This window comes from Rana temporaria, chromosome 4, assembly GCF_905171775.1.
Source record: "Rana temporaria chromosome 4, aRanTem1.1, whole genome shotgun sequence".
In the NCBI taxonomy this organism is placed as follows: domain Eukaryota; kingdom Metazoa; phylum Chordata; class Amphibia; order Anura; family Ranidae; genus Rana; species Rana temporaria.
Window position 1 is genome coordinate 1,451,041 of NC_053492.1, and position 72,089 is coordinate 1,523,129.

Sequence of the window (72,089 nt, forward strand, 5' to 3'; positions counted from 1 at the left end):
ATGGAGTGGGACAGTGGAGACGGTGTTTTTCAATCCATCATACGGCCTGATGCAAAACGGTGCCCACCGTCCTCCCCTGTTAGAGCTGACCCTATGCACAAATGTTTTAACCTGAATCCACATTGAATTGCACTCACTTCAACTGATGCTGACGTCAGACGCCACTCCGCTAGAGCTCTAGTCTTGCCGACTAGAGCAACAAACCCAAACGGAGTGGGACAGTGGAGACGGTGTTTTTCAATCCATCATACGGCCTGTTGCAAAACGGTGCCCACCGTCCTCCCCTGTTATAGATGACCCTATGCAGGACATAAACAACTCACCTAATTCTATCCAAACATTTGGAGACTTCTATTTTTTGTCTGTGAGTGAGAAGTTTAAAGGCCGATATCAACATACTTTCAACCTTAATAGAAATTATCATTGCAGTAATTTTTTTTTTTTATGAAATTCTAATCTTTATTAAGTTTCCTTATATTGTTATATCAATTAAATATATTATTACAATACCACAGTCATGCACCAGTATCACTGGTGATGTTTTTGACAGTATTTTTGTTTCATTAGGCATTCCCAATAACTGTTTTAATAAGCACTTTGCACTTTGATTTATTTACCTTTGAAACTCATAGTGGGCAGGTAGTGTTAAGGGCATAAATATTTCCATGCTGTGTCATTAAGCCACTATAAGGAGTCCTGATGCTGCTGCCACATTATTTTGAAAAGTAATTGCTCATCATGAATTTAAAAAGTCACGTATAGCATAGAAATAACGTTAATCAAACTTTTAAATTATGAGGCACTATGGTATAGTCAGGCTACAGCTACTTAAGGCCTGTGTCATTCTGCTTTTCAAATTTAATCACCATGCAACTTCAAGCTTTTGTAATTTTGCCACGATATGGGCTCCTACTGCTAATGCCAAAAGCCTGAGTGATTATGTACCGATATATTACTCATACTGCTGCTGTCACCTTTTGTCCGAGTGATTTGCCACTTTCTATTACTACTGCTGCTGCTGATGGCACCTCTTGCCTGAGTGATTTGCCATTTTTATTACTCTTACCGCTGCTGATGGCACCTCTTGCCCGAGTGATTTGCCATTTTTATTACTCTTACCGCTGCTGCTGATGGCACCTCTTGCCCGAGTGATTTGACACTATATTGTCTACTATTACTACTACTGCTGCTCACGACACCTATGTCACGAGTTATTTGCCACTATATACTACTATTACCACTACTGCTGCTGCTGTTCATGGCACCTCTTGCCCGAGTGATTTGACACTATATTGTCTACTATTACTACTACTGCTGCTGCTCAGACACCTATGTCACAAGTTATTTGCCACTATATACTATTACCACTACTGCTGCTGTCAAGTCTTGCCCAAGTGTTTAGATGCTGTCTAGTACTCTTACCACTACTGCTTGTAAATGTTGCCTGTGTGATAATTACATTATATTTTAATACTACTGCTGCTGCCTCCATGCTTCATGACCTCTCTGGCACAGCGGATCCACCAACAGCCTCCGCTACAAGCTACCAGACCGGATCGTAACAGCAAGTGTGACTAAAACACTGAACTTTATGTTAAAACCTGGTTTGCGGCCTTTATACTGCAACCATTAGCCTGTCTGCAAGAGCAAATCTGCACTCTCTTTCTCGCTCTCTCTCTCTATATCTATATATTGTAGCTTTTGTTATAGTAATTTTTCAACAGTTTAGAATGTGTTAGTAGTGTCTGTGTCCATGTATTTTAGTTTGTCTTAGGTTTGTGTTAAATAAAATAATAGTATAAAATGTTTTTGGTTATTATGAAGTTAGATGTGTTGATGTTGATGTGTTAGATGTGAAGTTAGATGTGTTGAAAAACCTAACAATCTCAATAAGAAAGGAAACATTTTAAAAGAATAACATTTTTTATAACAAGAAAAAAAAATTTACATATATTTTTGCATGAGCTTGTGAAGCTCAGCCATCGCGTCAAAATTCTTCCTCTGCTGTTGCTCCAGCTGTTGGTTTTGGAGGTCTAATATTCGAATTTTCCGGCGATTTGAGAGGATTTTCTCATTGGTCCTCTGGATGAGACTGAGGTTTTCTTCCATCTTTTTGAAAACTGTTAGGATATAAGAAAAAAAAAATTAGGATTAAATGCGGTCCATTTTTATATCTACATCTTATTGTTGAAATATTATTAATCTTTGTGCACATATTTACCCTCCTGCCTGGGGCTCACAGGAACCGTCTCATCCTCCTGCTCCTCTTCTCCATCACCCGATTCACCAGGAGTTTGGGGGGGGCCCGATTCACCAGGAGTTTGGGGGGGGGTTGCAGCTCCTCCTCTTGCTCCTCAACAAGAGCTGGGGGTGGTAAACACTGGGAGGGCCCTGGCTGCTCCTCATCCCTCTCCTCCTGTGCATCCTCCTCCTGCTCCTCCTCTTCCTCTGCGGCCTGTCGCCTTGTGCGCTTGGGGCGCACAGATGGTAGAGGAGCTCCTATAATAACACAATGTTCATATATGTAAAAATGATTTCTAATAACGTATGCAAATTCTGTGTACTCTGCTGTATTGTATATGAATACAAATTTATTTATATAGACAGTTAAGCAATATTAAAGGGTCTTGCTGGCACTACAGGGGACTGAGCGTGAGCTGGGCTGCCACCATGGTAAAATGAGCTGTTTGTGTTTCCTTTGCATTATTCTGATGATCTCATGTTAAAAAAAGGGCCTGATGGAGTACACAAGATTACTATGATAACCCCACGCCTAGCACAGGAATTTAGTGGTAATTGAGTTATAAAATACCACCCCTTCCCCTTTAACCCACCACACCACCACTTTAATTCCATGGTTTAACTTGATGGAATAATGTCTTTTTTCAACAATACTATGAATACCTTGGGTGGTGATATATGTTACCACAACATGGCGTCTGGGTTAACAACATCTGCCCTAAGGTTAATTACATATGACCTTACATAACTGTCACCAATAACTTACCTGGATGAAATTCATCTCGGATCTGTCTGACCCGGGCCATGTGGTGCCTCTTTAGGTCAGACCACTTTTTTAGGATGGCCATGTGGTCATGTGTGCGGCCATGAATGGTACGTAACTCCCGCACTAGGGAGCGGACTATTTTTTTTTGTCCTGCTGCCTCCGAATTTGATCATATCCCTGTTGCAGGAACCTCTGCAAGATGAAGAACAAAGTATATTATAATACTTTTGTTGACAGCCTTATGGATATATGACGTAAATGTATGGTATTCAACAATTGGAAGCATTCTCGCCTTATTAATCAATGACAGGGGTAACATGACAGATTTTATATCTTGCCATTTCGGTGGCCACCTTTTTTGCATAAATATAGCAGCCATTATCATTTGCATAATTATGTATATATGAGTAACATCACAGGATACACGTATAGGGGAGAAATGCGTTGCTATTCATCTGACCGCTATAATAATTTTTTTACACTTATACTGGGCCTGTACAATAGATTTTTTTTTTTCATCCCTATCTTTATATAGGAACAATAATATGTTTGTTTCTTTTGACTTTTTGATGAATTAATTTTGAATAAATAATGGAGTTGATGTTATTTAACAACTACAACTACCAGCATGCTCTGATACACCATGTAGCTCACCGTCACCAGCTGTACAACAATTATACTTTAACTCCCAGCATGCCTGGACAGTTAATGGCTGTCCGGTAATACTGGGGAGTTGTTTTGCAACAGCTGTAGGCTCCGTTTAGGAAACAGTGCCATACCAGACGTTTTTCTTTTTTATTGTGGAGGGGAGGGGGGCTATGTAGGGGTATGTGTATATGTTGTGTTTTTTAATTTTTATGTAGTGTGGTGTAGTGTTTTTATGGTACAGTCAGAGGGGCATGGGGTTCACAGTAGTTTCCCGCTGAGGGTTTGAGCTGCAGCGCCAAATTTGCTTCAGCTAGAAGCACACTGTAAGCCCCAGCCCATGTGAATGTACCCTGTACATTCACATTGGGGGAGGGGGGGGGGGTTATTGCAGCCAGTTGCATGCAGGGAGTTGTAGTTTTGCAACAGCTGGAGGCACAATGGTTGCAAAACACTGCGAGTTTGTTACCTAACTCAGGGTTTCAAGACCAGTGCGCCTCCAGGTGTTGCAAAACTACTACTCCCATCAGGCATGGTCTGTCAGTGCATGCTAAGAATTTTACTTTTGCTGCAACTAGAGTGCCACAGTTTAGAGACCCGTGTATAGTGGTCTGAAAAATGTGGGCCTGCAGAACTTGCAAAACTAGAAGTCCCAGCATGCTGGAAGTTGTAGTTCTGCAACATCTAGAGGGCAATATGTATTCGAACGTCCTTGGGCCTTAAGGACCCTGAAGTCAGGACGTTCGCATACGTCCTATGTCCACAATATGTTAATTATGCTAAATAGCAAGAAAAGTGCCTAAATACACATTTACCAACCAGGGTGTCTGCAGCTGTCCAGGCATGCTGGAAGTTGTAGTTCTGCAACATCTAGAGGGCAATATGTATTCGAACGTCCTTGGGCCTTAAGGACCCTGAAGTCAGGACGTTCGCATACGTCCTATGTCCACAACATGTTAATTATGCTAAATAGCAAGAAAAGTGCCTAAATACACATTTACCAACCAGGGTGTCTGCAGCTGTCCAGGCATGCTGGGAGTTGTAGTTTTGCAACAGCTGGAGACACACTGTTTGGGAAATACTAATATCTGATCTTATATCCTAACTTTTAAACTAGTCTAAAATGCAGTTAAAGATAATGAAAAAACAGTGGTGAAATTACTTACACTAATCAGCAGTTTTTCCTCACTGGATGAAAAGTTTCTCCCCACAGTCTTCGCTTCGCTGGGCAGCACAAAATAGCGATCCGAAAATCGACTGGCAAAGATCCAGGAAATGATCTCTGTCCTCGCGTGTTCTTAGCGCACATGCGCGGACGAGAATTTCGCATTAGCGAAATTTCTCAAAAAAATTTTTTTGGATAAAATATCACGAATATTCAATTTTAACGAATATTCGTCTATATATTAGTGATATATCGCAGAATCGAATATGGCGTATTCCGCTCAACACTAATGGTAAGGCTCATTTCTACACCAGCCCCAAGGAGGCCATGGCGTGGCTAAATGATCGTTTTGGAGCTGCTTATAGACGCAGATATGACTGACTGTGTCCATAGTCTCAGGACTGCACATACCACCTGCCTTACTACCAGACACTGTGCATCACTATGTGTATCCTGTGCCTTTATTGCAATCTACGCTGACTGCTGTTTAAGCTACCGTATCTCCTGTGCTGGGTGATACCCCTTCCCTGATGTGCCGGATGCTGTGATTTTTTTTACAGGCCTCCGTTTCTGGAATCTTTCCCTCATTTGCTATCCTGCCCTGTCTGGATTGGAGGACAACGAATCCTGCACTTTCCCACAGCCATCAGGACTTTGCACTCTACACTCGGACATGTTTATATATTTTTGTTCTGCCACCGGTGGAGAGCCACACCTGACTTGACACTACCCTCACACCAGCTTGTGGCGAGGCCACGAAACTAATTTTTCTTTTTGTGACCTTTGCTGACCCCATTTGTCAGGAAGGTCTTTTGGTTTGGGATCCAAGGCTCGCTATGTTTGGGATGGCCGAACGGGGTGGGTGGGGACTAGGGGTGCAACGGATCAAAAAACTCACGGTTCGGATCGTTCCTCGGATCAGGATTCACGGATCGGATCATTTTTCGGATCAGCAAAAAAAAAAAAAAAATTCCCCCCCACTGTAATATACACATCCCCCCCTCCACTGTAATATTCACATCTCCTCTCCCCCCACTGTAATATACACATCTCCCCCCCACTATAGTACCCCCTCGGTGCAGACACCCCCCTCCTCTCAGGGCAAGAGACTCCCCCCTCCTCTCAGGGCAAGAGACCCCCCCCTCCTCTCAGGGCAAGAGACCCCCCCCTCCTCTCAGGGCAAGAGACTCCCCCCTCCTCTCAGGGCAAGAGACCCCCCCTCCTCTCAGGGCAAGAGACCCCCCTCCTCTCAGGGCAAGAGACCCCCCCTCCTCTCAGGGCAAGAGACTCCCCCCTCCTCTCAGGGCAAGAGACCCCCCCTCCTCTCAGGGCAAGAGACCCCCCCTCCTCTCAGGGCAAGAGACCCCCCTCCTCTCAGGGCAAGAGACCCCCTCGGGCAGTACAGGCACTCCCAGCGTGTGTCCCACGAGTGCGGGCTCCTCCTCTGTGGGTGTAAACAGAGGAGGGCCGCGGCTCTGGAGCTAGGCCGAAGCCACGGCCTTTCCTAGCGTTATGGTCGTGGCTCCGGAGGTATGCCGAAGCCATAACGTTAGGAAAGGCCGCGGCTTCGGCCTAGCTCCGGAGCCACGGCAATCCGCGGATCACAGTGTGTTCCGATCCGAAGGGGGTGACCCATTCAGATCACGGATCAACTGTGATCCGTTGCACCCCTAGTGGGGACAAGGGGGTTCTTTCTTTTTAGGACTTTTTTTTTTTATTTCTCTTTTTGCAGATCAGTTTTGTATTTTCACTGTGAAATTGTCTTCTCAGGTTGCTGCTTCAGACAGATGGTTAATGTTTTTATTTCTTCCGAAGCGGGCTCCTACTCTCCTGCTGGCAGATCCACGCACTTCTTTCTTTATGTGCTTGTATGTGCTTCAGGAGGTGTGGCCTATCCGGTCATTTATGTATATGTTTCCATGTTATTCTATGCTTACCTATTACTGTATGTTTTGCAATGGCGACGCCCCCTAAGGATAGTCTCATGGAACACTAGAGGTCTGAATGCACCCCAGAAGAGATCCCTGGTCTTTTCCGTTTTACAAAAATGTCACCCTCATATTATCTGCCTCCAGGAGACTCCCCTTACAGGTTCTAAAACAAGGGCCTTAAAGCGCCCATGGTTGTCCAACTCCTACCAACTACTTCAGGGGGGTTTCTATTCTACTGGCCAAATCTCTCCCAACTGAGACGCTTCAGGTAAAAACTGACCCTAAGTGGGGGATCATTATTCTTACCTTACAGATTTCTAAGGTGACACTTACCCTGGTGAATGTTTATATCCCCCCCCCTCCCGTTTTTCGGTGGAGCTACTCTCTAAACTGTCACTTCAATTGCTGACTAGGCCTCCTGGCTCCCTACTTTACTTGGGGGACTTTAATGCTATTTTAGATCCAACACTGGACCAATTAGGGGGTGGGGGGGGGAAGACCCTTTCCCTCCTTCCTCGATTGGATCCAGGTTCATGGCCTTACAGAAGTATGGCGCTGGAAACATCCGGATGTGCGCCATTTCTCCAGCCATTCGGACTCTTTCCATACCATGTCCCGATTAGATATGACGTTTGTCCCAGCCGAGATCCTTCCTGTTGTCTCTGCTGCTTCATATCTGCCCAGGGGGGTTTCAGATCATGCCCCTCTCTCTGTGGCTCTCCTTCCAGGTTCGGGGCCTGCTATTTGGCACCTGAACTCCTACTGGTTGGAGGACGAGATCGTGCAGGGTGAATGTAACATGGGAATTGCAAACTACTGGAGAGACAGTTTGGGGAAGGTGGACCCCCCTACTGAATGGGATGTGTTTAAAACGACCCTGAGGGGCACCTTCATGTCCATCACAGGGGTCTTATGTAAAAATAACCAGATGCTTACTGAGGAACTTGAGACTGCTATGGTGAGTACTGAGTCTGAATACGCCTCTAACCCTGCCTCCGACATGAGACAGGCATGGTAACAGTGCCGTAGGGAGTATGAACTCCGCCTGCTGGACCTCATGCAAAAACGCATGTCACTCAGAAATCGTTGGAACATGGCAATAAAGCTGGACGTCTCTTGGCATGCTTGACCAGACCTGAATACTCCCCCATCTCTATCCCATACAGATACTACCCAAGGCCATATCAGTGACGATCCAGGGGAAATCTTGGATTCTTTTTTATGTTTCTATAATGACCTATATACCTCTAGGGTTGATTATGACGACACCCAACTGCATGATTACCTGGCTGACATATCTTTCCCCTCCTTATCTACTGAGGGGCGAGATATGTTGGAGGCACCTATCTCGGTGGAGGAGATTGCTGCAGCTATTTCACAAATGCCTGCTTCTAAGACCCCTGGGCTAGATGGTTTCCCGACCGAATGGTATAAACAGTTTAAAGACCTCTCGTGCTCCCTCCTTTTGCAGACATATAACCGAGCTCTAGAGGCTGGGGTCCTCCCCCCAACGATGCGGGAGGCTCTGATTGTGCTTCTTTTAAAACCCCGTAAGGACCCACTTAAATGCAAATCTTACCGTCCCATTTCTCTTATCAATGTGGACGTTAAGATTTTGGCTAGGGTTGTCCCGATACCACTTTTTTAGGACCGAGTACAAGTACCGATACTTTTTTTCAAGTAGTCGCCGATACCGATACTTTTTTTAAATGTGTCCCCAAATGCAGCCATGTCCCCCACATATGCAGCCATGTCCCCCACATATGCAGCCATGTCCCTCACATATGCAGCCATGTCCCTCTAGCCATGTCCCTCACATATGCAGCCATGTCCCTCTAGCCATGTCCCTCACATATGCAGCAATGTCCCTCTAGCCATGTCCCTCACATATGCAGCCATGTCCCTCTAGCCATGCCCCTCACATATGCAGCAATGTCCCTCTAGCCATGTCCCTCACATATGCAGCCATGTCCCTCTAGCCATGTCCCTCACATATGCAGCCTTGTCCCTCACATATGCAGCAATGTCCCTCTAGCCATGTCTCTCACATATGCAGCAATGTCCCTCTAGCCATGTCCCGCGATGCGGCGGCGCGATGCGGCGGCGCGATGCGGCGGCAGCGGCGGGGGGGGGGGGAAGGGGGGGAAAGTATTCTATTTAGGTATCGGGGGTATTTGCGCGAGTACGAGTACTCTTGCAAATACTCGGTATCGGTCTCGATACCGATACTGGTATCGGTATCTGGACAACCCTAATTTTGGCCAAGATTTTAGCTAACCGCCTAAATGATGTAGTAACGTCCCTAGTTAACAGTGATCAAGGGGGCTTTATTCCCGGCAGGTCCACCAGAATGAATATTCGCAGGCTGTTCCACAACCTACAGTATCCACATGACTGTCCTCGCTGTTCTCGTCCACGCATGCGCGCTAAGAACACGCGAGAACGGAGATCATTTCCTGGATCTTTGCCAGTCGATTTTCGGATCGCTATTTTGTGCTACCCAGCGAAGCGAAGACGGTGGGGAGAAACTTTTCATCCGGTGAGGAAAAACTGCTGATTAGTGTAAGTAATTTCACCACTGTTATTTCATTATCTTTAACTGCATTTTAGACTAGTTTAAAAGTTAGGATATAAGATCAGATATTAGTATTTCCCAAACAATGTGTCTCCTGCTGTTGCAAAACTACAACTCCCAGCATGCCTGGACAGCTGCAGACACCCTGGTTGGTAAATGTGTATTTAGGCACTTTCCTTGCTATTTAGCATAATGAATTTAACATAATGTGGACATAGGACGTATGCGAACGTCCTGACTTCAGGGTCCTTAAGGCCCAAGGACGTTCGAATACATATTGCCCTCTAGATGTTGCAGAACTACAACTTCCAGCATGCCTGGGAATGCTGCCACTTCTAGTTTTGTAAGTTCTGCAGGCCCACATTTTTCAGACCTTTATGCACGGGTCTCTAAACTGTGGCACTCTAGATGCAGCAAAAGTTAAATTCTTAGCATGCACCGACAGACCATGCCTGATGGGAGTAGTAGTTTTGCAACAGCTGGAGGCGCACTGGTCTTGAAACCCTGAGTTAGGTAACAAACTCGCAGTGTTTTGCAACCATTGTGCCTCCAGCTGTTGCAAAACTACAACTCCCTGCAATTACCCCCCCCCCCCCCCCTTCCCCAATGTGAATGTACAGGGTACATTCACATGGGCTGGGGCTTACAGTCTGCTTCTAGCTGAAGCAAATTTGGCGCTGCAGCTCAAACCCTCAGCGGGAAACTACTGTGAACCCCATGCCCCTCTGACTGTACCATAAAAACACTACACCACACTAAATAAAAATTAAAAAACACAACATATACACATACCCCTACATAGCCCCCCTCCCCTCCACAATAAAAAAGAAAAACATCTGGTACGGCACTGTTTCCTAAACGGAGCCTACAGCTGTTGCAAAACAACTCCCCGTTATTACCGGACAGTCATTGACTGTCCAGGCATGCTGGGAGTTAAAGTATAATTGTTGTACAGCTGGTGACGGATGAGCTACATGGTGTATCAGAGCATGCTGGTAGTTGTAGTTTTTAAATAACATCAACTCCATTATTTATTCAAAATTAATTCATCAAAAAGTCAAAAGAAACAAACATATTATTGTTCCTATATAACGATAGGGATGAAAAAAAAATAATCTATTGTACAGGCCCATTATAAGGGTCAAAAAATAATTATAGCGGTCAGATGAATAGCAACGCATATCTCCCCTATACGTGTATCCTGTGTTGTTAATCATATATACATAATTATGCAAATGATAATGGCTGCTATATTTATGCAAAAAAGGTGGCGACCGAAATGGCAAGATATAAAATCTGTCATGTTACCCCTGTCATTGATTAATAAGGCGAGAATGCTTCCAATTGTTGAATACCATACATTTACGTCATATATCCATAAGGCTGTCAACAAAAGTATTATAATATACTTTGTTCTTCATCTTGCAGAGTTTCCTGCAACAGGGATATGATCAGATCCGAAGGCAGCAGGACAAAAAAAAAATAGTCCGCTCCCTATTGCGGGAGTTACGGAAAGTTCATGGCCGCACACATGACCACATGGCCATCCTAAAAAAGTGGTCTGACCTAAAGAGGCGCCACATGGCCCAGGTCAGACAGAGCCGAGATGAATTTCATCCAGGTAAGTTATTGGTGACAGTTATGTAAGGTCATATGTAATTAACCTTAGGGCAGATGTTGTTAACCCAGACGCCATGTTGTGGTAACATATATCACCACCCAAGGTATTCATAGTATTGTTGAAAAAAGACATTATTCCATCAAGTTAAACCATGGAATTAAAGTGGTGGTGTGGTGGGTTAAAGGGGAAGGGGTGGTATTTTATAACTCAATTACCACTAAATTCCTGTGCTAGGCGTGGGGTAATCATAGTAATCCTGTGTACTCCATCAGGCCCTTTTTTTAACATGAGATCATCAGAATAATACAAAGGAAACACAAACAGCTCATTTTACCATGGTGGCAGCCCAGCTCACACTCAGTCCCCTGTAGTGCCAGCAAGACCCTTTAATATTGCTTAACTGTCTATATAAATAAATTTGTATTAATATAAAATACAGCAGAGTACACAGAATTTGCATACGTTATTAGAAATCATTTTTACATATATGAACATTGTGTTATTATAGGAGCTCCTCTACCATCTGTGCGCCCCAAGCGCACAAGGCGACAGGCCGCAGAGGAGGATGAAGAGGAGGAGCAGGAGGAGGATGCACAGGAGGAGAGGGATGAGGAGCAGCCAGGGCCCTCCCAGTGTTTACCACCCCCAGCTCTTGTTGAGGAGCAAGAGGATGAGCTGCAACCCCCCCCCCCCAAACTCCTGGTGAATCGGGTGATGGAGAAGAGGAGCAGGAGGATGAGACGGTTCCTGTGAGCCTCAGTCAGGAGGGTAAATATGTGCACAAAGATTAATAACATTTCAACAATAAGATGTAGATATAAAAATGGACAGCATTTAAAGCGCACCCGTCAGATTTCAGAACAATAATATGGTATTTATGATAGAAGTATATGTGCTAGACACTAGTGTTGAGCGGAATACGCCATATTCGATTTCGCGATATATCACGAATATATAGACGAATATTCGTGAAATATTAGCTAAAATCCAATATTAGTGATATTTTATCAAAAAACATTTTTGCGAAGTTTCGCTAATGCGAAATTGATTGCGAAATTTTGACAACTGTGGTAGGAGAACTCTGATTGGCTCTGATGCAAAAGAAGGGCGGAGAAAGTATTCGCGAATATTCGGAAATCATAAAAAGGATCGCCTCAGCTTAGCTACTCGGCCCAGGGTCTCTAATCATACCAGCAATGCTTTTAGACGTCGAAAGGATGAGATCTGTTTTAAAAATAAATTTGAAAAAATACGAATATTCGGAATAGCGAATTTTAGCCACGAAATTCGAGTTATTCGCGAATATTCGAATATGCCATATTCATAACGAATATTCGCAATGCAAATATTCGTGAGCAACGCTACTAGACACATAACAATTGTATAGACATGATAATGATTGTTTAATAAGCAACATAAATATTTTATTTATTTGGTAACGGTCTTTGAAATCCTAATTTGTTTTTCTTATATCCTAACAGTTTTCAAAAAGATGGAAGAAAACCACAGTCTCATCCAGAGGACTAATGACAAAATCCGCTCAAATCGCCGGAAAATGCGGATATTAGACCTCCAAAACCAACAGCTGGAGCAACAGCAGAGGAAGAATTTTGACGCGATGGCTGAGCTTCACAAGCTCATGCAAAAATATGTAAATTTTTTTTTCTTGTTATAAAAAATGTTATTCTTTTAAAAGGTTTCCTTTCTTATTGAGATTGTTAGGTTTTTCAACACATCTAACTTCACATCTAACACATCAACATCAACACATCTAACTTCATAATAAATAAAATAATAGTATAAAATGTTTTTGGTTAACACAAACCTAAGACAAACTAAAATACATGGACACAGACACTACTAACACAAACTAAACTGTTGAAAAATTACTATAACAAAAGCTACAATATATATATATATATATATATATATATATATATATATATATATATATATATATATATATATATAGATAGATAGATATAGAGAGAGCGAGCGAGAAAGAGAGAGAGAGAGAGTGCAGATTTGCTCTTGCAGACAGGCTAATGGTTGCAGTATAAAGGCCGCAAACCAGGGTTTAACATAAAGTTCAGTGTTTTAGTCACACTTGCTGTTACGATCCGGTCTGGTAGCTTGTAGCGGAGGCTGTTGGTGGATCCGCTGTGCCAGAGAGGTCATGAAGCATTACTCAGCATGAAGGCAGCAGCAGTAGTATTAAAATATAATGTAATTATCACACAGGCAACATTTACAAGCAGTAGTGGTAATAGTACTAGATAGCATCTAAACACTTGGGCAAGACTTTACAGCAGCAGTAGTGGTAATAGTAGTATATAGTGGCAAATAACTGGTGACATAGGTGTCGTGAGCAGCAGCAGTAGTAGTAATAGTAGACAATATAGTGTCAAATCACTCGGGCAAGAGGTGCCATGAACAGCAGCAGCGGTAAGAGTAATAAAAATGGCAAATCACTCGGGCAAGAGGTGCCATCAGCAGCAGCGGTAAGAGTAATAAAAATGACAAATCACTCGGGCAAGAGGTGCCATCAGCAGCAGCAGCGGTAAGAGTAATAAAAATGGCAAATCACTCGGGCAAGAGGTGCCATCAGCAGCAGCAGCAGCGGTAAGAGTAATAAAAATGGCAAATCACTCGGGCAAGAGGTGCCATCAGCAGCAGCGGTAAGAGTAATAAAAATGGCAAATCACTCGGGCAAGAGGTGCCATCAGCAGCAGCGGTAAGAGTAATAAAAATGGCAAATCACTCGGGCAAGAGGTGCCATCAGCAGCAGCGGTAAGAGTAATAAAAATGGCAAATAGCTCGGGCAAGAGGTGCCATCAGCAGCAGCAGTAGTAATAGAAAGTGGCAAATCACTCGGACAAAAGGTGACAGCAGCAGTATGAGTAATATATCGGTACATAATCACTCAGCCTTTTGGCATTAGCAGTAGGAGCCCATATGGTGGCAAAATTACAAAAGCTTGAAGTTGCAGTAGCATGGTGATTAAATTTGAAAAGCAGAATGACACAGGCCTTAAAGCGGGAGTTCACCCATTTATAAATTTTTTTTCTTTCTCCCCTTAGCTTCCTGCTCGTTCAGTCTAGGGGAATCGGCTATTTGTATTAAAATATGAGCAGTACTTACCCGTTTTCGAGCTGCATCTTCTTCCGTCGCTTCCGGGTATGGGTCTTCGGGAGCGGGCGTTCCTTCTTGATTGACAGCCTTCCGAGAGGCTTCCGACGGTCGCATCCATCGCGTCACTCGTAGCCGAAAGAAGCCGAACGTCGGTGCGGCTCTATACTGCGCCTGCGCACCGACGTTTGGCTTCTTTCGGAAAATCGTGACGCGATGGATGCGACCGTCGGAAGCCTCTCGGAAGACTGTCAATCAAGAAGGAACGCCCATTCCCGAAGCCCATACCCGGAAGCGACGGAGAGGATGCATCTCGTAAACGGGTAAGTACTGCACATATTTTAAAATAAATAGCCGATTCCCCTAGTAAAAACGAGCAGGAATCTAAGGGGGAAAAGTGCCCTCTAAGGGTGAACCACCGCTTTAAGTAGCTGTAGCCTGACTATACCATAGTGCCTCATAATTTAAAAGTTTGATTAACGTTATTTCTATGATATACGTGACTTTTTAAATTCATGATGAGCAATTACTTTTCAAAATAATGTGGCAGCAGCATCAGGACTCCTTATAGTGGCTTAATGACACAGCATGGAAATATTTATGCCCTTAACACTACCTGCCCACTATGATTTTCAAAGGTAAATAAATCAAAGTGCAAAGTGCTTATTAAAACAGTTATTGGGAATGCCTAATAAAACAAAATTACTGTCAAAAACATCACCAGTGATACTGGTGCATGACTGTGGTATTGTAATAATATATTTAATTGATATAACAATATAAGGAAACTTAATAAAGATTAGAATTTCATAAAAAAAAAAAATTACTGCAATGATAATTTCTATTAAGGTTGAAAGTATGTTGATATCGGCCTTTAAACTTCTCACTCACAGACACAAAATAGAAGTCTCCAAATGTTTGGATAGAATTAGGTGAGTTGTTTATGTCCTGCATAGGGTCAGCTCTAACAGGGGAGGACGGTGGGCACCGTTTTGCAACAGGCCGTATGATGGATTGAAAAACACCGTCTCCACTGTCCCACTCCGTTTGGGTTTGTTGCTCAAGTCGGCAAGACAAGAGCTCTAGCGGAGTGGCGTCTGACCCCATAAGGTAAAAAAACAGTGAGATGTTGGTAGCAAAGGCCGACAGTTTGAAAGTGCCATTAACGGATTTGTATGATTCAGTCCAGAGTAAAAAAAAATAGCTTTACTCATAATGGAAAAATCATTGCAGTATTAATGTGTAATAAAAAAAAAGACAATCTAATCACTTGTCAAAAAAAAATCCTCATAATATATATATATATATATATCTGTATATGTTATATATATTATTATAATACCTCAGTCATGCACCAGTATATATGGTGAGGTCCTGAAAGGTTCATGATTATAGTTTTATCTTTCTTACATAATGGTGTGGATTTCAGGGGAATTTATTAAACAGTGAAATAAATCGATAAATAATTATAATCAAATGTACTGATTTTTTCCCTTAATTTCATGATTAGATATAATATATAAATTAAACCATGATTATAAAATAAATCTATCATCAATTTACTATATCAAGCCATTAAACCATGATTATAAAATGAATAAATTCCTCATCAAATTACTATATCAGGCTATTAGAACATGATTATAAAATAAATAAATGTATCATCAAATTACTATATCAAGCTATTAGAACATGATTATGTAATAAATAAATTCATAAATAAATAAATACATAAATAATTAAAAAGTTAAAAAAACAACGGATTTGGTGGAGGGAGAGCCAAGGGTCCTCTTGTCCGTGACCACCCCACCTGCCGCGCTGAATGTCCGCTCAGATAGTACACTGAAGGGGGGGCAAGAGAATAACTCCAGCGCATACTGAGCGAGCTCGCAGCAGGTGTCCAATCTGGCAACCCAGTACTCCATGGGGTCGTCGGTGCTCATACTGTCAGAAGCACCGACGGACCCCATGTAGTCTGCCACCATGCGGGCCAGCCGCTGGTGGTGACTGCTGCTGCTGGTACTGGGTCGCTCAGATTGGAAGAACATCCTCATCTCACCAATTAGGTCCCCTGCTCGGCTGCTGCTGCTGGGTGCAGCCACCTGCTGGGTGAGATGAGGGGGGACAACTGGAGGCCGGGGAGTTGCCTGCTCCAACCGGCTGACTATGTGTGCCTGCAGTTCCTCCATCCGGTGCTGCCTCCGGCTGGCTGGGAGGAACTGCTCCAGTTTCCCCTTGCATCTTGGATCTAAAAGGGTGGCCATCCAAAATTCATCCCTCTCCTTGATAGTCTTAACCCGGGGGTCCCTCCTGAGGCATCTCAGCATGTGGGCAGCCATGGGGAAGAGCACAGCCCGCTGTGACTCCTCATGGCTGCCCGGGTCCATGACGTCTGACTCTTCATGCTGGAGGCGCTGCTGCTCGCGCTCAGAGATGCCCAACCCCCGGACTATCGGTGCCCCCAACACCGGCTCTCCCTCCTGACCAGGCCCTGACTCCAGGACGTCACCAGTAACCTCCTCATCATCATCCTCCTCCTCCTCCTCCTCGTCGTCCTGGGCCTGGTCTTGGTGGGGCAGTGTTGCCTCCTCCTGCTCCACCAAGGCACTCTCCCCAGCTTCGAGCAGGCGATCTAGTGCCCTGCCCAGCAGGAACACTATAGGGAGCACGTCATTGAGGCCGACATGCTCCCTGCTGACCATCTTGGTCGCCTGCTCGAAAGGGGCCAACACATGGCAGACCTGGTGTATCTGCCCCCACTCCGCACTGGTGATGTACGGGAGTGTTTGTGATGGCCCGGCAGTGCCTTGCTCCAGCAGGTATTCCTTCACCGCCCTTCGCTGCTCCCACAACCTCTCCAGCATGTGGAGGGTGGAGTTCCACCGCGTCACACTGTCCACAATCAGCCTGTGAAGGGGCAGGCTGTTGTCCCACTGCAACTTGGACAGGGACGCGGTAGCGGTTGGGGAGCGCCTGAAGTGGCTGGCAATCATACGTACCCTTAGCACAATGTCACTCAACCCGGGATAGGTGCGCAGGAACTTCTGCACCACAAGGTTGAGGACATGTGCCAGACAGGGCACGTGGGTCAGACTGCCAGCCTGGAGGGCGGAGAGTAGGTTGCTGCCGTTGTCACAGACAACCATAGTAGCTACGGGGGCGCCTCCCAGCAAGCTACGGGGGCGCTTGCTGGGAGGCTCAGCAGCTGCGGAGACAGTGGCTTGAGGGAGACCAGCAGTTCTCCCCTGGACACCCCGGGGCGGCACCACAAAATCTGATGCCGCCGATCCCTCCCCGGCTTCTCGGAGGGAAACCCAATGGGCCGTCAAGCTGATGTACCGGCCCTGCCCATGCTTGCTGGTCCAGCCATCCATTGTGAGATGCACCCTGTCGCTGACAGCGTGATCCAGCGACAGGGTTACATTCTGCACAATGTGCTGGTGTAGGGCAGGGACACCAGTCCTGGCAAAGAAATGGCGGCTGGGGACACGCCATTGGGGTTGGGCCTGCTCCAACATCTGCCTGAAGGGGTTGCAGTCAACAATGTTGAAGGGAAGCAGATGTTGGGCAATAACCCTTGCCAGGAGCCCATTGAGGGAACGCACACGTCGGTCTCCAGGGGGGAAGGGAGTGGTGCGTTCGAAGGCGTCGGAAAGCGACGCCTGGCGCCGGACGGCAGTGCAGGACACAGAAGAGGAGGGTGCTGTGGAAGTAGAGGTCTGGCTGCCGGTACCAGTACCTCTACTAGAGGGAGCAGGGGGGGCATGACCTGCTGGGAACAGATGAAGCTGTGGCAGGGGCTGCTGTACCCTGCACACTTGTGGTGGTGCCGCTGCTACCACCACCACGCTTCATCTGGTCATACTCCCGCCAGTGGTTGACTCGCAGATGCTGGTTCAGAGCTGTGGTACCCAGCCGAGCCAAGCACTTCCCTCTCTTCACCCTGGCACGACAGATATGGCAGATGGCTATGGTCTGGTTATCTGCTACCAGGGTGAAGTAGGCCCAGACAGGTGACTTCAGCGCCGCCCTCCTGTCAGATGGGGTGACGCTGACTTGCACCTGCTGGGACTCGGTGCGCACAGGTGGAGCTGCCTGCTGCTGCCGACACCTCCTGCTGCCATCACCAGTGGAGACCCTGACGCTGGTCTCCCTGGTGACCTGGCGCACCGTTTCCCCAGGGTGCCTACCTTCCTTGTCGTCACTGCTGCTGTGAACCGACAAGGGAGGTGGCACCCATGTTGGGTCACCCTCCTCTTCGCCCCCAGATATGTCAGACCCAGGGCTGAAATGTGGTGGGCTGAGGGAAACAGCTGACATGGAGCCGCTAGCCTGGCTCCGCTGTCCCCTCACCGACGCCTGGGTCTGACTAGGTGGGGGTGTTTCCTGCCCAAAAACACCAGCACCACTTGGAAGGGGTGTCTCTGGGATACTGACAGCAGGTACCCCATCCTCCTCCTCCATCATCCCTTCCAAAAGGTCCTGACCATCAGGACAGAACTGGATGTCTGCCTGATGCATGGCATCCCCCCAAGATATCCCTCTCACTGTCGCTGTCAAACAGTAAGAGGCTGGACTCTTGGGGGCTGGGGGCGGGTCCTAAAGGCACCGGTGTACTGGTGGTGCTACTGGGAGTCGGGACTGACGACTCAGTGGCACTGCTGTGCCCCATATACTCCAACACTACTGGAGCCTGAGAAGGCAATATCGGGCGGCTGCCCGAGGGAAAAAAATCGCGGATGAGGCGGACTCCCCTTCCACCTGATCCTCTACCACTAGTAGGGGCGCGAGAGGTACCCCGTGCTGGCAGCGACCCAGCACTGGGAGTAACTCCCCTACCCCTGCTGCCACGGCCACGTATGCTGCTCATACTTGCTGATGTGGGGGTGGGGGGGGTAAACTTTATTGGGGGGGGGGGGGGGAAATGTGAGAAAGTAGTGTTTTGTTTTTTTAGCAAGACAGGCACGCAGACAAAGACGCAGACAGCTACTAAACTAGAATAAAACTACTACACCTAAAACTTTTTTTTTTTTTTTTACACGGACAAAGACGTAGACTACGACACGGACAGCTACTAAACAGGAACTAAAATACTACAGCTAAAACTTTTTTTGGGGTTTTTATTTTTTTTTTTTAGACTGAAGGACGCAGACAAGGACGAGGACTACAAATACTAAACTAATATGCACTAAACACTAACTCTACTTACACAAACTTATATGACTAAACTAAAGCTAAATTTTTTTTTGTTTATTTACACTGACTGACAAGGACAAAGACGAGGACTACAAATAATAAACTAATATGCACTAAACAAACACTAACTACTTACACAAACTTATATGACTAAACTAAAGCTAATTATTATTATTTTTTTTTTTATACACAAAACACAGAGACTAAACACACACTAAACTAAGCTACCTTAAAGAAATGTACACTTACACTAACTACACAGAAATCTATCTAACACTAAGCTACACTAACCTGGACAAAACAACACAAATCTGAGCTTTTAGAAAAGCTGTTGGGTCTTTTGCTTTGAAAAAAGCAGTTGGTTATAGAAGCAGGAAACTCAGAACTGAAAGCACTATAGGAAGCACAATGCTCTAAGCTGTAAGATCGCACAGAAACACTCCACTCTCTCTAGCCACCTTGTGAATCTGCACTGAAATACTGCTGGGAGTGATCTTATATAATGGTCGTGCAGGCAGGTTCCTATTGGTTGCTATGGAGGTTGCTAACCTCTGACAACTGTGGTAGGAGAACTCTGATTGGCTCTGATGCAAAAGAAGGGCGGAGAAAGTATTTGCGAATATTCGTAATACGAATATTCGCGAAAGCGAATATTCGTCAACATAAAATGATCGCTTCAGCTACTCGGCCCAGGGTCTCTAATCATACCAGCAATGCTTTTAGACGTCGATGGAGATCTCTAGGATGTGATCTGTTTTAAAAATAAATTTGAAAAAATACAAATATTCGTAACAGCGAATTTTGACCGCTATATTCGAGTTATTCGCGAATACTCGAAGATGCAATATTCGTAACGAATTTTCGCAATACGAATATTCTTGAGCAACACTACTTACCATCATAAATGATGTGCAGTTTGGCAGGGAAGAGCATGGCATAGGACAGACCTTCCGTGCGCAGGTGAGATTTCACTGCAGAAAAGGAGATTCTCTAGTTTTCAACTTCGGCAGAAAAGTCAGGATAGACAGAGATGGTGTTCCGATTAAATTTGAGGGGGCCTTTCTCCCTAGCTAGGTGCAAGATGGTGACTTCATCCTGGAAGTTGAGGATGCGAGTAGAGCTGCACGATTAATCGTAAATTAATCGCGATCTCGATTCACCCACCCCGACGATCTCCAGGCCGGATGACCCGCGATTTTCGGGTGCGACCATAGGAAAGTCCCCGGCTTTGGCCTAGCTCCGGAGCACGGCCATCTTGGTACACCCGGCGGCGGCTGTCTCGTCAGGAAGTGAAGTTTCGTCACCGCCATCTTGCTCCACCCCACATGCCTGTACAGTATTGTTAGTTAGAAGAGGGGCAAGCGGACATCTTGTTACACCCAACAGAGTAATAACTTTCACAGTTATTTTTCAACACAAAACAGAGCTTATGTGCTTAAATACAGTATATGAAAATCTGACAGGCTGTTTCCATGTTACATTTTAAAAGCCGCAGCAAACCTCACATGCTTGCTAATGTGACCTGAACGGTTTAGGAGATATTCCCCTCGCAATGCGCTGCTGACTGCATCGGCACATGCGCAGCGGGGATCCTCGGCTAAAGGCCCGGCAGCCGCCAGACCTTGCCGGCAAGAAGTCTCCCGTGCGTGACCACATCGACACTCCAGCCACTCACAGCGCTGGAGCGGCGATACCCGGAAGACACGCCGAGGCAAGATGACATCTCCCTTGGCGTGGACCAGGTAAGTTCCCTACGACTCGTTCCAAGGTAAGTATTTCATAATGAACTAGTATGCGGTGCATACTAGCTCATTATGGCTTTCAGGTAGGTTTAAAAAAAATAAAAAATAAAAACCAAGAACAGGGCTTACTACCACTTTAAATTAAAATTTTTTTTTAGAATCGTGATCTTTATTTTATGCAAAAGAATCGCGATTCTCATTTTTCCCAGAATCGTGCAGCCCTAGATGCGAGCAATAATAGAAAGTGGTGGGGCACCCTCAGGGGTTGGGGTGCGATGCGAGCGTTCAATGACATGGGAGAATGAGGGCGCATCTGTACCAAAAATATCCCGCAACCAGGAATAAAGATTTTTTTCAGGATGAGGGCCCTCAGCCCTTTATGGGAACCCTACAAATCTGAGGTTGTTCCTGCGAGAATGATTTTCCAAATCGTCGATTTTGGTGCGGAGTGACGCCATCTCGCTAGTGACATCCCGCACATTAACTGATAGAGGATTGACAGTGTCCTCCAGGGAGCGAATCCGTTTTTCTGCCTCTCCGGTTCTATCACGGAGGTTCTGGACATCCTGTTTTAGTGAAAGTCCATGTGAATAGATGTGATCTGAGTAGAAAGGGAGGCCTTACAGTCCTTGATAGCTAGCATAATGGTGGACAGAGTAGGTTCCGCAGAAGTTGGAGAATCCACAGACAGGCCAGTCACAGTGAATTGCTGGGAGTCTTGGGACAGCAGGGGGTCTGCTTGAGAGCGAGAGGGCAGGAATAGAAGCACTCACCTCTGTGGCATGGTTCTTGTCAGCAGAGGAGGAGGCCTGCAGCGTGTCTGTCTGCCCTGCATGTGTCCCGGCACCATCTTGAGTCTTGAACAGTGTCAGTTGCTCCACCACGGATGGGGGACAGGGCGGCCCGTATTTTACCATTTCAGCCTGCCAGATGCCCACCTCCTTGGGGAACAGATCGGTGCCTTTGGCGAGGAAAACGGACCCAGGATAAGGTAAGGATGTCGGTTGAGAGCCGGAGCAGTGTGTCCATGCGACTGCTCTCTTCACCATCCAGCCACGCCCCCTCAAAATGATTGTTAACCGCGTTACTCGTTAAACCAAAATCCCACTGTATATTCCCCAGCTGTCTAGTAACATCTATGGTGAAAATCAACATTTTGCTGCCAGCTGAACCCCAGAATCTCCATAAATCCAGTCTAGAGACATAAATTGTGTCTGCAGCACAGAGAAGGAAGATTATCCGAGAGAAATACAGGAATACAGGACGGGGAACACAGCTCAGGAAAGTGACCAGGGGATTACAGGCTGATATCACCCAGTCCCCGCCCTACTCTGGACCAATCAGTGAGCAGTATGGGTGGAGGAATGGATTTAGTGTTAATGACCCACCTGTGCTGATCTCTGTAGGAGTGTCCTCCTCTATAAATGTCCCCGTTATTCCATCCTCCTCCATAGACTGCTGATCATCCCTCACATACGTCTCTTCTTCTTCTGATTTCACCTCAAATTCTATATCGATTGGATCTCCACTCTAAACCAAGAGAATGAGAGAGAATATCATCTGTAAGATATCATCTTTATTATTGTGACATCACATCTAGAAAATCCACACATTGGTGTTGATTTACGAAAGGCAAATCCACTACACTACAAGTATACTTGGACGTGCAGTCGCTGTAGATCTGAGGGGAAGATCTGAAATGAGGGGAAGCTCTGCTGATTTTTATCATTCAATCATATACAAGCAAAAAATAGGATTTTTTGTACTCACCGTAAAATCCTTTTCTCTGGAGTCCATGGACGGACACAGCTCCTTAAATCTTGACAAGTGGGTTATGTTCCCTGTTTACAGGAGAGGACTAGGCAGAAACATGTTAAATAGTTAAATACATGTTGCATTAACAGAGTTGAACAGCCCCGCCCAGGAGGCGGTCCCTCCAGACATGACCCTCCTCACTGCAGCCTTAGTTCGTAACAAGCAGTACAAACCTAAAAAGGAGAGGTGGGTGCTGTGTCCGTCCATGGACGACAGAGAAAAGGATTTTACGGTGAGTACAAAAAATCCTATTTTCTCTTATCGTCCATGGACGGACACAGCTCCTTAAATCTTGACAAGTGGGACGTCCCCAAGCATTGTCAAAAAACGAGGGGTGGGAAATCTATCAGTAAAACCAATTTTAACTTCACCCCAAAACAAGCAGAGCTCCTCAACGGAGGAGGTGCAACTTTTTTTTTTTTTTAACAGGGGAGGAGGTGCAACTTTAAACAGCCGCCTTCAAAAACTAGCGGCTGAAAAAAAATCATAAGATGCACTCACAGCAACCATGTAAATTCTAGAAAAAGCGTGAACGGACGAGCAAATCGCCGCCTCGCACACCTGTGAGACCGACGCATGATGTCGGAAAAAAAAACCCAGGAAGCACCAATTGCCCTGGTCGAAAGTGCCATGACCGGAAAGGGGGGCCCGCCCCTTAGGAGCATAGGCCTGTATGACAGCCTGCCTGATCCACCGAGAAATGGTGGTCGACGAGACCGCCAGGCCCTTTTGTGGACCAGACACCGACACAAAAGAGAGTCAGAGGCTCTGAAACGGAGCCGTAGTAGGCTGGTATACCCGCAAAGCGCGTACCACGCCTAAAGTATGAAAGGCCGAAACCTCCTTTGGAAGAAGGGAAGGTGACAGGCGCACCATCACCTAATCCTTATGGAGGATCAAGCATAGCGGCTTGCAAGACAAGACCACCAACTCAGAAACCCCTCTAACAGAGGTAAAGGCCACTAAAGGGGCCACCTTCTGAGATAGTGTTAAGAGAGAATCTCTCTGATGTTTCCAAAAGGAAGGTTCCTGAAGTCAAAACTCATGGGGGAAGAGATGGGCCAAGAGGGGAAAGTATATGACAAACCCCCTGCACACAAAAAAAGGGGACCCACCAGGGAACGGGCCGCAAAAAGGCCACTGAAAGACCACAGCCAAGGCTGAAATCTGCCCCCAAACGGTGCTTTAAGCAATTTTTAGATCCACTCCAAGCTTTAAAAAAACAGCAGGACCCTGGACACCGAGTACGTCCGTGGAGATCACTCCATCCCTTCGCACCAAGAGAGGTGCGACGGTAGATCCTCCGGAAGAAGACTACGGTGCCCTGTTGAGATGACCGAGTCAGACAGACCCCGGTCACCTAAAGTCTGGCTTCCAATAACCATGTTGAGCAAGTCAGTGACTGTACAACAGGAGGAAGTATGGGACCTTGAGACAGAGGAACCTCCTACCGAGGTCAATCTGGAGCGATTAGAATCATCGGGATCTCCTCAGCCTCCACTCTGTGGAGCGGCTGAGGAAGCAACTACCATGGAGGAACGGCAAACAATCACCGATACAGACCCCACAGGGCCACTAGCGCGACTGACGCATCTGTACCAGATCACTAGACCTGGCCACTAACTTTGACACCCTTGTGGCGTAGACGAGCAGCCAGGAGATCCATGCCCTGTGAGGCTCACCTCCTGCAAGGGAGCTGAAACACCCCAAGCACAAAGACCAGTCGCCCTGGTCCAGCATCTGGTGGCTCCAGTAGTCCGCCTGCTGGCATATCTGATGGCAGACCGAAGCCACGGCCGCGGCGTTATCCGGCTGAAACCAGATCGGTCGACCACAAGGAGAAGCATAGCCTGATCGCCTAAAATAGTAGGACAATGAACAGTAGACAGCACCTGGTATTCCCAGGTGGTCTCCCACCAGGCACTAGCCAGGCTCGACCCTGGGTAGCTACCGAGACCAGACACATTCAGGGAGGTGTGGCCGTAGGTCCACGCAAGTCCAGCGACTCAGGGCCGACTGGACCCCCCAGTTTTGTGAACCCCCCAGGTTCACAACCCGTGAACTGGCATCCGTCGTAAACACCGACCACTGGAAGGAAGAAACAACTTCCCGGACCGAAGAGTCGGGGATCTCCGTCACCAACTCAGAGAGACTTCCGAATAGGTGGCGCACAGGAATCTGATGATTTCAGAGACAAGAGATTTTTACCACCTGGATAGTATTTCCCCTGGAAAACCAAGGTGTGGAACTGAGCATACAATACCGCCTTGAAGGAGGCTATCCACAGGCCCCGAAGCAGCAGGCGCCCGGAGAGAAGACCGATTGCGTGATGCCAATACCTTCACCGCAGACTGAAGAGTCTGCATTTTCTCCAGGGTAAGACGGAAATTTGCCACCGAGGAGTCTGGATCAACACTAGATACTCCAACGCTGAGTCGGAACCTAGCATGCCCAGGATTTGAACCCTGGGTCGCACACATGGAGGGCAGGCTTGCTGCCACTGAGCTACACCTTCTGGCCTAAACGTTTAACACCCACCCAAATCTTCGGAGGGTCTGAATGGGAATAACCCATCCACTAGGTCGGAGACAGGAGCTGCAAAGCCTCGCTGTCCCAACAAAGTTAGGATAAGTGCGAGCTCCTAGCTGAAAACCCAAGCAATGCAGCAAGGGAATGGAGCAGGCAAGGGAGGAGAAGGGACCCCCGAACCCCAGGAATGCCCATCCGTACCAACCCACCAAAGCAGGAGGGACTGTACTTACCCGTCCAAGCGAGGACTCGCTGACGCATTCCTGACAGAACTACAACCGAAATGGAGGTAGCTGTTGGCCCGGTCCACTGTGAGTGAGACAACACCACAGCCCAGTCATATGTGGACCTCGGAACAAATCTCACTGGCCCCCCAGGAGTCATGGGGTATGGCGCGGCAGACCAAGCCTCTTTGCAAAGGTGTGCCCATGCTTGCTGGTCGGACTGAGTAGACTACAAGGATCTATATTATCCAGCCTGTCTCTCAGCCGACAGTTTAAAAAAGATTCTTCAAGAAAAAGTAAAATAAAATTTCTCCTCAGGGCGCTGGGCCCAAAGGGAGCCATACGTCCTTCTCCTTGCTAGGCAGAACGAAACTGAGGCTGCAGTGAGGAGGGTCATGTCTGGAGGGACCGCCCTCTGGGCAGGGCTGTTCAACTCTGTTAATGTAACATGTATTTAACTATTTAACATGTTTCTGCCTAGTCCTCTCCTGTAAACAGGGAACATAACCCACTTGTCAAGATTTAAGGAGCTGTGTCCGTCCATGGACGATAAGAGAAATGCATTTTTTTTCATTTCCTTCCATGATCCCGTCAGATCTACAGCGACTGCACCTCCAAATGCACAGTGGATTTACCTTTAGTAGATAATCCCCCCTGTCTCCTCAAGTTCATGTTCTAGATGATCCATCCCACCAACCTTTAAATAAGGAGGGATGGTGTGACCTTCCTGTGTGGAATCCCGGGAATACAGAGGACGGGGACATCTCTCTGGTGGGTTCCTGGTATTAGGTGGCTCCATCATAACCTTGTGTCCTTCTGAAAACTCCTCCATCACTCCATACTCCTCATCCTCCTTTTTATACTCTTCTTTAACATCAATATTATCATCCCCGAGGTTTCCACTCTTCACCCCATCCTCATCATCCTCCTCCTTTATCTCTTCTTTAACCTCAACTTTAGGATCTCTCAGGTCTCCACTCTGAATATAGAATAAAAATGACATCAATGGTAACAATGCAGATAATGTACAGATCCTAATGATACTATCAGTGATTGTTCCTCATCTACCTGATGATGGTGGGGGATGGTGTGACCTTCCTGTGTGGAATCCCGGGAATACAGAGGATGGGGATATCTCTCTGGTGGGTTCCCATTACTGGATCCATCTGTAGGAAACACACACACTGACTGAATACATTGTTTCTATGTGTTTATCAGATGATGGGGGATCTAGGTGGAGCCTCCGTACTGCTCTCTCCTTTACAATAAAGTCTCCTCTTACCCGGTGATGTGAGGGGCGGCTGATTGTCCATCATGACGTCCTTCCCGGCACCGCTCAGGTCTCCTGTCAGCAGTTTGATGATCTCTCTGGTGACTTCTAGAATCTTCTTTGTATTTCTCTATTCTTTCAGGGAGGGAGGTGGAGGCAATGTGATTATCATAGGATCTCCAGACTTCACAGGAGGAAAACTCTAGATCTGAACACATATAGTAAAATGACATTCCCAGAATCCTCCTCACCTCACCAATCAGGTCTCCTTTTTTATTAAAGCCCCACTTCAGTCTGAGATATAATTTACCCACACAGGACCCCCACACTATGCAGGATAAAAGCTTGTTTCAGGTATTCTGATATCATTACATACAATGCATGACCAACAGTCCTACTTTGCAAGTGAGGATGCCAAGGCTCCGCCCACATCCTAAGAGCATCAGAAAAAAAAGCCAGATAGATAGACATTAGGAGGAGGAGCTGTGAGGTCAGTGTGATGTCATAGGATTCTCTGACTCTGGATGGAGGGACATTAGGAGGAGGAGCTGTGAGGTCAGTGTGATGTCATAGGATTCTCTGACTTTGGATGGAGGAACATTTGGATGGGGAGATTTGAGGGGCCCTCTATATGAGGCTCCTGTGCAAACCAAATCGTCGTTCCTGGGTGTGTCGTACCTCTAATAAACGAGTGAACTTTGACCTTTACTATACAGAAATCTATGAATGTAATGCCCTCGTGTGATCAGGTGACGGGCGGAGGAACAGAGTGTACACACCAGACAATTTTCTCCAGAGCTCCTAATGGTGAGGATGGACTTTGCTGTGTGCTGGGGCCAAGTTTCCACCCCCCAGGGTCACTGCAGGTGTGGAGAAAAGCTGTGTAAGAAAATCTGTGTAAGAGGATATGGAGGAGAGATGAGGAGGAGATCCAGGAATCAGGATAAAGGTCAGGACAAGCAACAGACGAGCGCATCCAAGAGATGAAGCCGGGGTCACTACACAGAAAACCAATCCAAGGAAACAACAGGCAGGACGAGGAATAGCAAGAAGGAGCTCAGAGACAAATGAGAATATTGCTCAGCCAATGGGAGATCATCTCAGCATGACTTACATAATGAAGGAGATGAGGGGGAGGGGAGGAAGTCACTTAAGGCGGGGCTTGACAAATTTGCTTTGAATCTAGGAGCCAGCTAAAAAGTTAGGACATTTTTTTTAAAGGGAAGTGTGGGTCATCGGGGCCTGGGGCAGGGCAAGTAATTTGTGAGGTGCAGAACACAGGACTTATGGTGCAGGACATGTTGTGCTGTGTGCAGAATGCAGGACATGTGGTGCAGCGTGCAGAATGCAGGACATGGGATGCAAAGGCAGGACATGGGGTGCAGGGTGCACAATGTAGGACATGGGGTGTAGGGTGCAGAATGCAGGACATGGGGTGTAGGGTGCAGGACATGGGGTGTAGGGTGCAGAATGCAGGACATGGGGTGTAGGGTGCAGGACATGGGGGTGTAGGGTGCAGAATGCAGGACATGGGGGTGTAGGGTGCAGAATGCAGGACATGGGGGTGTAGGGTGCAGAAGGCAGGACATGGGGTTGTAGGGTGCAGAAGGCAGGACATGGGGTGCAGAAGGCAGGACATGGGGTGCAGAAGGCAGGACATGGGGTGTAGAAGGCAGGACATGGGGTGTAGAAGGCAGGACATGGGGTGTAGAAGGCAGGACATGGGGTGTAGAAGGCAGGACATGGGGTGTAGAAGGCAGGACATGGGGTGTAGGGTGAAGAAGGCAGGACATGGGGTGCAAGGTGCAGGACATGGGGTGCAAGGTGCAGAATGCAGGACATGGGGTTGTAGGGTTCAGAAGGCAGGACATGGGGTTGTAGGGTGCAGAAAGCAGGACATGGGGTGTAGAATGCAGGACATGGGGTGTAGAATGCAGGACATGGGGTGCAAGGTGCAGGACATGTTGTGCTGTGTGCAGAATGCAGGACATGGGGTGTAGGGTGCAGAATGCAGGACACAGGACTTAGGGTGCAAGGTGCAGAATGGAGGACATGGGGTGCAGGGGAAGGGTACATTGTGCAGAATGGAGGACATGGGGTGCAGGGGGAAGGGTACATTGTGCAGAATGGAGCACATGGGGTGCAGGGAAAGGGTACATTGTACAGAATGGAGGACATGGGCGGCAGGGAAAGGGTACATTGTACAGAATGGAGGACATGGGGTGCAGGGAAAGGGTACATTGTGCAGAATGGAGGACATGGGGTGCAGGGAAAGGGTACATTGTACAGAATGGAGGACATGGGGTGCAGGGAAAGGGTACATTGTACAGAATGGAGGACATGGGGTGCAGGGAAAGGGTACATTGTGCAGAATGGAGGACATGGGGTGCAGGGAAAGGGTACATTGTGCAGAATGGAGGACATGGGGTGCAGGGAAAGGGTACATTGTGCAGAATGGAGGACATGGGGTGCAGGGAAAGGGTACATTGTGCAGAATGGAAGACATGGGGTGCAGGGAAAGGGTACATTGTGCAGAATGGAGGACATGGGGTGCAGGGAAAGGGTACATTGTACAGAATGGAGGACATGGGGTGCAGGGAAAGGGTACATTGTGCAGAATGGAGGACATGGGGTGCAGGGAAAGGGTACATTGTACAGAATGGAGGACATGGGGTGCAGGGAAAGGGTACATTGTGCAGAATGGAGGACATGGGGTGCAGTGTACAAGAGAAGGGTGTAGGTCACTGCAGCACATGGGATGCAGGAGAAGGGTACATAACACAGGACATGGGGTGTAGGGGAAGGGTACATAACACAGGACATGGGGTGTAGGGGAAGGGTACATAACACAGGACATGGGGTGTAGGAGAAGGGTACATAACACAGGACATGGGGTGTAGGAGAAGGGTACATAACACAGGACATGGGGTGTAAGGGGAAGGGTACATAACACAGGACATGGGGTGTAGGGGAAGGGTACATAACACAGGACATGGGGTGTAGGGGAAGGGTACATAACACAGGACATGGGGTGTAGGGGAAGGGTACATAACACAGGACATGGGGTGTAGGAGAAGGGTACATAACACAGGACATGGGGTGCAGGAGAAGGGTACATAACACAGGACATGGGGTACAGGAGAAGGGTACATAACACAGGACATGGGGTGTAGGGGAAGGGTACATAACACAGGACATGGGGTGTAGGGGAAGGGTACATAACACAGGACATGGGGTGTAGGAGAAGGGTACATAACACAGGACATGGGGTGTAGGAGAAGGGTACATAACACAGGACATGGGGTGTAGGGGAAGGGTACATGACACAGGACATGGGGTGTAGGAGAAGGGTACATAACACAGGACATGGGGTGTAGGAGAAGGGTACATAACACAGGACATGGGGTGCAGGGGAAGGGTACATAACACAGGACATGGGGTGTAGGGGAAGGGTACATAACACAGGACATGGGGTGTAGGGGAAGGGTACATAACACAGGACATGGGGTGTAGGGGAAGGGTACATAACACAGGACATGGGGTGTAGGGGAAGGGTACATAACACAGGACATGAAATGCAGGAGAAGGGTACATGACACAGGACATGGGGTGTAGGGGAAGGGTACATTGTACAGAATGCAGGACATGGGGTGTAGGGGAAGGGTACATAACACAGGACATGGGGTGTAGGGGAAGGGTACATAACACAGGACATGGGGTGTAGGAGAAGGGTACATAACACAGGACATGGGGTGTAGGGGAAGGGTACGTAACACAGGACATGGGGTATAGGGGAAGGGTACATAACACAGGACATGGGGTGTAGGGGAAGGGTACATAACACAGGACATGGGGTGTAGGGGAAGGGTACATAACACAGCACATGGGATGCAGGAGAAGGGTACATAACACAGGACATGGGGTGTAGGGGAAGGGTACATAACACAGGACATGGGGTGCAGGGGAAGGGTACATAACACAGGACATGGGGTGTAGGAGAAGGGTACATAACACAGGAAATGGGGTGTAGGGGAAGGGTACATAACACAGGACATGGGGTGTGGGGGAAGGGTACATAACACAGGACATGGGGTGTAGGGGAAGAGTACATAACACAGGACATGGGGTGTAGGGGAAGGGTACATAACACAGGACATGGGGTGTAGGGGAAGGGTACATAACACAGGACATGGGGTGTAGGGGAAGGGTACATAACACAGGACATGGGGTGTAGGGGAAGGGTACATAACACAGGACATGGGGTGTAGGGGAAGGGTACATAACACAGGACATGGGGTGTAGGAGAAGGGTACATAACACAGGACATGGGGTGTAGGAGAAGGGTACATAACACAGGACATGGGGTGTAGGAGAAGGGTACATAACACAGGACATGGGGTGTAGGGGAAGGGTACATAACACAGGACATGGGATGCAGGAGAAGGGTACATAACACAGGACATGGGGTGTAGGGGAAGGGTACATAACACAGGACATGGGGTGCAGGGGAAGGGTACATAACACAGGACATGGGGTGCAGGGGAAGGGTACATAACACAGGACATGGGGTGCAGGAGAAGGGTACATAACACAGGACATGGGGTGTAGGGGAAGGGTACATAACACAGGACATGGGGTGCAGGAGAAGGGTACATAACACAGGACATGGAGTGCAGGAGAAGGGTACATAACACAGGACATGAAATGCAGGAGAAGGGTACATAACACAGGACATGAAATGCAGGAGAAGGGTACATAACACAGGACATGGGGTACAGGAGAAGGGTACATAACACAGGACATGAAATGCAGGAGAAGGGTACATAACACAGGACATGGGGTACAGGAGAAGGGTACATAACACAGGACATGGGGTGTAGGGGAAGGGTACATAACACAGGACATGGGATGCAGGAGAAGGGTACATAACACAGGACATGGGGTACAGGAGAAGGGTACATAACACAGGACATGGAGTGTAGGGGAAGGGTACATAACACAGGACATGGGGTGTAGGGGAAGGGTACATAACACAGGACATGAAATGCAGGAGAAGGGTACATAACACAGGACATGGGGTGTAGGGGAAGGGTACATAACACAGGACATGGGGTGTAGGGGAAGGGTACATAACACAGCACATGGGATGCAGGAGAAGGGTACATAACACAGGACATGGGGTGTAGGAGAAGGGTACATGACACAGGACATGGGGTGCAGGAGAAGGGTACATAACACAGGACATGGGGTGTAGGAGAAGGGTACATAACACAGGACATGGGGTGTAGGAGAAGGGTACATGACACAGGACATGGGGTGTAGGAGAAGGGTACATGACACAGGACATGGGGTGCAGGAGAAGGGTACATAACACAGGACATGGGGTGCAGGTCACTGCATCATATGGGATACATGAAAAGGGTGCAGCATGCAGGATATGGAGTGCAGGGGAAGGGCAGAGGGTGAAGAATGGGGCACGTGGGGTACCAGAAAAGAGTGTAGATCACCCCAGGACCTTCAGGATGCAGGAGAAGGGTTGCGTCCTCCCCCTCCCCCTCCCGCTTGGCCCCGCTCCGAGGCACATTCCTGTCTGAATAATGTGTCCGGGTTTCAGGCAGAAACATTATTCAGTACAACAGTGAGAATGGGCTGACAAGAGCCCAGGGGCCAGGACGCCATTTCTAGTCACCATGGTGACCTGGGATTTGTGCCCTGACTTCAGGGAAATTCAGCTGGTTCAGCAGGGATCGGTCACATTTCCATCCATGTGTGGTCACTGCCGGATAAAAGTCACTCGACCAGCGGCTGCAGCCAATAGCTTCATCACTGATCTGTGTATTCTGAGAGCGGAGGAGCGCCCCCCATTGTCAGAATACAATAGTGCAGCGGGGAGGATTCCCCCATCCCCCTCCTATGTGTAGATGAGGGAATCGCTTCAGTTTTTGTCACTCATCCCGCTGGGTGAATGATAAAACTGAACCATGTATGGCCAGCTCTGGAAACAAGATATATTATTCATCAACTGATCCCCCTGAAGGGGTTAATCTTCATATTACCTCCAGCAACGTGTCTCCTCACTACGTCCTAAGGAATGTGCTTTGTTCTCATTATCTGACATCACTTCCTGTATCTGACATCACTTCCTGTCTTCCATAGAGACTTCCTGTCTGGGTAGAGGTGAGATCACCATCTTGTGGCTCTTAGGAAAACTGCAGAAACATCTCGTAGTGTGAACACGGCCTTGTGCTGGGTGTGTATGTACTGTATATCCTTATAGATGGGTCATCTCCACTCCCACCAAGGGGGATAGAAATATATTACTGCTCGGGGGAGGGGAGGGGGGAGACATTTTGGCCCCTTTGATTTTGCAGTAAAATTGATGTGAGATTTAGTCATGTAGAACATCTGTTATATGGATACAAAGAACCCCAGCCGAGAGTAAAGGGTGGAAATGGCTCCTGATCCCCAGATTTGGGCAATTATGTCCCCAATATAAATAGAAAAAAACCTGCGCTATGTGTAACAACTCAAATACCTCCAGAAATAACTTCTACCGGACTGCGGCTGTAACAAAGGTAAGTCTTCCCTTTATCACCTAGAAGAGCATTATGTGTCACAGCGCTGTCCTATTGTGTGTGCCGCACATCAATTATCACACATACACTAAAATATGTGGAGACATTCATATATAAAGTGCTAGGGGCCCCAATAATATTCTCTGCAGATCTACTGCTTCCACTTTACACCTACTTCATTCATCTTATGGTGTTTATCAATAAATGAAGTAATCTGATCCATGTGCAAATTCATATACAACATAAAGAGCTTTGTACTCAGGATGATGTTCCCTGCAGATCCACTGCTTCCCCTTTACACCTACTTCATTCATCTTATAATATTTGCTGCTATAATAAATAAACTATAAGGGCCAGATTCACGTAGAGATACTCGGGTGTATTATCTCCTGATATCTCCTGATCCCCCATCGTATCTCTGACTTACACTGGTCCTATCTATGCGCCTGATTCATAGAATCACATACGCATAGATAGGGCTGAGATCCGATAGTGTTACACTGTGTTACACTGTCGGATCTTTTTTTCAATTTAAAAATGGCGCCGGGGGCGTTCCCGCTGATTTACGATAAATAATATGTAAATCAGCGAGATACGCAAATTCACGAACGTACGCGGACCCGTCGCAGTGTTCTTACGTCGTTTCCGTAGCAGTTTTCCGTCGTATACTTACCCCTTCTTTTATCAGGCGCAGCCAATGTTAAGTATAGCCGGCGTTCCCGCGTCGAATTTAAATTTTTTAACGTCATTTGCGTAAGTCGTTCTCGAATACGGACGGACGTCGTTTACGTAAGCGTCGCAACCACTGACGTCTTAGCGACGTCAGTGGGAGCAATGCACACCGGGAAATTCCCCGGACGGCGCCTGCGCATTTAAATCGGCGCGGGAACGCGCCTGATTTAAATAGTACACTCCCCTAGCCGCGAAATTTGAATCCCGCCGGGGGATTTAGGATCCGCCGTCGCAAGTTTGGAGGTAAGTGGTTTGTGAGTTAGCCACTTGCCTCCTAAACTTGCGGGAGCGGATCTTAATTCACGTAGAACGAGCGGATCTATAGATCTGCTGAGCTACGTGAATCTGGCCCTTTATCTGTGTAAATTCATGTAATCATACAGGGCCATATTCTCATAGAAGTTACGATGGAGTATCTCAGGATACTCCATCGTATCTCTCTTTTTTGGCCAGTGTATCTATGCGTCTGATTCTTAGAATCATTTTCGCATAGATACGCTGAAGATCCGACATGTGTAAGTCACTTACACTGTCGGATCTTAAATGTAATTCGCCGCCCGCCGCTAGATGGCATTTACGTGAAGGTCTCATTTGTTTATGCAAATGAGCCTGCTACGCCGATTCCCGAACGATTTCGTGTCGCGTACCCGTCGCTAACGTCGTTTGCGTAAGCGGAAACTTACTCCTGCTATATGAGGAGTAAGTTTCCGCATGTCCCACGTAGGCCATGTTACGGATAGCGTCGGGTCCGCGTCGTGTTTTTACGTCGTTTCCCTAAGTCGTTCTTGAATACGACTTTACGTCAATGACGCACACGTCGGCGTCATTGACGTTTTCCGCCGAGAACTGGAGCATGCGCACTGGGCTTTTTTAAGCCCGGCGCATGCGCAGTTACTTAGAATCGGGGGCGCGCTTAATTTGAATAGAAGCCGCCCCCTTGAAGATACGTGTGGCTACGCCGGGCCATTTACAGTCCGCCGCCCCAAACTACGGAGCAAGTGTTTGGGGAATACAGCACTTGCTCCTGTAGTTTGGGGTGGCGGACTGTAAATGCCTTACGCACCGCCCGCGGACATTTAGAGAGAATATGGGACACAATATTTTGTACTCTATATCGTGTTCTCTACAAGTCCACTACTTCCACTTTACATCTACTTCAACAAACAGATTTTGCTAAATAAAAGTCCACAAATCAATGAAAAGTTGATAAGGTGTGAAAGTTCTCGGTGCTCCAAACTGTGCCAGCTGTAGTGTAGCCACGCCTTCTTCCTCCTCTTACACACGTGATGGTGAGGGCACCCCCTTAGTGGTGCTTCCCCACTCACCAGAGCAATATGACTCCCAGCTTTTCATCTACCAGAGTCACCAACATCCTTCACACTCTCCTCACCTCCGATGGATCCTCCTCGCTCACTCCTGCAAGTCTGCTGCGCTTTCTGTCAGTCTCCCTCCTAGACTCGGCATCCTCCTCCGACCGCTGTTCCAGCAGGAGCTCCGCCTCTTCATACACACTCAGGAGCTCCGCCTCTTCATACACACTCAGGAGCTCCGCCTCTTCATACACACTCAGGAGCTCCGCCTCTTCATACACACTCAGGAGCTCCGCCTCTTTGTACACACTCAGGAGCTCCGCCTCTTCATACACACTCAGGAGCTCCGCCTCTTCATACATACTCAGAGCTCCGCCTCTTCATACACACTCAGGAGCTCCGCCTCTTCATACACACTCAGGAGCTCCGCCTCTTTGTACACACTCAGGAGCTCCGCCTCTTCATACACACTCAGGAGCTCCGCCTCTTCATACATACTCAGAGCTCCGCCTCTTCATACACACTCAGGAGCTCCGCCTCTTCATACACACTCAGAGCTCCGCCTCTTCATACACACTGAGGAGCTCCACCTCTTCATACACACTGAGGAGCTCCGCCTCTTCATACACACTCAGAGCTCCACCTCTTCATACACCATCAGGAGCTCCGCCTCTCCATACACGCTCAGGGCTCCGCCTCTTCATACACTCAGAGCTCCACCTCTTTATACACACTCAGAGCTCCGCCTCTTCATACACACTGAGGAGCTCCACCTCTTCATACACACTCAGGAGCTCCGCCTCTTCATACACACTCAGGAGCTCCGCCTCTTCATACACACTCAGAGCTCTGCCTCTTCATACACACTCAGGAGCTCCGCCTCTTCATACACACTCAGGAGCTCCGCCTCTTCATACACACTCAGGAGCTCCACCTCTTCATACACACTCAGGAGCTCCGCCTCTTCATACACACTCAGGAGCTCCGCCTCTTCATACACACTCAGGAGCTCCGCCTCTTCATACACACTCAGGAGCTCCGCCTCTTCATACACACTCAGGGCTTCGCCACTTCATACACACTCAGAGCTCCGCCTCTTCATACACACTCAGGAGCTCCGCCTCTTCATACACACTCAGGGGCTCCGCCTCTTCATACACACTCAGGGGCTCCGCCTCTTTATACACACTCAGGGGCTCCGCCTCTTTATACACACTCAGGAGCTCCGCCTCTTCATACACACTCATGGCTTTGCCTCTTCATACTGTAACAGTAGGAGCTACTGTGATGGTAAAATGGACCCAGGGTATGCACACTTGAGATGTGCAAAACTACAGAACATAGCTGTGGACTGGAGAAGACTGCTTTTGCAGCTTTCTCCAGGTTTTGGTAATCCAGGCTTTGTTCATTACCAGCAGGGTGTGTGTGCTCAGGTGAGCACAGCCCTTTATAATGAGTGTGTGGGAAGACCTCATGGCTCCCAGTTGGAGACAGCTCCTGGAAGAGACAGGAGGTCTCCAGGAATCAGAGAGGCTGTAGGAGACAGCCAGAACGGTGACTGCAAGAGGCAGAGCTGTAGACGCTGAAGGGAAGCGGTCTATGTTGAGGAGTCCGCTGGTCTGGGCAACCAGGATAAAGAGCAGAGGTACTGCTACAGAGAGCCAGAGGTGGACTAGCATTTTCTATTGTATATTTTATGGAGAAGAACCCCTGCGTGGGAAAACGTTTGTTTGGACTTATTTTTGCCTTTTTAATAAAAATGGGCTACCATGCCCTTAACCATAGTTCCTGGCTGGAGTGAATCGCTGAAAAAACGCCCATACCACGAGAGCTAATAACCCCCAACCTTACAATATATATATATATATAATTTAATGGAGTGCAGCTCACTGAATCACCTGCCTGCCTGAAAGTATATTAGAAAAAGTACACCAGGAACGGCCTGCAGTCAGATCTAGCTACACTGGATGCAGTGGATATATATATATGTGTGTGTAGGAGACTGTGTATATATTAAATATTAAATGCACTGCAGCTAACTGAATCACCTGCCTGCTCAATCTAAATGACACCCTGTCTCTGTCCACGCCAACAACACACTATAAGGCCGCATTCACGTCGGCCCTGTGTATAGTGTGGGGCGATGACTTAGTCCCCCTGAGCCATGATTGTCCAAAGGCACCCTGCCTTTGGCCAATTATGGCTCTCTTTGCTGATGGCGCTGGGATTGGACAAAGTATGCGGGTCATAGTGCATGCTTTGGCCAATCATCATACAGCAATGCACTGCAATCTCGCAGTGCATTATGGTGCGTGACGCGGCGCTCGAATTTGGCGCGAATGCCCCATAATGTTCGTTTTTCGATGAACCGGCGAACAGCACAATGTTCGAGTGGAACTCATGTTGGACCCGAACATAAAGCTCATCCCTACTAGTGAGAGACCGGGAGCTCAGGGAGAGAAGATCTGCAGTGAGAGACTGTGTGAGAAGAAGAGAACTATTCTGTGTTACCAAGAGTTATGTAGAATTAGCGTTAGTGACTGTAACAAGATTTGTTACCATAGGAGACAGCGGTCCTACCTATACAGAAGTGGTTTCCGGCTGGAGGCCTTCCACTGTATAGCAGTCTACCTATAGAAGTCTCGGAGTCTGTCAATTGTCATTGCATCTACTCAAATGTGTCCTGGCCCTAAACCGTCTCTCCAACCGTTCTTGTTCAGAGATAATAAAGAGTATGTAATGTACAACATAGAGTATATAGTGCAGGGGACAGGAGTATGTAATGTACAATATAGAGTATATAGTGCAGGGGTCAGGAGTATGTAATGTACAATATAGAGTATATAGTGCAGGGGTTAGAACTCATGATATTGGTATTCAGTAATCAGTGGCGGATGAAACGTTTACTGGAGACAAGTTGCAGAGATCCCACACCGCTGCCTCCCATCTCCTGAGACTGCACTCAGTGACTTGGGTCTGAGACTATACAGACATATCCCTTCACCCGGCACAGCCAGCAAATAACAGAGCAAGTAACCCGGGAGAATTGTTCTGTCAGAGTTCTCACTAGACCCGGGCATGGGGCAGAAGACCCAAGGTACATACCCCAGGTGTCTAGGTCAAGCAAACCCTATGGTGAAAATCAACATTTTGCTGCCAGCTGAACCCCAGAATCTCCATAAATCCAGTCTAGAGACATAAATTTTGTCTGCAGCACAGAGAAGGAAGATTATCCGAGAGAAATACAGGAATACAGGACGGGGAACACAGTAGGGCTGCAACTAACGATTATTTTCATAATCGATTAGTTGGCCGATTATTGGTTCGATTAATCGATTAATCGGATAATAGCCTTAAAAAAATAAAAATGAAAATTTGTAAAAAATTTGGCCCAATTTGCTGATAACAAAACACAAATTGCCGCAAAAACACATTACACGCTTTTCTGCAGCTTCTCCATTGAAGTATATTGAACCAAGAAAAACAAAATAGCACCATTTTGCGTTAAAAACTCCTTGTCCTTTCCAAATACGCAGCAGCTGGAAAAAAAATCATGGATGTAAACCTGTCCCATAGGAAAACATGTAAATGAACTGTAATGTGTTTCTGCAAAAAGCACCAAAAAACTGAGGTGTGACTCCGGCCTGAGATGTTTAGTAACATAATGGGGTTAAAAAAAAAAAAGTACAAAAAGAGCAAATAATCGCTACTGTAAGGGGTTCACTTTTTTTACTGTGGGACAGTGAAAGTAATATCTACAGTAGCGATTTGCTTTTTTGTACAATAAAGGGCTAATTTTAGTTGTTTTAACCCCATTATGTTACTGGCCGATTAATCGATTATGAAAATTGTAATTGATTAATTTAATAATCGATTAGTTGTCGATTAATCGATTAGTTGTTTCGGCCCTAGAACACAGCTCAGGAAAGTGACCAGGGGATTACAGGCTGATATCACCCAGTCCCCGCCCTACTCTGGACCAATCAGTGAGCAGTATGGGTGTAGGAATGGATTTAGTGTTAATGACCCACCTGTGCTGATCTCTGTAGGAGTGTCCTCCTCTATAAATGTCCCCGTTATTCCATCCTCCTCCATAGACTGCTGATCATCCCTCACATACGTCTCTTCTTCTTCTGATTTTACCTCAAATTCTATATCGATTGGATCTCCACTCTAACCCAAGAGAATGAGAGAGAAAATCATCTGTAAGATATAATCTTTATTATTGTGACATCACATAGAAAATCCACACATTGTCAGTATAAGTGTGTTTTATAACCTCCGTCCTACCAACCTTGCAAAAGGGAGGGATGGTGTGACCTTCCTGTGTGGAATCCCGGGAATACAGAGGACGGGGACATCTCTCTGGTGGGTTCCTGGTATTAGGTGGCTCCATCATATCCTTGTGACCTTCTGAAAACTCCTCCATCACTCCATACTCCTCATCCTCCTCTTTATACTCTTCTTTAATATCAATATTATCATCCCTGAGGTTTCCACTCTGAATATAGAATAAAACATTCATTATAATAAACATGTTTGTGTATAAATCATAACCACCAATAATTGTTCCTCATCTACCTGATGATGGTGGGGGATGGTATGTTCTTCCTCCATCACCCCATCCCCATCATCCTCCTCTTTTATCTCTTCTTTAACCTCAACTTTAGGATCTCTCAGGTTTCCACTCTGAATATAGAATAAAAATGACATCAATGGTAACAATGCAGATAATGTACAGATCCTAATGATACTATCAGTGATTGTTCCTCATCTACCTGATGATGGTGGGGGATGGTGTGACCCTCCTGTGTGGGATCCCGGGAATACAGAGGACGGGGACATCTCTCTGGGGGGTTCCTGGTATTAGGTGGCTCCATCATATTCTTGTGTCCTTCTGAAAACTCCTCCATCACTCCATACTCTTCATCCTCCTCTTTATACTCTTCTTTAACATCAATATTATCATCCCCGAGGTTTCCACTCTGAATATATAATAAAACATTCATTGTAACAAACATGCTGTGTATAAATCATAACTACCAATAATTGTCACTCATCTACCTGATGATGGTGGGGGATGGTGTGACCTTCCTGTGTGGAATCCTGGGAATACAGAGGACGGGGACATCTCTCTGGTGGGTTCCCATTACTGGATCCATCTGTAGGAAACACACACACTGACTGAATACATTGGGCCAGATCCACAAAGAGCGGCCGTAACTTAATTTTTCCCATTTAAGTTGCACCGCCGCAAAATTTCTACCTAAGTGCCCGATCCACAAAGCACTTACCTAGAAATTTGCAGCAGTGCAACTTAAATCCGTCCGGCGCAAGGCGTGCCCAATCTAATGGGGCGAGTCTCATTTAAATTAGGCGCGCTCCCGCGCCGGACGTACTGCGCATGCTCCTGACATTATTTTCCCGACGTGCTTTGCGCGGATTTACGTTGCGCCGGGTTTTGAGAATCGCGACGGGCGTAAAAAAAAAAAGAGATGAAGCGGGAAAAAAAAAAAAAATTAAAAAAAAAAATATTTGACAGCGACGTGGGATAGAAGGGTCTACTTTTACAAGGTGTACTAAGTTTACACTTTGTAAAAGCAGCCCTAATTTTGCGACGGCAAACTAACACTTACGTAAAAAAAAATGAAGGGAAAAAGCTTTGTGGATCTCCGTAAGTGCTAATTTGCATACCTGACGCTGGATTTCGACGAGAAATGCCCCCAGCGGCGGCCGCGGTACTGCATCCTAAGATCCGACAGTGTAAGTCCCTTACACATGTCGGATCTTCTGCCTATCTATGCAAAACTGATTATATGGATCAGTTCCATAGATAGAAACAGGGATATGACGGCGTATCAGCAGATACACCGTCGTAACCCTTTTGAGGATCTGGCCCATTGTTTCTATGTGTTTATCAGATGATGGGGGATCATGGTGGAGCCTCCGTACTGCTCTCTCCTTTACAATAAAGTCTCCTCTTACCCGGTGATGTGAGGGGCGGCTGATTGTCCATCATGACGTCCTTGTAGAGATCCTTGTGTCCTTCTAAATACTCCTACATAGGGAAATAGACAGTGACATCACCTGATACTTACAAAGATAAAGTCATCATCCAGACACATCCCTTGTGTTGAACCTTCACAGACATCAGGAATAGTTATTTCCTCCTCCATAAAGATTATAAAATCAAACACAAGTATCACAAGTTCACCTCCAAAAAAAAAACCCCAACCCGTATTATCGTATAATCTGTTAGTATAAACGGAAATGAGGAGAATGTTCCGGCCTTGTAAGTGGGAGAATGTTCTGACCCTGAAGGGGTTAATCTAGGTCTCCACACTATATATGTGTGTATCATCATCTGCTGGAGATAAAATACGTCACAGTGACTATGGAGGAAGAGGACGGACATGACGGGGTTACTGGGTGTAACTAGAAGATAAGATCTTATTACCTCCTCTGCTGCTTCTTCCAGCGATGTCTTCTCTCTAATTCCTCCCAACTCACCTCTCACCCGGAACTTCCTGTCTGTCCCTGACATCACTTCCTGTCTTCCATAGAGACTTCTTCTCTCTATGGTAGAAATGAGATCACCATCTTGTGGAGCTCAGAGGAACTGCAGCCCAGAGAAACGTCTCATAGGTGTCCTTTTATGAAAGTGCGGTAAAATACCGCTATTCAGTTCTCAGGCATTCTCAGGGGAGATCGCTCTCCTCTGAGTGCCTGTTTATGAAGCTTTGTAGATCGATTCTCATGTTGAGATGAGGAGCGATCTACAAACGGCTGGAAACTCCTGAAAACTGCTTCTCTCACTGTAATCTCGCGTGATGTAGCGGGATTACAGTATGAGGAAGTGAAAAATACAGAAAAAGTTGAACACGAATCAGCACACATTATACACCACATATTAATAAAATAATAAAGTTACATTCCCACCAAACAATATACATTAACCAAATTATTAAAAAACATTGTTTTTATCAATATTTAAAGCTCATACATGTGCCTATTTACATGTGAATGGTGTATAGGAAATAAATGGAATCCCACATATGTAATGCAGCTATACACCATTCATATCAATGAAAAATATATTTATAATCATTACATTTTTATAAAGTATACAAATATAAACCCTGTATAACTGTAATAGAACAGTCCATGGGTAAAACCATAGGGTTTACTATATTTTTTTACTAATAAATAAAAAATTATATTGTTATATGGTTACATGATCTTGTGGCAGAGGACTGTGTGATGACTCGACGACACTCATCAAGTCTGTGGCAGAGACTTTGAACGAGCTTCGCACCGGCTGCTAGGTCAGCGAGAGAGGCCTATCCGGTAGTTGCTGAATCCAGTGTGGAACCGATTTGTCCTCTGGATCTAAGACTGTACCCGTGATCCACAAGCAAGGTACCCGAATCTCCCCTATCCCTCCACCCCTCTGATGAACCTGGTTTAATAAAACCCTTGAAGAAAAATAAATTAAGTGTTGGTGCGGACATTTGTGAATAACTCTTCAAGAGGGACCCCTGGGATGAGTGTGGTGAACAGTAAGGTAACGGCAGGCCCAAATCTAAACCAGCAGCTCCTTCGGGGGTAGTGCTACATATAGAAGAGGTTGGGGGTCCTGAGTAGTCATAGAAAGGCCCAGCACCCCAATAGTAAAGGAAGAGGTGGTCTGGTGACATGGAGAAGAAGACTCCGGTCAGTCTCTGGATCTCCATCATTGGAAACATGGTGAGACAACAAATACAGCGGGATGGTGGAGGAGATGTTGGTGTCGGTGTGGAAATGGACAGAACACGGGATGATGACACTGAAAGAACAATACGGCTTCATTCTACGATATGTCAAGGAGAGAACCGTACAGGAGAGACTTTTCCCTCTAATTAATGTCAGTAGAAGACCCTGACCCCTGTATACGATATACTCCTGACCACTGTATATGATATACTCCTGACCCCTGTATATGACATACTCCTGACCTTTGTATATGATATACTCCTGACCCCTGTATATGATATACTCCTCACCTCTGTATATGATATATTCCTGACCACTGTATATGATATACTCCTGACCCCTGTATACGATATACTCCTGACCCCTGTATATGATATACTCCTGATCACTGTATATGATATACTCCTGACCACTGTATATGATATACTCCTGACCTCTGTATATGATATACTACTGACCTCTGCATATGATATACTCCTGACCCCTGTATATGATATACTCCTGACCCCTGTATATGATATACTCCTGACCCCTGTATATGACATACTCTTGACCACTGTATATGATATACTCCTGACCCCTGTATATGATATACTCCTGACCTCTGTATATGATATACTCCTGACCTCTGTGTATGACATACTCCTGACCCCTGTGTATGATATACTCCTGACCTCTGTATATGATATACTCCTGACCTCTGTATATGATATACTACTGACCTCTGTATATGATATACTACTGACCTCTGTATATGATATACTCCTGACCCCTGTATATGATATACTCCTGACCCCTGTATATGATATACTCCTGACCCCTGTATATGATATACTCCTGACCTCTGTATATGATATACTCCTGATCACTGTATATGATATACTCCTGACCCCTGTATATGATATACTCCTGACCTTTGTATATAATATACTCCTGATCACTGTATATGATATACTCCTGACCCCTGTATATGATATACTCCTGACCTCTGTATATTATATACTCCTGACCACTGCACTCTAGGCCCATTATTCAGGGTTAACTTTTAACCACTTCCCACCCGGCCTATAGCAAAATGACGGCCGGGAAGTGGTTCAGTTATCCTGACTGCGCATTATATGATGTCCAGCAGGATAAGCCGCGATCGCCTGCCATACGGGGCACACAGCTCAGTGATCTCTGTTGTGGTGTGTGAGTCTGACAGGCCGCAACACCGATCTCGATAAAGAGCCTCTAATGAAGGCTCTTTACCACATGATCAGCTGTGTCCAATCACGGCTGATCACAGCGTCAACAGAAAGAGCCGTTTATTGACTTTTCCTCACTCGCATCTGACAGACGAGAGAAGAGGAGAGCCAATCGGCTGCTCTCCCGACAGGGGGGTTTGTGCTGATTGTTTATCAGTGCAGCCCCCCACCCAGGACCACCAAGGATGCCTACCAGGAATGGTACCCTGGACCACCAGGGATATGCCAATCAGTACCACTCATATATACCCTTCAGTGCCCATCAGTGTTGCCTATCAGTGCCCATTGTCAGTGCCCACCAGTGCCATCTCATCAGTGAAGGAGAAAACGTACTCATTTACAAAATTTTATTACAGAAACAAAGATTTTTTTTGTTATTATTATTAATTCATTACGTTCCATTCGTTTAGATGCAGCATTTGTTATTTCGGGTAATTCGTAACTTCGGATAAATTCGTATTCATTATGTTCACTAACAGCTAAATTACGAGGAACACCTTAACAATCACCACCATTTTATTCTCCAGGGCCTCTGCTATCAGATAATATATGTTTGGGGGTTTTATCTAATCTTCAGGCCTAAAATAATGCAAAAAACATCTGACAGTGAAAGGGTTAATGTGAGCTAGATGGGATCACTCTGCTGTGCTCACACATTAGAGCTCCCCTAGCTGCAGCCTGGTAATAACATTGCTAGGAGGTCTATTCATTTATCTGCTCCACACTTCCCAACTTTATATAAACGTCTCCTGACATTTAGGGGTCTATTCATAAAATATGTGCATAGCAATTCCCCCGGGGAAAGTCCATGTACATTCCTTCTGTGTGAATGGGGGAAAGATGAATGTTATTAGGATATTTGCTGTGCTGGTCGAACGGTTTCCATTCAGTTACAATGGAAATGATTGCATTTGGCCACTAGATGGAGATCATTTCTATGGTACTTAGCGCCATCTAATGGCCAAATGTGGTTTAACGGAACCCCAAATGGGACAGGAGTTAAAGCCGTTTAAGATATTCCATTCCGACCCAAGACAGCTATCGAAACTCCACAATCCGGCAAACACGACCCATACGGATTCTCCCAGAAACGAGAGACAGTTCTGTTTAATGTTCAAAACGAATAGACTCTTTAATGAGAAAATCAGACTCTTATATACAGTTAGTAACCAAAAATGAACAATGACTCAACTCCACCCACAACACGACACAATGAGCCCAATACACATCTTTTTAGTAGACATTCTGGCACCAGCTCTTGGTCTAATTAGCATGAGCTAATTAACTACAGCTGATAAGTCAGACATCTGACCTTTAGACTGTCTGTTTAACTCACAATACACATGTATCATCAATAGAACTTCACACAATACAGGGTCAATTAGCACAACACAATGACAGGTTCTTCAGGGCCATCCTAGATTCATTTACATGACAACAGACGACATTAACACCTAACGGCCTGTGTTCCCACATTGAATGAGTCACTCTTTCAATTAATCTGTTGAGTTCAGAATCAACAACCTGTAAATAGTTCTTACAGATATCCTGGAATATATTGTGGATTACAGACCCATGTTAAAGCAATCCAAGATATGTCCATTATTTCCTGGCTCATACTTTGCAAGAGCTTCTGGATTCCACGGGCCCTCCCGTTACATGTGGTAATTTTAGGTGTACAATTGATTTTTCATATATGTGATTGATTCATACATATTTATGTTTTCTATACATTTTTAATGAATGGTCAACGAGGTCCTAATAAAGATAGAATTTGTCCCCGAAGATAAAGATATACATAGTGTTATATTCTTAAAATCTAAAATTTGATTTGGTTATAAAATATTATTGAGAATATGAATTCCTATAAATGGTATGGATGTTGGGCTTTGAGTTAATAATCTCCTGATGTGACATTTGAACCCAGTTATCAATTTCTAGAAGCTGTGAAGACATATTTATTCATTTTGTAAATATCTTATGTTTAAAAAAAATAAAAGGTATTTCATATGACTGATGTTCTGTTTGAAAGTTGCATTCGAAGGCAGACAAATCCCTTCCCCCATTTCCTGTGTCTGTAAGTAATTAGGAAATAGACCACTTCCTATGGTAAGCCTCATATTCCTCCTCGTCATCCCCTCCATTCTGGAGAGTGATGTAGGAGGAGCGCTTTACTTTTCAGCGGGAAAGTCAAAGAAAGGATCTTGAAGTTTATAAAAAGCTTGGGTGGAAAGCTTCTCCCTCTCTTCTACCCTTCCCCCATCTTCAGAAGCACACAGACAATTTTCTCCAGCATACACAGGGCTCATCGGCCATCTTTAAAGCACATGTTCTCGAAGAACTTTCTTTTATGTATTGAACTTTTATTTGAAGCTATGAATGTACTGTAACTGTACTTATTATCTGTAATGGTCAGGGGTTAACGGCATTTACGATATTCCATTCAACCAACCCACGACAGCTTATCGACACTCCACAATCCGGCAGACAGGACCCATTGGATTTCCCCCAGAATTACGAGACACACACACAGCTCTGTTCTCTGGTTCCAAACGGATAGATACTTTAATGGGAAAATCAGGCTCTTTATATACAGTCAGTAACAATGACTCAACTACACCCACAACATCATACAATGGGTACTAACAAGCCCCCCTCAATACACATCTTTTAAGATGGACACCTGCTTATACAATACACATTCCTTTAGTCAGACATTCTGACTCCAATTGTAATTACCTACAGCTGGCAAGTCAGACATCTGACCTTTTAGACTGTGCTAATTCACAACACACATTATCATCAATAGAAATTCAGTGTTAATTAGCATCACACAATGAAAAGGTCTTTAGAAGCCAGACTGTCTACCAAGCTCCAATCCACATCACCACAGTAGCAGACTTAATTAGCACAATAGACAATAGAATGCAATCACAGCAAGCTTTTATCGTACACTACAGCCAGGTAGCTGAAGGTGATGACGTCTTTCAATTAACCTGTTGAGTTCAGAATCAACAACCAGTAATAGTTCTAGATATTCTGAATATATTGTGGATTATCATTACTGTCCCATCTCATGTAATCCGAGATATCAGTTCTCAGTCATCCTATGCCCCTAGTGGACATAGAATGTCCCTAGACACAAGAGTCATTGGTGAAGCTGAAACAGAAGTACCCCACACCCTTCAAGAGCCTCTGGGTCCCACGGGCCCTACCGTTACATTATCCTTTATAGTGTGTATATTAAAACACACAGTTTTTATTCACGTTAATTCACAAATTTGTCTCACGATTCGTCATTCATCCAGAACGCAAAGTAAAGCCTTTAAACAGCAGAAGCTGCGCTATTTTAACATTAGAAACCCTCGGGTTTTATCACATAGGAACATCTTTTCATTTTATTTTAGACTTGTTTTTTTATTGTATGTATATGGCGATACATCGCACACTCATGTGGAGATTAGATTGTAACGGGACATTACCACGGAGCTCAGCGGTGTGATCGAGTGAGAGCGCCCTGCTGGTTTGCAGATTCGGGTGACACGCTCTCGAGCTCTATGAATGTGAGCTCTGTAGTCACAGGAAGAGGGCGTGTCCTCACAGACTGTGGTGATGCCTGAACGGTTGCCTCACCTCATTTGACCCACCCATCTACTGACGAAGGCCAATGAGAGGCCGACACACGTTTAGAAGGGAGGAGCCCTATCTGTGATGTCAGGCGAAGCGCCGTGGGTCTAGATCGGCGGTGAATGAGCTGGTGATTTGATACTTGCTGTTCTTATTGTTATTTCTTGTAAGTGTAACTTTTTAGGGGACTCTCGCTATGACTAAGCACTAGTTTCAGTGCGAAACGCGTCAGTCGGGTTTTATTTTGCTGTGACTTGTAGTGCTGTCCTTCTTTTAATAAAGGCGACAATTTGTTCAGAGTGCGGCTGTCCAGAGACAATTTTTGTTCCTGTGTAACTTTTTAGGGGGGGGGGGCTTTTATAATAAATTCAGAAGCAGAGAGCACTATGGTACTTGTGTTTTTTCTTTCATGTCCTTCCCCCTGGGATATAGAAGTAGAATCGATTATTAATAAGTGAATGGAGGAAGGTGGTGTTTGGAGACAATTTATACGTTGATTCCCCACACAGAGGTGCAGTCTGGAGACTGTAGGAATTACTACCATTGGTAAAGTGGAGGGATCGTGATCGGACACGAGGAGTGATCTGTCTATGAGTTTTATACTCACCCTTGAGGTGAGCATGCATTTTAGCAGGTGGGGGTGCGCACTGAATATTGGATCCATTTAAATCGGATTTTTCACAGCGGTGACAGCTTTGGAAACCTCCATATGAACTGTTTTTTTTATCATTTATTTCTTTTTTCATAAATAGTTTTATGGAATGTATAATTATTTGTTTCTATAAGATTTATAGATACGCAGAGCTGCACTATTTTCACACAATACGCAGCTTCTACTTTTCAGAGGTGCGATATCCTTCTCTGTACAATCCGTGTTTTATTGATTGCATGGAATATTGGAATTTTCTGAGATTGTGGATTTGGGGTTTTCATAAGCTGGAAGCCACAATCATCACAATGATGACAAATCACGGCTTCAACCCTCTTGCTTTGCATGTAATGAGTCTCTCTCATATATTAGTCTCGCCTTTTAAGTTGCATTAGTGAAATAAATGAACTTTTTCACCATATTCAAATTTTTCGAGTTTCACCCGTGTGCTTCTTCCCCACATGTCCAGCAACATTCATATACAAGACATTTCCCGCACTCACTAATACACCTCGAGGGGTTGTGTGGGACCCCTGATGTACAGGAAGACAGGACTTCAGTGAGGAACAATTCCCTCACTCAGGACAGGAATACGGCTTCTCCCTCGTGTGTGATCTCTGATGTGTGGAAAGATTGGACTTCACTGAAAAACATTTCCCGCACTCACGACAGGAAAAAGGCTTCTCCCCCGTGTGAGATCTCTGATGTCTGGAAAGATTGGACTTCTGTGAAAAACATTTCCCGCACTCACGACAGGAATAAGGCTTCTCCCCCGTGTGAGATCTTTGATGCTTGTTAAAATTGGACTTTTTTGAAAAACATTTCCCGCACTCAGAACAGCAATACAGCTTCTCCCCCGTGTGATATCTCTGATGTGTGTAAAGATAGGACTTATCTGAAAAACATTTTCCGCACTCAGAACAGGAATACGGCTTCTCCCCTGTGTGAGATCTCTGATGTGTGGAAAGCTTGGACTTCATTGAAAAACATTTCCCGCACTCAGAACAGGAAAAAGGCTTCTCCCCCGTGTGAGATCTCTGATGTTTGGAAAGACTGTGCTTCATTGAAAAACATTTCCCGCACTCAGAACAGGAAAAAGGCTTCTCCCCCGTGTGAGATCTCTGATGTTTGGAAAGACTGGACTTATCTGAAAAACATTTCCCGCACTCAGGACAGGAAAAAGGCTTCTCCCCCGTGTGACATCTCTGATGTGTGGAAAGACTGGACTTCATTAAAAAACATTTTCCGCACTCAGGACAGGAAAAAGGCTTCTCCCCCGTGTGTAATCTCTGATGTATGGAAAGATCAGACTTCTGTAAAAAACATTTTCCGCACTCAGAACAGGAAAACGGCTTCTCCCCCGTGTGAGATCTCTGATGTCTGTAAAGATGGGACTTCTCTGAAAAACATTTCCCGCACTCAGAACAGGAAAAAGGCTTCTCCCCCGTGTGAGATCTCTGATGTATGGAAAGATGGGACTTCTCTGAAAAACATTTCCCGCACTCAGGACAGGAAAAAGGCTTCTCCCCCGTGTGAAATCTCTGATGTTTGGAAAGACTGGACTTCATTGAAAAACATTTCCCGCACTCAGGACATGGAAATCTCTTATGTGTTGGAAAGACAGCACCGTCCCGCACAGTCTGAGGTTCCTCAGGACAAGAGGAATACGATGGTCCGGCACAGTCCCGCACAGTCTGAGGTTCCTCAGGATAAGAGGAATACGATGGTCCGGCACCATCCCGCACAGTCTGAGGTTCCTCAGGATAAGAGGAATACGATGGTCCGGCACCGTCCCGCACAGTCTGAGGTTCCTCAGGATAAGAGTAATACGATGGTCCATCTACACTGTGTGGTGCCGGATGGACATTTGAGGTAGTCGGGTTTTCTCCTGGACTATACTGTGTGATGTCCTCATCTTCTACTTTACAGTCTGGAGACAAAGTGAGACAATCCTCTGAGGTTTTCCTCATCTCCCGTCCATCTACTAAAATAGAAATACAAAGATTATTACTAGACATGAGCTGATTGGTTCCCCTAAACCAGGACTCTGCCCACATCAGGCAGCTTTGTCTCTGAGGATCTTACAATTCCCCCCTCAAGGTAACTGGTAAATGGGTCCTCTGATCTCCTACCAGATCATTTCTTTATTCATGGACCTTAGTCAGAGAGTGAGGAAACAACGAGAACTGTCTTTTATAGGAGTAACAGTGATGAGGGGATTATAGGACGAGGGTCAGGAGTATGTAATGTACACCATAGGGAATATCCTGCAGGGGTCAGGAGTATGTAATGTACAATATAGAGTATATAGTGCAGGGGTCATGAGTATGTAATGTACTACATAGAGTATATAGTGCAGGGGTCAGGAGTATGTAATGTACAACATAGTGTATATAGTGCAGGGCTCAGGAGTATGTAATGTACAACACAGAGTATATAGTGCAGTGGTCAGGAGTATGTAATGAACATGTAGCACCCTGGTGTTTAGGAAGGGTGGCTAATAAATTGAGTTCACCAGGTGGTAGTTATCCTTGCTTATTGTTAGGAGATCTACTGATTCCTCTCTAACTTTGGATGGCTGTACCTTTTCTCTTCTGTCACTAGGTGGCACTAGATAGACAAGGGTGTAGCAAGGTCGGATTATGAATGGATGGGGTGCCTCAGCCAATTGGCAGGGGTTTCTTTGGTCCCTTGGCCTGCTGGGAGAGCCTATTTGGGGTGAGTCAGGTGATCGGGGTTCTGTGCCACCTGGACAGCTGTCTGGGTGGACGTGTGTTATGTCGCCCCGGTTCTTAGGCCGGAAGCCTGAGGCCTATCCAGGAGCAAGAGAATCAGTGCAGGGTTGGCAGTGCAGGATTGGATTCCAACCAAGAGTAAAGATTCAGCCGAACGGGGAACCAGTTTTGGTCGGAGGTGGAGGGGAAGCTGTCGCCACTAAGGGACCATCCACCTTGTTATCGGAGACTACAGTTAGTAAGCTGGAGCCATTACCAGAGCAATCTTCTCACCAGCCCGGGACAGTGAAGAAGTGGGAAATCTTCAGAAGGTGCCAAGCCAGGGGCCCAGCAGGATAGCGGGGGTGACGCTTGAGGAATATACAGCGGGTTAGCTGTAGAAGAGCTCAGGAGATTCAGTGGCCACTGAATCTGGAAGTCCAGTGAGTAGGGAGGAGCCTAACACCTCCCGGTTCGGTTTGCAGCAGAACAAGCGAATGGATCGAAAGTTTGTGTGAACATTCGAACACCGTTAAAGTTTTTGGGGCCCGAACGTGAAAAATCAAAAGTGCCCACAGGCTCTATATACTCTGAACAGCAGTATACAGGCGGTCCCCGTGTTACAAACAAGACAGGGACTGGAGGTTTGTTCTTAAGTTGAATCTGTTTGTAATTTGGAACTGGTACATTTTGAAAGTGTAGCTCCAGACAAAAAAAATCGAATTTGAAGCTTTTTGGAAAACATAGGGAAGGGTTATCACCCCTGTAACATTTGTTTTGCTGTCTGTGCCCCGTGTTCAGAAGATTTCACCTCACTTTCTGTCCCAATGACAATTGGATTTAGAAAATTTGGGGTTATTAGGGAAACAAGGATTGGTGATAAAGCATCAGTGGAGAGGAGACACCTTTTCCCATATTAACTCTTACAGGAGAGAATTTCCCTTCCTAGGGGGAGATTTCCTCTCACTTCCTGTTGTCTCCCTCCGTTTGTAAGTAGGAGTCGTTTGTAAGTCGGATGTTTGAAAGTAGGGGAAAATTGTGCCTTAGGTGTTGGTGGTACCAGAACACTGTAAGCCCTCACCCGTTACTCTTGGTGGGTGCAGGAACGGGCCCTGCTGTGAAATATTAGATCAAAAATTGTAATTAACAGGGGCAGAAAAATTGGGCCTTAGGCGGTGGTGGTAGTGCCCTGAAACAAAAATATTCTTAGAAGCTATCAACATGAACATTGAGAAGGAATAGGATAGTCACTCAGCATAATAGCATAGTCACTCAGCATAGGCAGTCTTCAAGGGATCCCACATCCATAGAAAAATCAATTGGTTACATCAGCATCAGGTGCTTGGTAGCTGGTGATCCAAGACTGATTCATTTTTATGAAGGTGAGCCGATCAACAGAGTCTGTGGACAGGCGCACTCTGTGATCGGTTACAAAGCCTCCAGCAGCACTGAATGTGCGTTGGATGCAGGACAGGCCAGTAGCTCAATTGCATATTGTGCAAGCTCTGGCTCAGCTGCGATTCCCCTGTTTTTAAACGAATTAGACAACGTTGTCTTATTTTTTATTTGTGTAAACCAATCCATCTATCTGTCACCCCTTTTTGATGAACTATTGCTGTGTGTTTTTCTATGATTAAAGTTCATTGTACCATCCATAGTGGTCTGTTTTTGTCTACTTTGAGAGAACTTTATTTTCTCACTTTTTTGCTAGATTTTTCTAGGCCATCAGAACTGCATTGACATAGTATTCTATGTGACTGAGACTTGGATAGATGCACTGAACTATATGTAGATTTATATATACTACCTCTTTGTAAGGTATTTATAATCGGTTGATCCAGGCATTACTCCATATTTTTCACTCTGTCAAACAAGGCCAAGACATTGCCTTCCACACGCTGGTAGAGAGCCGGAACGGTCTTCCGTGAAAAGAAATGGAGTTTGGGAACCTGCCACTGGGGTACCGCACATTCCACAAATTCACAAAAGGGGGCAGAGTCTACCAGCTGAAAAGGCAGCAGTTGCAGTGCTAGCAATTTAGCCAAGCTAGCATTCAGACGCTGAGCATGTGGATGGCTGGGACCATATTTCTTTCTACAATATAGCAACAGGGGTAGGGAAATTTGCCTGCTACAATCGGATGTTGGGACACCTAATTCTACACCTTCATTCCTCTCAGTGCAGGTTTCTGAGAGGACTGAGGTTATAGTGGGGTTGGAGATCCCAGCTGATAAGGAGCAAGGAGAGGTCCGCCTTCTTCTTTCATGTGGGTCTTTTAGGTACGCTTGCCAACAGACTGCATGGGAGGTCGTCATATGTCTGGTCAAGCATGTGGTGCCCAAGCGGTTGCTGTTTTGGCCATACTTGATACGCTTCAGACATAATGTTGCAAACAGCAATGGTGCGATCTGTTGCACATGTGTCAAAAAAGGCCCACACCAAAGAGCTTTTCAAAATACGCGGAGAGTCAGCAGCGCCCTGCACATGCTTAGCTCTGCAGTGTGATGCAATATGGTGTGCTGCCCTTAAGCTGCCCCCTGGAGGGCATTCTGCCTCATTGGAGATGTTCCTCCTCCTCCTCTCTTCTATCAGGCACCCAAGTAGAGTCAGTGAACCCATCATCCTCTCCCTCCTCCTCACTGGAGCAAACTTGGCAGTATGCTACAGCCGGGGGAACATGACTGCCAGTTTCTTGTCCTTCTTGGGCACCCCCTCTCTCTAGGCTCACGTTACTCCCTTCCTCAACCTGGGTCCCATCATCAGAGCCTTCAAAACGCTGCTCATTCTCCTGCAGCATGTACCCGACACTGTGGTCGAACAGTTCGGGGGACTCCTCTGTGCACGATGGTGGGGCTAGGGAAGGAGTGACTGATGACATGGAGCCGATGGAATAGGCCGCTGTGGCAGCTGCATTGGCAGGCAAACTACTCTGAGCCGGGGTGACAGAGGATAAGGACGGCTTTGTTATCCACTCCACCAACTCTTCTGCCTGTTATGGCTCAAAGCCGAAAAAAAGGGATAGGCTTGGCTAGACTGGATGCAGTGGATATTATATATATATATATAATTTATTGGACTGCAGCTCACTGAATCACCTGCCTGCCTGAAAGTATATTAGAAAAAGTACACCAGGAATGGCCTGCAGTCAGATCTAGCTACACTGGATGCAGTGGATAGATATATATATATATATATATATATATATATATTTATATTAAATGCACTGCAGCTAACTGAATCGCCTGCCTGCTTAATCTAAATGACACTCTGTCTCTGTCCACGCCAACAACACACTACACAGGGCCGACGTGCATGCGGCCTTATATAGTGTGGGGCATGGACTTAGTCCCCCTGAGCCATGATTGGCCAAAGGCACCCTGCCTTTGGCCAATTATGGCTCTCTTTGCTGACAGCGCTGGGATTGGCCAAAGTATGCGGGTCATAGTGCATGCTTTGGCCAATCATTGATCTCGCAGTGCATTATGGTGCCTGACGCGGCGCTCGAATTTGGCGCGAACGCCCCATAATGTTCGTCTTTCGATGAACGGGCGAACAGCCGATGTTCGAGTGGAACTCATGTTCGACCCGAACATAAAGCTCATCCCTACTAGTGAGAGACCGGGAGCTCAGGGAGAGAAGATCTGCAGTGAGAGACTGTGTGAGAAGAAGAGAACTATTCTGTGTCACCAAGAGTTATGTAGAACTAGCGTTAGTGACTGTAACAAGATTTGTTACCATAGGAGACGGCGGTCCTACCTATACAGAAGTGGTGTCCGGCTGGAGGCCTTCCACTGTATAGCAGTCTACCTATAGAAGTCTCGGAGTCTGCCAATTGTCATTACATCTACTGAAATGTGTCCTGGCCCTAAACCGGCTCTCCAACCGTTCTTGTTCAGAGATAATAAAGAGTAATTAATGTACAACATAGAGTATATAGTGCAGGGGTCAGGAGCATGTAATGTACAACATGGAGTATATAGTGCAGAGTCAGGAGTATGTAATGTACAACATAGAGTATATAGTGCAGGGGTCAGGAGTATGTAATGTACAACATAGAGTATATAGTGCAGGGGTCAGGAGTATGTAATGTACAACAGAGTATATCATGCAGGGGTCAGGAGTATGTAATGTACAATAGGGATGAGCTCAACACCCCCCTGTTCGGTTCGCACCAGAACCTTCGAATGGACCGAACGTTCGCGCAAACATTTAGAACCCCTTTGAAGTCTATGGGACTCGAACGTTTGAATTCAAAAGTGCTCATTTTAAAGCCTAATATGCAAGTTATTGTCGTAAAACGTCTTTGATAACCCGGTCTTGCCTCAGGGAACATGTATCAATGGAAAAAAAGTTTTAAAAACAGTCGTTTTTTCAGGAGCAGTGATTTTAATGATGCTTAAATAAATAAAAATAAAAAAATAAAATATTATTTTAAATATCGTACCTGCTGGGTGTCTATAGTATGTCTGTGATAACGTCTTTAAATAGCACAATCACCTGCCTGCCAGTAAATTAGGAAGAACTGATCTAGCTAAACTATACAGTGTATAAATATATGTACAACACCTGGGATGTATATATATCCTCTACACACTGTGGGCCAAATTCTCAAAAAAGCTGCCTAACTTAACTTTCAGCAGTTAAGTTACACAGGCGTTAAATTTCTACCTAAGTGCCCGATCCACAAAGCACTTACCTAGAAATTACACGCCGTGTAACCTAAGTGCCTCCGTCGCAAGGCGGTCGTCTGCTCGAGGGGGCGATTCCTATTCAAATGAGGCGCGCTCCCGCACCGGACGTTCGGCGCATGCGTGTGACGTCATTTTTCCCGACGTGCATCGCGCGAACGTACTTTACGCCGGGCTTTATGGATCGCGACGGGACAATAAAGTTGCGTCGGAAAAAAAAAAATACGTGCCGGGAAAAAAAATTCAAAATTTTAAAAAAAACGCGGCGATCGAAAAAAAGGTTTGTTTTTACAAGGTCTAAACAGTTTAGGCCTTGTAAAAGCAACCCTAATTTTACGTATGCAAAACGTAACTTACGCAGAAAACACAAAGCTAAAAAGCTTTGTGGATCTGCTTAAGTACTCATTTGCATACGCAAAGCGGCATTTCGACTCGAAATGCCCCCAGCGGCGGATGCGGTACTGCATCCTAAGATCCGACAGTGTAAGTCCCTTACACATGTCGGATCTTCTGCCTATCTTTGGAAAAATCCTGCTGAGGATCATTTCCAAAGATAGGCACAGTTCCGCCTGCGTATCTCCTTTGAAGATTTGGCCCTGTAACTTTAAAGCGGGGGTTCACCCTTAGAGGGCACTTTTTCCCCTTAGATTTCTGCTCGTTTTCTCTAGGGGAATCAGCTAGTTGTTTTAAAATATGTGCAGTACTTACCCGTTTACGAGATGCATCCTCTCCGTCGCTTCCGGGTATGGGCTGCGGGAATGGGCGTTCCTTCTTGATTGACAGGCTTCTGAGAGGCTTCCGACGGTCGCATCCATCGCGTCACGATTTTCCGAAAGAAGCCGAACGTCGGTGCGCAGGCGCAGTATAGAGCCGCACCGACGTTCGGCTTCTTTCGGCTACGAGTGACGCGATGGATGCGACCGTCGGAAGCCTCTCGGAAGACTGTCAATCAAGAAGGAACGCCCGCTCCCGAAGACCCATACCCGGAAGCGACGGAAGAAGATGCAGCTCGAAAACGGGTAAGTACTGCTCATATTTTAATACAAATAGCCGATTCCCCTAGACCGAACGAGCAGGAAGCTAAGGGGAGAAGAAAAAAAAATTAACAAATGGGTGAACTCCCGCTTTAACTGACTAGCATGCCTGCTCTATCTACAAAAAAATACACTCTCTCTGTTCCCTGTTAACTGCCGCAACACACTACACAAGGCCGCCCTGCAGGCGACCTTTTATAGTGTGGGGCGTGTACTAAACCCCCTGAGCCATAATTGGCCAAAGCCACCCTGGCTTTGGCCAATTATGGCTCTCCTTTTTTTGTGTGCTGTGATTGGCCAAGCATGCTTGGCCAATCATCAGCCAGCGATGGCACAGTGAATTATGGTCTGTGAAACGTAACTCGAATTTGGCGCGAACGACCCGTTTTGTTTGTATTTTGACGAACAATCGAACATATGATGTTTGAGTCAAACATGAGTTTGACTCGAATACGAAGCTCATCCCTAATGTACAACATAGAGTATATAGTGCAGGGGTCAAGAGTATGTAATGTACAACATAGAGTATATAGTGCAGGGGTCAGGAGTATGCAATGTACAACATAGAGTATATAGTGCAGGGGTCAGGAGTATGTAATGTACAACATAGAGTATATAGTGCAGGGGTCAGGAGTATGTAATGTACAACATAGAGTATATAGTGCAGGGGTCAGGAGTATGCAATGTACAACATAGAGTATATAGTGCAGGGGTCAGGAGTATGTAATGTACAACATAGAGTATATAGTGCAGGGGTCAGGAGTATGCAATGTACAACATAGAGTATATAGTGCAGGGGTCAGGACTCATGATATTGGTATTTAGTAATCAGTGGTGGATGAAATGATTACTGGAGACAAGTTGGAGAGATTTCACACCGCTGCCTCCCATCTCCTGAGACTGCACTCAGTGACTTGGGTCTGAGACTATACAGACATATCCCTCCACCCGGCACAGCCAGCTAATAACAGAGCAAGTAACCCGGGAGAATTGTTCTGTCAGAGATCTCACTAGACCCGGGCATGGGGCAGAAGACCCAAGGTACATACCCCAGGTGTCTAGGTCAAGCAAACCCTATGGTGAAAATCAACATTTTGCTGCCAGCTGAACCCCAGAATCTCCATAAATCCAGTCTAGAGACATAAATTGTGTCTGCAGCACAGAGAAGGAAGATTATCCGAGAGAAATACAGGAATACAGGACGGGGAACACAGCTCAGGAAAGTGACCAGGGGATTACAGGCTGATATCACCCAGTCCCCGCCCTACTCTGGACCAATCAGTGAGCAGTAAGGGTGGAGGAATGGATTTAGTGTTAATGACCCACCTGTGCTGATCTCTGTAGGAGTGTCCTCCTCTATAAATGTCCCCGTTATTCCATCCTCCTCCATAGACTGCTGATCATCCCTCACATACGTCTCTTCTTCTTCTGATTTCACCTCAAATTCTATATCGATTGGATCTCCACTCTAAACCAAGAGAATGAGAGAGAATATCATCTGTAAGATATAAACTTACATACAAAATCCACACATCATCTCCACCAGTCCATGTTCTAGATGCTCCGCCCCACCGACCTTGTAACAGTGGGGGATGGTGTGACCTTCCTGTGTGGAATCCCGGGAATACAGAGGACGGGGATTAGGTGGCTCCATCATATCCTTGTGTCCTTCTGAAAACTCCTCCATCACTCCATACTCCTCATCCTCCGCTTTATACTCTTCTTTAACATCAATATTATCATCCCCGAGTTTTCCACTCTGATTATATAATAAAACATTCATTATAATAAACATGCTGTGTATAAATCATAACCACCAATAATTGTTCCTCATCTACCTGATGATGGTGGGGGATGGTGTGACCTTCCTCCATCACCGCATCCTCATCATCCTCCTCTTTTATCTCTTCTTTAACCTCAACTTTAGGATCTCTCAGGTTTCCACTCTGAATATAGAATAAAAATGACATCAATGGTAACAATGCAGATAATGTACAGATCCTAATGATACTATCAGTGATTGTTCCTCATCTACCTGATGATGGTGGGGGATGGTGTGACCTTCCTGTGTGGAATCCCGGGAATACAGAGGACGGGGACATCTCTCTGGTGGGTTCCCATTACTGGATCCATCTGTAGGAAACACACACTCTGACTGAATACATTGTTTCTATGTGTTTATCAGATGATGGGGGATCTAGGTGGAGCCTCCGTACTGCTCTCTCCTTTACAATAAAGTCTCCTCTTACCCGGTGATGTGAGGGGCGGCTGATTGTCCATCATGACGTCCTTGTAGAGATCCTTGTGTCCTTCTAAATACTCCTACATAGGGAAATAGACAGTGATATCTCCTGATACTTACAAAGATAAAGTCATCATCCAGACACACCCCTTGTGTTGAACCTTCACAGACATCAGGAATAGTTATTTCCTCCTCCATAAAGATTATAAAATCAAAAACAAGTATCATAAGTCCACCTCTAACTAAAACCCCCAACCCGTATTACCGTATAATCTGTTAGTATAAACTGAAATGAAGAGAATGTTCCGGCCTTGTAAGTGGGGGAATGTTCTGACCCTGAAGGGGTTAATCTAGGTCTCCACACTATATATGTGTGTATCATCATCTGCTGGAGATAAAAGACGTCACAGTGACTATGGAGGAAGAGGACGGACATGACGGGGGATTACTGGGTGTAAATAGAAGATAAGATCTTATTACCTCCTCTGCTGCCGATTCCAAAGATGTCTCCTCACTACTTCCTCCCGACTCACCTCTCACCCGAAACTTCCTGTCTGTCTCTGACATCACTTCCTGTCTTCCATAGAGACTTCTACTCTCTATGGTAGAAGTGAGATCACCATCTTGTGGAGATCAGAGGAACTGCAGCCCAAAGAAACGTCTCATAGGTGTCCTTTTATGAAAGTGTGGTAAAATACCGCTATTCAGTTCCCAGGCATTCTCAGGGGAGATCGCTCTCCTCTGAGTGCCTGTTTATGAAGCTTTGTAGATCGATTCTAATGTTGAGATGAAGAGCGATCTACAAACGGCTGGAAACTCCTGAGAACTGCTTCTCTCACTGTAATCTCGCGTGATGTAGCGGGATTACAGTATGAGTATACTGTCCTCATACACGTTAGCACGGTGTGTAATCTGACATGTAGCTAAACCGATCCCGTATTCAAGAAGAGAAGAAATTGTACTGCTTTAACTTCCTCTTTTATTGATAGTAGAATGACAGGAAAGCGGTGAAACTACAGAATAAAACAGTAGCATTTAGAACATATCTAAGGTACATGGACTAAGACACAGAATATATCTGCAATGCATGCAGCACATGGCAATACGAATAATAGCAACTAGCTATGAGAGACTAGTAACACATTTAGGCTAAGATAAATGTCACAAGATAGTGACCTTACCGACTATGCTTGAAAACAGGCTCAATAACTGGCTGATGAGGTAGGAACCAAGGGATGAGGATTAGGCTCCTGAGACAAGATGGTGACTGCATGCTGTATAAGACAGGACTGAGGAGAAGAAGCAGGAAGTTCCCACAATACCTCTGGTGGCTCCCACAATACATTGCAAAAACGAGACTAAATGCAATTCTGAACTGGTCAGTAGATGGTGCTGTTGCCACACAATAATAAAGTAAATGAATTATAAGACAGGTAAAAAGAATGCAATGTCAACTAATAACATACAAACAACTGGACCTGTATCTAGGGACAGAACACTCCCCGCTTGACGTCAACCGACGTCATTATTGTATTCGTTGGGTGTAAACAGTAGAACGAGTTCTCCTACTGGTCTGAGAAACAATTTGGTTTCTCCCTGTCTGCGTATTTTCAGTTCTACTTTACGTGTAATTCCGTCCTTACTTGGGAATGTCTTAGTCACAAGACCTAACGGCCACTCGTTTCTTCGTGACTGGCAGTCTTTCATTAGGACTACATCGCCGGGCTGGAGGTTAGGCTTGCTGGTTTGCCACTTTCTCCTTGGTTGCAGAGTGGGAATGTATTGCTTTTTCCACTTATCCCAGAACGAGTTTGAGAGACTCTGTACTTGTCTCCATCGATTTCTGTAAAGATCTTTGGAATTAAATTCTCCAGGAGGAGCACAAATTTGTTCAGTCTTTTGTGTAAGCAGTGTGGCAGGTGTAAGAACTGTTGGGTCATCAGGATCGCTAGAAATCGAAGTTAGCGGTCTAGCATTTATGATAGCCGATACTTCCGCCATGAAGGTAGTCAGGCTTTCATGAGTCAACTTTGAAGATCCTTCTTGTAAGAAGATTGAGTCAAGGATTCTCCGTGCGATGCCTATCATCCTCTCCCAAGCACCTCCCATGTGTGAAGAGTGTGGTGGGTTGAAGGTCCAGGTGCAGCCTCGCTCACTGAGGTATCTTTCTATGTTGTTGACATCTAAGTTGGAAGAGAGTTGTAGTTCTCTCGCTGCTCCGACGAAGTTTGTGCCTCGGTCAGAACGAATGTGTTTGACAGGTCCCCTGATGGCGATGAAACGTCGGAAAGCATTAATGAAACAGGGAGTATCCATTGATTCAATTACTTCAATATGGACAGCTCTGATGGACAGACAGGTGAACATAATCGCCCAACGTTTTCCATGCGCACGGCCTCCTCTGGTTTGACGGACAACAACAGGCCAAGGACCAAACACGTCTAAGCCAACATTAGTGAAGGGTGGATCCGTACTTAGTCGGTCATACGGGAGGTTTGCCATCTTCGGTGGTTGCGACATACCACGAAGTTTCCGACAGGTAACACATTTAAATACGAATCTGCATACACATCTTTTAGCTCCAACAATCCACAGTCCAGCCACTCTTAGAGCTCCTTCTGTGAACAGCCGACCTTGGTGCTTTGTCTGTTCATGGTGGTGTTGCACGAGCAGAGTGGCTATATGATGCTGTCCAGGAACTATCACAGGGTGTTTCTCTTTTAGGTCCACATTGGCTTCCCTAAGACGTCCACCTACTCTCAAGAGCCCATCTTCATCAATCACTGGGTCAAGTTTCCTTAAAACACTTCCTTTGGGCACGGATCTTTGGCTGACTATACAGTCGATTTCCGTTGCATAGGTTTCACGCTGTACAGCTCGGATGATTACATTCCTTGATCGCTCTAGCTCAAGAGCTGTGTAGACACGTTTACAATGATGCCAGCCTCTACAGGTATTTTTATCTGCCGATGAGGTCGCTTTGTACGACCGAACAATATGAGTCAGACAAGTGATGGCATGGACAAGAGATATCCAAGTAGAAAACCTATTGAATCTGTGGGATTTCAGGTCGTGGTCCAAAGTCTCTGTATGTAGCGCAGACACCTGAGGACGTATCTCAACATCGGTATGCGGGTCTACTAGTTCAAACATGGCAGTTTCTGTTGTGTTGGGCATCGGCTTATACAAAAAGGTGGGGCCTGTAAACCAAATTGTATCCTTGAGATGGTCAGCAGCGACGGATCTAGTTGCTAGGTCCGCAGGGTTGAGATGTGTAGGTACATGTTTCCATTGTTCAGGAGAGGTAGATCTTCTGATCCTTAGAACTCTGTTGTTGACGTAGACATAGAAGCGTCTAGCTTCATTACAGATATATCCCAGTACTATCTTGCTATCTGTATAGAACTCTGAGTCTTTAATCTCTAGGTCCATTTCTACAACGATGAGTTCGGCCAACTCCACCGCTAACACAGCGGCACATAGTTCCAGGCGTGGTATGGTGTGTTCCTGGAGTGGCGTTAGTTTCGCTTTACTCATGACGAATCCTACATGACAATGTCCGCTGGTATCTATTGTCTTCAAGTAAGCTACAGCTGCAATTGCTTTGATTGAAGCATCGCAGAAAACACACAGTTTTTGAGTCTTAACCTTGGTAGTTGGTACAGAAACATATGGACGAGCTATGTGAAGATTGGATAAGGCTGTAAGGGAATTCTTCCAGGCCATCCACGTGGTTCTTTCCTTCATGGGAAGAGGAGTATCCCAGTTCGACCCTTCTCTGGTGAAGTCTCTTAACATAGCTTTACCTTCGATGAGTATAGGAGCTGCAAATCCTAGTGGGTCATATAAACTGCTTATGGCTGACAGTACTCCTCTGCGAGTAAAGGGTTTTTCTTCTCTGTTAACCTGGAAAGTGAAGGTATCAGCTTTTATATCCCAGAGTAGGCCAAGGCTCCGTTGCATCGGAGGCGAGTCAAAGCCTAGATCTAAGTCCTTCAAGTCTTCACAATGGTCTTGAGAAGGAAAGTCTTCCATCAATTTCTGGCTGTTAGAAGCGATCTTGTGTAGCCTCAGGTTAGACAGAGAGAACATCTCTTGGGTTCTTTTGAGGAGACTGATTGCAGTCTCATCTGAGGGCATTGATTTCAGACAGTCATCCACATAGAAGTCTTTCTCTACAAAGAGTCTGACGTCCGCTCCATACTTTTCTTCTGCTTTCTGAGCTGCGCGTCTCAATCCATAGATGGCGACTGCAGGAGAAGGACTATTGCCGAAGATGTGAACTTTCATACGATACTCTGTAACATCTTTAGAGGGATCGTTGTCCTTGAACCATAGGAATCTCAAGAAATTTCTATGTTCTTTCTTAACTAGGAAGCAATGGAACATCTGTTGGATATCAGCTGTGAATGCAATGGAGTCTCTGCGAAAACGGAGAAGCACTCCTATGAGCTTGTTGTTTAGATCTGGGCCTGACAGCAAAACGTTGTTCAATGATACGCCTTCATACTTGGCGCTTGAGTCAAACACCACTCTGATCTGACCTGGCTTCTTCGGGTGATACACCCCAAACATGGGCAGGTACCAGCGTTCTTCCGATTCTTGAAGTAAATGTGCTAGTTCTGCATGACCATTCCGGAATATCTTTTCCATGAAGGTAAAGAAGTGATCTCTCATCTCAGGTTTGTTTCTCAGGTTGTGCCTGAGAGAGACAAATCGTTTGAAAACTTGCTCTCTATTATTGGGTAAGCGCTGTCTTTGAGGCTTAAAGGGTAGAGGTGCAACCCAGCTTCTTGCTTCGTCCTGCACCATGCCGTGCTCCATTATATCTAGGAACAGTCTATCTTCGAATGACATCGCCATACGATTGTCCTCTTTAGTCTTGCGGAAGACTGTGGATCCTAGGTGGTCTTGATTGACATCCCAGATGAAGTCATCGTAGGCAGGACCTGCAAGAGCACCTAATGATGAAGTGCTTTGAGGCAGTTCCTTAATGAAAAGGTGATTTTCACATGGTTGTAGGAGAGATGGGCGTCCATTCTCAAGTGTACTGGTAAGCATGCTGTTGACAGTTGTTGGTCTGTGTACACCTCCCAAACATACTTCTCCTACAATGACCCATCCTAGGTCGAGCCTCTGGGCGTATGGAGCATTGTGAGATCCATTGATCTGCTGTCTAACTTTGTGGACCTGTAAGATATCCCTCCCGAGGAGTAGGACTATCTGAGCTTCGGGATCAAGGTTCGGGATCAGGTGTCTTATACGCTTCAGGTGAGGGTGATGCTCTGCTACTTCTGGCGTGGGTATCTCAGACCTGTTGTCAGGAATCTGGTTACATTCTAGGATAGTTGGTAAAGGCAGACGCACTTGACCATCACTGGATTCAATTATGTAGCCGCTTGCCCTCCTTCCGGCTGTTTCCACAGTACCAGCACAAGTTCTTAGAGAGTAGGGGGCACCGGGTCCTCTGATGTGGAAGCTATCAAAGAAGGCAGACTTCGCTAACGACTTGTTACTTTGATCGTCTAGAATTGCGTACACTTTGATGGCTTTGTCTCGGTTGTCTTCTGGGTAAACCCTCACTAGGGAGATTTTAGAGCAGGATCTGCCTCCTCTGAGGTCTCTGCAAACCTCTGTACATTTAGAAGTAACTGCCAAAGTGTCAGTATTCTCTTCTTTTCGCTCCCCGCTTTGCTCTTGGGTTTGGGGTGAAGCCCACGGTGGTGGCCCAGGGTGTAGAGCTGTGTTATGATCTGTGCTGTCACATTCTGCACACTTTGCACTAACCTCACAGTCCCTGGCGAAGTGCGAAATTGAAGAGCAGCATTTAAAGCAGATGTTGTTCTCCTTGAGGAAGGTCTTGCGGTCTTCCAATGACTTTGCTCTGAAGGTTCTGCACTTAAGTAGGGAATGAGGCTTCCTGTGTAAGGGACACTGACTGCTCGGGTCCTTGGGTTTGTCTCCTCTTTGATAAGAGCTGAACCTTTTATGGACTGAACCTGTGGAAGAAACGTTAGTTTTGTGGACCTCTATCATAGCTCTACGTGGTTTACTGACTGAAGGGGTGGCACATGACATCATGAAATCAAAGCTAGGATCATTCCTAATTTTTGCTTGTTCAGAGACAAAATCTACAAACACATTAAATGGAGGAAATGGTACATTATAAGTCTGTTTATACCGAGAACCATGCATGACCCACTTCTCCTGCAGGTTGTATGGGAGCTTCTGGACTATGGGATTCACCCCTCTAGCAGTGTCAAGGAATGCCAATCCTACCAGATCCCCTTCTGCCTTTGCTACACTCAGCTCCATTAGTAAGTCACTTAAATCTCTAAGCTTTGAATAGACTTTGTTTGCTATTTTGGGAAAGTCCTCAATTCTCTTGAATAAGGCATTTTCTATAACCTCTGCTGCGCCATACATCTCATCAAGTCTATCCCAGACCCTTTGTAGACCAACATCTGGATAATTTACATTGATGTCTCTAATCCTTTTAGCGTGTTCGGCAGACTCATTTCCCAGATAACTCACCAAGACATCCAGTTCCTGACTATATGACAGATTTAAGTCTCTCATGGTATTTTGGAAGGAAGCTCGCCAAGCTCTATAATTCTCAGCGCGGTCGGTGAACTTTACAAGTCCCTTGATGACAAGCTCATGTTGAGCAAGGAACCTTGCAATGTCCATAGTGGCTTGATTAGCGCTGGGACCGGCTGGTGTTGTGTTGTCAGAGTGAATGTGTGGTGCACGGCCATACCTGTTGGAAGTCTCTGGTTTAACCGGATCTGTGTAATAACGTTCTGAAGCGAAAGGCATCTTTCTTAGCAGGGGCCGATTTCTGATTCTCTGTTCTGGAGAGACTTCGATGTAGCTGGTTTCACTCTGATGAGTATTCTCTAGTTTGGTGCAAGGAGACTGATAGTCGACTTTCTGATGATCCGGATAAGCATGTTGGCTTGGCTCGTCAACAGACTGCTTTGTATTAAGCTGTGGAGCTGGGTTGTCATCTGGCTTGGAATGCTGATAGAAGTATTGTGAAGTTCGCTGTTGTGGATCTTGGGATTCAAGTCCTGGATGGACGATGCTGCGATGACTCTTGGTTTCCTGAAGTTCCGTGGCTTCCAGAAATTCTGCTTCTGCGATGGCGGCTGCTGTTTCTTTATCTGCAGCGAGTTTTTCTAGAGTAACTTCAAGTTGCGCTTTCTCCATATCCAGAGAAGCTTTCTCCATCTTTAACTGCATCTCTTGTTCTGTGAAGCTGGATTTTGCCTTTGCAGCTTCTGCCTTTGCACGGGCAATGGCGGCGGCTTCTCTGATTGATGTCCTGCTAGAGCCACTTATCTGAGACCTTGTCTTGAGTGAAGATGCCCGACTACTAGACATGTTGCGACTGTTAGGAGACCGCTGCGACATCCGTATGCAGGCTCTGCGTGGATAATGGTGGGCTCCGTGTTGTGACTGTTAGGAGACTGCTGCGATATCCGTATGTAGGCCCTGCGTGGATAATGGCGGGCTCCGTATAGTCTAATCGTCTGAGCTTATTCTCAGCAGTCGTTTCACTATACTGTCCTCATACACGTTAGCACGGTGTGTAATCTGACATGTAGCTAAACCGATCCCGTATTCAAGAAGAGAAGAAATTGTACTGCTTTAACTTCCTCTTTTATTGATAGTAGAATGACAGGAAAGCGGTGAAACTACAGAATAAAACAGTAGCATTTAGAACATATCTAAGGTACATGGACTAAGACACAGAATATATCTGCAATGCATGCAGCACATGGCAATACGAATAATAGCAACTAGCTATGAGAGACTAGTAACACATTTAGGCTAAGATAAATGTCACAAGATAGTGACCTTACCGACTATGCTTGAAAACAGGCTCAATAACTGGCTGATGAGGTAGGAACCAAGGGATGAGGATTAGGCTCCTGAGACAAGATGGTGACTGCATGCTGTATAAGACAGGACTGAGGAGAAGAAGCAGGAAGTTCCCACAATACCTCTGGTGGCTCCCACAATACATTGCAAAAACGAGACTAAATGCAATTCTGAACTGGTCAGTAGATGGTGCTGTTGCCACACAATAATAAAGTAAATGAATTATAAGACAGGTAAAAAGAATGCAATGTCAACTAATAACATACAAACAACTGGAGCTGTATCTAGGGACAGAACAATGAGGAAGTGAAAAATACAGAAAAAGTTGAACAGGAATCAGCACACATTATACACCACATATGAATAAAATAATAAAGTTACATTCCCACCAAACAATATACATTAACCTAATGATTAAAAAAACATTGTTTTTATCGATATTTAAAGATCATACATGTGCCTATTTACATGTGAATGGTGTATAGTAAATGAATGGAATCCCACATATGTAATGCAGCTATACACCATTCATATCAATGAAAAATACATTTATAATCATTACATTTTAATAAAGTATACAAATATAAACCCCGTATAACTGTAATAGAACAGTCCATGGGTAAAACCATATTTTAGGGGTTACAATTTTTTTTACTAATAAATAAAAAATTATATAAAAATGGGGGGCGTGGCTTGGCGCGCAGCGAGGATGGCAGCGGTGTAGAGGAGCTCCGTAAGTAGTAAGTAGGATCCTTCTTACACATATGGTGGGAATGCCCTGGGATTTGTACTTATTGGCAAAATGTGACTAAATGGATAAGACACATAACTGAAACTACGATCACACTGGATGCTGCCGCATGCCTACTTCACATAAACCATCTCCCAATCAGCAAATACAAAAAAACCCTTACCAGACACTTATTGAACGCAGCCAAAACCCTCATTCCCCTCCATTGGAAATCGACCCAAGCCCCTGGGATCAGAGACTGGCTAGATAGAGTTGCATACATATTCAAAATGGAGGAATTAATAGCCATGAAGCAAGAAAGAAGCTCTAACTTTAATGATCTGTGGCAACCATGGTTCCTGTTTACCTACTCTGCTGAATACCAAACACTGTATTAATGACCCTATTCTGTGCCTTACACATGTTTGTACCGAATTCATTGATTGCCTCTTTTAACCACCTGATTGCACGAGATTCTGGGTAAAGAGTAACATTAATGCCAATAAGTCCGGATGACTTTCCCCCTCAATGCCCCCCCCCCACATCCCTACCCCACCCCTTTCCTCACCTCTCTATCCCCTCCCCTTCTTTCCCCTACCCCTCTCCCCCTTCCACATCTCTTTTTCTCAGAGCTTTTTTTCTCAGAAAATAGGTGCAGGAACTCAACCACGACCCCGTTCAAATTTCACAAACAGTAGAAGGGTCTTAAAGGGGAAATAAATACCAGGATTGCATTACATACAGAGTGCAGAGTTCAGGGGGTTACACACAGAGTGCAGAGCTGTCACTTGTAAATATAAAAACTGGACTTCTGTGTTTACAAGTGATCGTGGTGAGCAGGCCCCCCCAAGGGTCTGAGCCAGAGGTGGTGGAACTGAGTTCCCCCAAGTTCCCCCTGAAAAAAAGCCCTGCTTTTTCTTATATTCATGTCTACTCAATATGAGTTTTGAATTGCATGATTAATGCCCTGTCAGTTCATACCATGTTCTAGTGTACGCTGACATATACAGTTATTATGTATATTTGCTTTGTCAGAATTAATAACCTGTCACAAATATGTCTAATGTATGCCTTGTTTATCCTCTAATAAATATTCCTTGATTGAGAAAAAAAAAATGACTTTAATAGCATTTTAACATTTTAATGCAGGTAGACTAATATATATATATATATATATATACACACACACACACACATAGAAATAAACACACACATATATATATATATATATATATATATATATATATATATATATATATATATATATATATATATATATGCTATATGATGATGTGTATATATATATATATGCTATATGATGATGAATATATATATACACTATAAATTCCTAACCTGCTCATTTTGGGGGGTGTATTGGGGGGAAGATGGGATCTGACTGTATAGCTGCTTGTGTGTGAAGCATGGAAGACAAAAGACTTCCTTCTTCCTCCACAATACTCAGCCAGCTTCGGCTTCTCTCTCGGATTCTCCACCTCTGAGATGGAGAATCAGAAAGTGAGAATTCTGTCACAGATCGCCAGTGAGGTGCTGAGATCACACCTTCATAAACTGCTTTCCGTTTCTGTGACAGTCAGTTACAGATTCTCACTGTGCTGAGATAATCGGTGGAGAGAACATGTTCTCCGCTGATTACCTCAGCTTCATAAACTGTGTATGACCCAGGGGAGGGCTGGCAGCCTTAGGCCTGGGGGGCAAGTCCAGTCAAGTGGCCCATAGAGCGTGGAAAAGTTATGGATTGAGGAAAACAGTATAAGATTTTTCATGATCACAAGAGTCTGCACAGAGGCCCCCCTTACATCAGAGTCCACACAGAGGCCCCCCTTACATCAGAGTCCACACAAAGGCCCCCCTTACATCAGAGTCCACACAGAGGCCCCCCTTACATCAGAGTCCGCACAGAGGCCCCCCTTACATCAGAGTCCACACAGAGGCCCCCCTTACATCAGAGTCTGCACAGAGGCCCCCCTTACATCAGAGTCAGAGCACCCTTTTTTATACACTGGTAGCCAGGAGAGACTAGAGAGGGTGAGCTTACCAGGATGAAGGTTTGATGCTTTTTTGGGTTCAAACTTCCTGTCCAGTGCCCACACATGCCCAGGGAGTTTGGGCAGGGCAGACTCAGAAGAAGGAGGAGCATATGAGCTCTATCTCTCCTCGTGTCTTTGCAGAGAGAGAAGGGGATGTCAGCGCTGGTGTGCGCTGAGGCTGAGCTATGTGTGAGACGAGACATAGCTCTGCAGCCATCTACCTCGGAGCTGACACAGGCACGGCTGCACAGTGGGAGGTGAGCGGGGGCAGTGACCTGTGTTAACAGAGCTCCAGCAGGCATATTCCTGCTCCGCAAAAACAGCATTTGGTAGTGCCGGCCGGTGGCTGTGCAAAGTGTCACCAGCCCGGGGGGAGATTTCCACCCTGCCCCCCCTCCCCTGGTATGACCTGAGATCAGCGGTGAGAATCGAGATCGCCGCTGATCTCACTTTCATAAAAGCACACCATAGTCTGAACACGGCCTTGTGCTGTGTGTGTATGTATTGTATATCCTTATAGATGGGTCATCTCCACTCCCACCAAGGGGGAGGGAAATATATTACTGCCTAGTCCAGCCTTTCTCAGCCAGGGTTCCTCCAAAGGGTTCTAGGGGTTCCTTGAGCAATGGACAATTTCTGTCTCTCTGTAACAACTGACATCAATGATCTGTAAGGAGGGCAGTCTTCCCACTGATGACATATCGGAGGGTCCTTCTCCCATTGGTCACCAATGTAAGGGACCACACTACACTGACCACTGATATAAGGAGAAATTCCATCCAAACCGTGAGATTGGTCAGAGACTAATTGGTAACATTCTGGGCATTGCCAGACGAGGTCTTGGTGACAGAGTGAAGGGTGATGCTGCTCATACTATAAGTAGCCCTCATCTACATCATGGACATCTTCTTCAGCTTCTTAGTAAATAGGATGAAAATCTTCACAATCTTATATGTAGCGCCCTGCTCCTGTTGAGTAGGCGCTATTTAGTAAATTTAGTTATCTGAGCTGTAGTTGGCTCAGAATATTATGGCAAATTGTGGGTTTCTGTTCGAGTTCTGATGTGTTGCACATTTTCCACTTGACTGTGGGTGTCGCTGTCACCAGGAGTCAAGGTCCAGTCTTGGGGCCTGCTCGCCCGAGGCTCCACAACTGAGAGTAGGCCCAGGAGTTTTTGGGGCCTACTGGTCCAGGGGTGGTCCTGTGCTGTCTTGCCTGCGGGAAGAAGCCGAACAATTGGGGGCTCAATTGTAGGACGCATCCTGGCCAATTTACCTCACTGTGCTGCCGGCCTGGCTGAAAGATCCTGGCACCATGGACTGTGTGCTGTCTTTGGAGCTTTGCAGAGTGTGTGGTTACATGATCTTGTGTGATGACTTGACGACACTCATCAAGTCTGTGGCAGAGACTTTGAACGAGCTTCGCACCGGCTGCTAGGTCAGCGAGAGAGGCCTATCCGGTAGTTGCTGAATCCAGTGTGGAACCAATTTGTCCTATGGATCTAAGACTGTACCCGTGATCCACAAGCAAGGTACCTGAATCTCCCCTATCGCTCCACCCCTCTGATGAACCTGGTTTAATAAAACCCTTGAAGAAAAAGAAATTAAGTGTTGGTGCGGACATTTGTGAATAACTCTTCAAGAGGGACCCCTGGGACGAGTGTGGTGAACAGTAAGGTAACGGCAGGCCCAAATCTAAACCAGCAGCTCCTTCGGGGGTAGTGCTACATATAGAAGAGGTTGGGGGTCCTGAGTAGTCATAGAAAGGCCCAGCACCCCAATAGTAGAGGAAGAGGTGGTCTGGTGACATGGAGAAGAAGACTCCGGTCAGTCTCTGGATCTCCATCATTGGAAACATGGTGAGACAACAAATACAGCGGGATGGTGGAGGAGATGTTGGTGTCGGTGTGGAAATGGACAGAACACGGGATGATGACACTGAAAGAACAATACGGCTTCATTCTACGATATGTCAAGGAGAGAACCGTACAGGAGAGACTTTTCTC

At 45.9% G+C, this 72,089-nt stretch overlaps 1 long non-coding RNA gene across 1 annotated transcript; it reads right to left on the reverse strand.

The window, feature by feature from the left end:
- Nucleotides 1-1,904: 1,904 nt before the first annotated feature.
- Nucleotides 1,905-22,443, reverse strand: LOC120935818. Its single transcript, XR_005748516.1, has 2 exons — nt 22,400-22,443; nt 1,905-2,120 (listed from the first exon to the last, which is right to left on the reverse strand). It is a non-coding gene; the product is annotated as an uncharacterized LOC120935818 (long non-coding RNA).
- Nucleotides 22,444-72,089: the final 49,646 nt, after the last annotated feature.